This window comes from Carettochelys insculpta, chromosome 30 (assembly GCF_033958435.1).
Source record: "Carettochelys insculpta isolate YL-2023 chromosome 30, ASM3395843v1, whole genome shotgun sequence".
NCBI lineage: Eukaryota > Metazoa > Chordata > Testudines > Carettochelyidae > Carettochelys > Carettochelys insculpta.
The window spans coordinates 10348237-10419477 of NC_134166.1; the positions used below are offsets into that span (position 1 = coordinate 10348237).

The following is a 71241-nucleotide window of genomic DNA, read 5'->3' on the forward strand; positions in this document are numbered from 1 at the left end:
ACCTTCGCCGTGGCTCAGGCCACCTTCACCCTTTTTGGGCATGGACCCCTATGAGTACTATCACAAACCAGCTTCACCATTATCAATGTCGTCACGGAGATCCCGCTCTCCCAGACATCATGGGTACGCTCTCTGATTGTGGTCCAGGTCTCCATCACCGGGCCCTTGTCCACGTTGTTATGGCCATCCTCATCATACTGAACTCCGACATCGGAGGTCTAGATCCAGGGGCAGATCCCCTCCCACTCTTCGCCAATACTCCTGTGTACACTCTCGCTCTGGGAGAGGAACGCAGCTGTCCCAGGAGGAATTAGGTCCAGAGTCCCGAGACTTTCCTCTACAGCCCACGAAGGAGCAAGCATACCAGCAAACTCAGGAGCCAGAGGACTTGGGGGAGGTTTATCCCAGCAGTTCCTCCTCATCCTCCCCAGATGAGGCAATTGTCCCCGGGGATGTCTCCCCTCCAGATGACCTTAAACAATTCCAAGAGCTGTTCAAAAGAGTAGCATACATGCAGGACATTCAAATAGCAGAGGTACAGGAGAAGCATCATAAATTCCTGAAAAATTTGAGACCCCCGACTTCATCTAAAATCGCTATCTCACTGGACGAAGCCATTATGGAGTCAGCCACTAACATAAGGCAGACTCCGGCCTCTATTCCGCCTACGAACAAAAGGGCAGATAAGAAGTACTTCGTCCCAGCCAAGGGCATGGAATTCCTGTTTAGCCACCCACAACCCAATTCTTTGGTGGTCGAATCGTCCCAGCAGAGGTCAAAGACATCTCAGTACAAATCAGGGGGGTTGGATAAAGATGCTAAGAAATTAGAGCTGTTCGGCAGGAAGGTCTGCTCCTCCTCTACCCTATTATTGAGAATGGCAAACTACGCAGCACATTTATCAAACCATAACTTTGACAGTTACTCTAGACTCACCTCTCTCATGGATTCCCTTCCGGATGACAAGAAGCCAGTGTTAAAGGTGATCGTCCAGAAGGGCTATGCGGCCTCGCGAACGGGAGTTCAGATTGCCCTGGACGTGGCAGACACAGCGGCACGCTCAACAGCCGCAGCAGTGGTAATGCGTAGGGAATCCTGGCTCCAGACGTCTGGTATCCCCAGAGATCTATAGGCGAAGATTGTGGATCTTCCCTTTGACAAGCAAAAGCTGTTTGCAGAATCAACCGACTCGGTCCTCCACTCTAGCAAAGATTCGAGGGCCACACTTAAGACCTTGAGTATCTACACTCCTCCATACAAGAAAAAGAAATTCTATCCTCAGCAAAGGCACTATGCTTACCAACCACAGCGCGCAGAATATCAGCGAGGCTATGACCAAGGGCGCCATCAACAGCAGCAGCAGTACAGGGCCCCCAGGCGACATTCTCAACAAAGTCATACAACCTCGGGGCAAGCCCAGAGGCAGCAAGTTTGATGGGTATGTCAAGGACTGCACTATCAATACCATCGCTCCATGCCACTCTCACCTCATGTTCCATCATTGCCTCAAACCATTCCATTCCCAATGGCAAAAGATCACAACAGACAAATGAGTGCTGGAAATTATAGCCACGGGTTACACGATCCCCTTCCAGTCACTTCCACTGACGAAACCTCCCACCTGGCCTCCTCTGAGGGACCCTTCTCATGAGGCGAGGCTGAAGCAGGAGGTAGATCACCTCATGTTCATAGGGGCAGTGGAAGGAGTGCCGGAACAATTCCAAGGGAAAGGTTTTTACTCATGCTACTTCCTAACAGAGAAGAAAACAGGAGGCTGGAGGCCGATATTGGACCTACGGGGCCTCAACCGATACTTGCACAAGCAGCGCTTCCGCATGATTACAGTTGCCTCCATACTTACGGCACTGGACGATGGAGACTGGTTTGCAGCCCTCGACTTACAAGACGCTTACTTTCATATAACAATCCACCCGGCACACAGACGCTTCCTCCGTTTCACGGTCGGCGGGGAACATTTCCAATACAGGGTTCTTCTGTTCGGCCTATCCTCGGCACCCAGAGTCTTTACCAAAACCCTGGCAGTGGTATCAGCTTACCTGCACAGGCAGGGCGTGTTTATCTTTCCGTATCTGGACGACTGCCTACTGAAAGGGGCCTCAAAGGCAGAGGTCCTACGCATGATACGCGTCACCGCGAACACGTTTACTTTGCTGGGCCTAGTTATCAACCTTGCAAAGTCAAAGACCGAACCCATGCAAGATATAGAGTTCATAGGGGCGCGCATAAACTCTATCGCATCAAGAGTGTACCTGCCCGACGCCCGCTTGAGCACCATCAAATCCTTGGTGCAAGTCATGATGTGCAGCCCCGCGGTGCCGGTCCTAACGTGCCTGCAACTGTTGGGGCACGTGGTGGCCGCCACGTTTGTGGTCCAGAATGCCAGGTTACACATGCGAAGCCTGCAGCATTGGCTGGTGAGTGTTTACAAACCGGCATCCCATACCGTCCGTTGGGTAGTATCGCCCACAATGGAGGTATGGAAGTCGCTAGCGTGGTGGGCAGATCCCAAGAACCTGCTAGTGGGAGTGCCCTTCCACCAACCACAAATTTCCATTTTTCTTACAACTGACGCCTCCCACATAGGATGGGGAGCGCACATTGGCAGCAAGGTGACGCAAGGGCTATGGTCCCCCGCGGAACAGACACTGCACATAAATATACTGGAGCTCAGAGCAGTGTTCAATGCGTGCAGACATTTTTGGAAATACCTGCATGGCAAAGTAGTCGGGATCAATACCGACAATACCTCCACCATGTTCTACATCAATTGACAAGGAGGGGCACGGTCCCGTACGCTATGCGCGGAAGCAGTCCGATTGTGGAATTGGTGTATTGCCAACAACATAACGTTGAAAGCCTCGTACTTGCCAGGGGCCCACAATGTGAAGGCAGATCAACTGAGCAGGTGCTTTGCACTCATGCACAAATGGCAGATCCGCTCCAACCTGCTACGACGCATATTTTGCACCTGGGGGTTTCCCCAAGTCAATTTGTTTGCCACCCAGCGCAACAAGAAGTGCCCTCAGTACTGCTCCAGAGCAGGAATAGGGCGGGGTTCCCTGGGGGACGCCTTCATGATCTCATGGAAGGGCCCTCCACTCTACGCGTTTCCCCCCACAACACTTATCCACAAGGTTCTGCAGAAAGCCAGAAAGGATAGAGCTCGCACGATACTCATAGTTCCAACTTGGGACCAACAACAATGGTTTCCCTTACTTCCGCGCATGTCGGATCGTCCACCAGTCCCCCTACCGGTAGCAGTGGACTTACTCACACAGGCTCAGGGGTCCATAGTGCACCCGCACCCTCAGGGACTACACCTACAAGCATGGTTAATCCATGGCTCAGTGCCTTAGAGAACATGTGTACGGAGGGAGTAAGACAAGTCTTAGAGCGTAGCTGAAGGACCTCCACCAGGAGGACTTACGAACAGAAATGGACACGCTTTACCACCTGGTGCTCTGCCAAACAGTTGGCTCCTCTTGATGTTCCTATAACTGTAATTCTAGAATACCTGCTGAACCTCAAACGAGATGGGCTCTCTATCCTCGCTAAAGGTCCACCTCGCAGCTATATCAGCTTTTCGGCACAAAGAGGAAGGGCCCACCGTATTTGCCCATCCTATCGTCACAAGGTTCTTGAAGGGGCTGGTAAACCTGTACCCTCCTCGAAAACCGCTACCACTGTCGTGGAGTTTGGACTTGGTACCCCACACGCTATCGGGACCACCCTTCAAACCATTAGCCACGGTACCCCTCCGACTACTTACCATGAAAACAACCTTCCTTCTTGCGATTATGTCAGCCCGCAGGGTGAGCGAGCTTGCAGCAGTGATGGCAACGCTGCCCTGCACAGTATTCTCAAAGGAGGCGGTGATCTTACGGTTACACCCAGCCTTCGTTCCGAAAGTTTCCTCGGAGTTCCACATTAATGAACCAATAGTATTACCCTTGTTTTACCCGAAGCCTCACAGCTCCAGTAAGGAGGCGCGCCTGCATCTCCTAGATGTGAGGAGGGCATTGGCCTTTTACATAGACAGAACTAAGTCCTTCTGGAAAACGGACAGGCTTCTGGTGTCTCTCGCTCCCAGGTCGAAAGGGGAAGGCCTCTCTTCCCAGAGAATTTCAAAGCACATTGTGTCCTGTATAAAACTGTGCTACAAGCTTCGAAAGACCCATTTGCTAGCCCCGCCTAGGGCTCACTCCACCAGCGCGGTGGCGGCATCAACGGCCTTCTTCAAGGGAATCGCGTTGAAAGACATTTGTAGAGCGGCGACTTGGTCATCCTACGGCACCTTCACCAAGCATTATGCCCTGCATTGGGTGTTCGATGAGGATACCCGTCTGTCGACAGCAGTCCTCTCGGGGGCAAGCTGCATATGAATCGAGTACCCACCTCCTTACTTGGGGTTACTGCTGGGTAGTCACCTACTGTGAAGCACCCATGGAGACCACTCGAAGAAGAAAGAGAAGTTACTCACTTGTAGTAATGATGGCTCTTTGAGATGTGTCCCCGTGGGTGCTCCACTACCCTCCCATCCTCCCTGCTTCGGATCTCTGTCCGGTGTTTTTCAGGAGTATCCAAGGCGGTTGGTCAAGGAACTGGCGGGGACCGGATTGTGCACATGACCGAGGGCGCGCAAGGGAGCAGCGCGCGTCGGCGTGTGCTCGATCCAGTGGAAACTGCTAGAAGAATTCTGATCTGCGGCGCCGGGTGAGCCCGACACCTACTGTGGAGCACCCATGGGGACACATCTCGAAGAACCATCGTTACTACAAGTGAGTAACTTCTCTATCTGGGGGAAATTCATGACCTGGGGATATACAGGAGGTTAGATTAGAATCAAATGGTCCCTTCTGGTCTTAAAGTGCCAGAGCTGAGGTCAGAAGTCACAGAGTCCCACATATGCAACATCATCATGGCTCACTGGCAGGATTGTCCCGGCTCCCCTATTGCTAGCTGTTTCTAAAAAGAGACTCAGCACAGCCCGATGTGACCTGTGTCTAGCTGACCATGCTCGATTTGCCTCCTGAGGAGTGACACATGCTGAAGAGCCCAGCGTTTCAAATTTCTTGCAAAAAGTCTGAATAAAAGTGAGTAAGGCCAAGGAAAATGTTCACAAGGCTACGTTGGAATGCAAATTATTTTCTTTGTATAAGTGATTTTTTTTGAAACCAGCAATGAAACCTGTTGAAGTTCTACTAAAAGTTCACAGGCTATGGTTTTGGCCAATTTTTTTGAGGTTTTTACCAAATAAAGGTTTCAAACTCCCGCGACACTGAATTCTCTAATGCAATCTTAACTAAAACATGGCAACCAGCTTCTGCATAACTGTTAGACTACACAGAAAAGATCAACTTTAGAAGAACATTACTGATGGTGCAAAGTCAGACCCTTGCCAACAATCCCAGATGCTTTGTATATTGCACAGACTTCAAACTCTCTCAGACAAAGAGTTAATGGGCACAAAACAGGCATCAAAACACTCCTGATCCACAAACCAGTTAGTTTACGTTTCAATAGAGTGGGCCATTCTGTTAATGACTTAAGAGTTTGTGTCTTATTGAAGAAGAATTTTCACACTGCTTTGGAAAGAGAGACTGCTGAACTCTCTTCCATGTTCAAATTCGACACATTAAGACGTGGTTTGAACCGGGATGCAAATTTTCTGGGACACTATAGGGGCTCTTTTGCATACTTGGCTTAATCTAATTCTTGACTCCCCTGCTCCCCGCCCCTCTGTTCTCCGATTTGCTCACCTTGATGATTTTTTTTCTGAATTGTCAACCTTGATTACTATTTTTGGTTCTCTGTGCATTAAATATTGAGTCTGTTTTGGCATGGCTATGGTCTGAAGAAGTGGGTCTGTCCCCCAAAAGCTCACCTAAATATTTTGTTAATCTTTAAAGAGCTACTTTACTGCTTTTTTGTTTTGATAGTATATAGACTAGCACGGCTTGCTCTCTATTACCTTGCAATTAGGAACTGACAGATTTAGCACTTTTTAATTTTGTCCCCTAGGTTTTTTAAAGGGAGAAAAACTAAAAAAAAAAACCTATGGTGTGCAACTGCAATAAGCCATCATCTTCAGCATTTGACACCGCACCATCTATTTTCACTTTCATTAACTGGCAGCACAGCATGGATGGGCCATCTGGTCAGCTGTTCCACCCCAGAAGTTGAGGTAGGATGGGGTTCTTGCTCCATGTGGTGCCCCTTGTGGGGCTGTGGATTGTGGGCTGGGTCCCAAATCGCCCATAAGCATTTTCTATACCCAGAAATCTCAGTTGCTCCCAGAACAGCTTTTGCATGCAAACAAGCTAATAGGTCACAAAGGTTTTGTCCACCAGTCTAAAGCTCAGGTGTGGTAGTACTGCTGTGGCAGTGCTTTAAAATGAAAGTGTGGCCACAGTAAACCGCCTCCACAAGGGGAGTAGCTAATGCGCGGCTCTCAGAACCAGCAATCCGTTCACAGTGTTGCTTTGCAGGGCTGCACCTTGCCACGCTCGGGTGCATGTGCTTTTCCACACACCTGACCCAGAAAGTTGCTGCGCAGTAGAGCGGCAGTGCAACCTTAGCATCTGTTTTGCAGAACAGCCAGTGCTCCCGTTCCCTCCCTACGGAGAGGCCAGTGCTCAGCACCTCTGGGCACCCATCCAGCTCACTCGTTCCTTCTCTTCTTCTGTCAGCAGCAGTGATGAGGTTAACCCTGTAACCCTCCCAATGACCAGAAAATTCCCCCTCAGAATAGCCAGGCTGGAAAATCTCTGAGCCAGAAGATAGATCCTCAGGATAAACATCTGAGGCCTGGCCCCGTACTTCTTTGTAGGCTCCTCTGTGTGGGAGCATAGGGCAGTGGCTGTCCAGGTATGCACCTTCCTTCCAGCAGGCCGGGCACAGCTTGATGCCCAGGAAAGAGGCTGGACAACGCAGGTCTTCCCTTGCCTTCCAGTACTATGCTGTGCCACCAGCCCCACTGTGAGTGCGGGAAACCTTGGAGGCGGGGTTCCTGGGTGTTGCTAGAGGAAGAGAACTCTGCCTGGCTGCTCTGCTTCCCACCTGGCAGCACACAGGAGGCAGCCCTGCTCAAGGCAGGAGGGGAAGATGGTATCCAGGCCAGATGGCTGCATGGGAGCAGCTTGGAGGCTCCACAGCGCACTCAGTGGCCTGTGCTATATGAGGCAAGGGAGGTAAGTGGGATTGTCAGCTGGGCATTGGAGAGGGATTCCCCCCAGCGAGTCGGTGGCAGCAGAGAGCGCCGAGCGTGTGGCACAGGGGTTGGCAGCCACAAGAGCAAGAAGAGACTTCCCCCCCCGCCCGCCCCCAAATTTGGTAAAAAAACCTCAACAATTCAGGAGCTGTAGTGCATGTGAATACAGGACGGTGCTGAATAAATACTGCCACACCACACTGTAACCCCTGTGTTCAGAACAGCGCACGCAGGCAGCGATTTGTAATAAGTATCAGACAGGGACCCGTGTTAGTCTGTAGCTTTGACAACAACAAGGAGTCTTGTGGCACCTTAAAGACGAACAGATATTTTGGAGTGTGAGCTTTCCTGGGCAAAGGCTTGTTGACTGGAGGATGTTTGCTGTTTATAAAAAATAATCAGGAGTTTGGTTTTTTTTTTGAACTTGGCCATTATAGCTGTGGGCGCCCGAAAGAGAAGAGCTGAAGATTCTTTTTATAAAAAACACGGCAATCCAAGGGTGAGCAAAGTGTTACGACAGGCCCCACTTTTCATCTTGGAGATGAGCACGGCCCCCCGCCCCCAACCTTGCTCATGTTTTCCAACCCCAGGGAAATTTCAGATCTGAAAACACCCTTTCACTGTGTGTAAGGAAGTAAGTTTCTAAAAAGTAAAACTGATCTGAATCAGTATAGAGATGTGAATGCACAGACATGAAAACAGTAAGATTTCAGGATATTGAATTAGGTGGATGAGCCCAAGACCAAGCACCCTAATGTGCTGGACCCCCTTCTGAGATTTCACATCCCCTTGGGCACCTGCCTCCTGCTTTGCTCATGCAGCTCTAATCAGTAGGGCTGTGCGGAATGCACAGCCGGCCGTTAAAGCAATTAATTTGAGTTTGGTTATTTCTTTGCAGCAGCGTGGGGAACTGGAGGAGGAGTCAGTGGCGGCAGTGTCTGGAGCTGCAAATGGCTCCTTAAAGAGCCACATGTGGAGGTTGCTGACCCAGCACCCCGCACTCACTTTGGCTGGCGTGGATGATGACATTGCTGTTGGCTTCACGGGCTGGATAAAAAGGCTTTGCGGGTTGGATTCTGGTGTGCAGGCCACAGGCTGGCCACCCAGTTTTAATATCTCATTGTCATGAAGGTGCTCTCATAAGTTGGAAGGAGCCCAGCTCCCAGCTTTGGAAGGCTTGGGTTAGGGACAGTGTTCCTGCTCTGGTACTGTTAGATGAACCGCTCAGGTCTGCTTTTCACCTCAGGCTGGGGGATTCTGCCCCTCCCTTATGGAGGGGGAAAGTTCACTAATCTAGGGACTGAATGGCCAAAAATCTGTGAAAAGACCCAGGATCTCCCTGGCAAATATGACGATCTCTCCCCTGCCTCCTGCTCAGCAGCTCAGCTCTCTTGGCATGTGGCCCTGGCCTCTCTCCTGATCTCACAACAGCATCGACAGCTCACAGGCTGAGGGAGATGACAGGAGGGCAGCCCCATTCTGACCTCAAGAGGCGACTTCAGCACCTGCCTGATGCCAGAGCAGCAAGCTGCTGTCAGGTGGAGCTTGGCTATTTGCTGCTGGTTTGAGAGTGGTTGTGATTCTCAGTGCCTGAGCTCAAGAAAATGGGTTCACTCATCCTATTTCTGAACTGGGCTTCCAGCTTCACAGCTGTGAGATTCACAGTGTTGTTTCTCATCTTCTATGCTGTTCTAAGGCTCGCCAGATCAGAGGTGAGTGAGAACCCTGGGGAGAGGGAAAGGCTGGGTTGCAGGCAGCTTAATGCAGGAGCCAAACAGAGGTGTTTTAAAACCAACAGGCCTGAATCATCAACATCTAAGAGTCCTAAAAAAAGTTGACTAAGGAGGTTCTTACAGTCGTAGACTCCTACGGCTGGAAGAGACCTCAGGAGTTCATCACATACAGCCCCCTGCCTAAAGCAGGACCAACCCTAACTAAATGATCCCAGACAGGACTTTGTCAAGATGGAACTTAATCTCTAGGGCTGGGGAATCTACCACCTCTCTCAGTAACCCATCCCAGTGCTTTGCTACTCTACTAGAGAAATAGTTTTTCCCAATATACATTTTGACCTCCCCCACTGTAATTTCAGACCATTAGGGGTATGATTCCAGGCTACATTGACTTGGTTCCTGGAACACTGGAGAACTGGAACATTGACCCCTTGAATTCCATAACTGGAACCAAGATGGTTGCTTGCAGGGCCATCTTAGAGTTTTCCCAGTGGAGGGGAAAAGTCTTTTCTTCTTCTCACAGGCCCTTATGTGTCAGGCTCAGCTGAGCCAGGTAGGCTGCTGTGAGAGTCCCAAATTCCTGAGATGTGTCCTGGGCATCTGGGAATCTGTTCCTTTTTTTAGTGCATCACCCTGGCTGAGGAGTCCAACCCAGGACTGAAATTCATTGACCAGTCCTGGTCAAGAGTGACTCGAGGTCTGTTCTGTTTCCTCTAGTGTAACCCCAAAGGCCCCGCAAGGCCATCCCCTTTGGCAGACGTCAGCACTAGGGGTTCTCTCACGACTCTGCCGCTGTCTCTGTGTGTTGCAGGCTTCTCCTAGGAAAAAGAGGTGCCGAAAGAGAAAGGAGGACCCGAGCGGTAAGCAGCCCCTCCCCTTGCAGCTGCTGTGGGCGATTCGGAGCGACTGAAGCTGTGCACAGGCCCAGGCTGGGGCTCGGCTTGCAGGCTCTCCCTGTAATGGGTGGTGCTGGAGTGGTAGGCAGCAGATGACGCCAGGCAGCTCAACGTCTCCTTTGTCTTAATTCCAACAGGTTTTGGATGCAGTGAGAACAAGTTGGAGGAGGATTGTCCAGCTCTAGAGATGTGGTAAGTGATGACCCTCCGGAAATCCTGCAGCGGCTCAGTCCGCTCCTCTAGCCTAGCGCCATGCATCTTACACCCACCCGGGGCAGCAGCCCTGGTCACCCCTCCCCTGCCCTGCGCACCAGGTGAAGAGTGACTCTCCTCTAGAGCCAGACCAGCCACTCCCACCCAGCAGAAGTTGCCCTCTCTAATTCAACCCCATGCACTGTGCAGTGGTTCATTCCCTTCCTCTAGCATCATGCAGCTGGTGGGTTGAGAAGGAGGGTTAGTGTGTGTGGACTGCACCATCTTCCCCTCCCTCCAGGGGAGAAAATGCTTTATGGGAGCAGCCCCGTGTACACCAGGGATGTGAGGCGTAGAGCTCATGGAGGTAGAAATTCCTTTCTGGTGCAATGGCTGGGCTGAGACCGGCACTATTCAGAGAGAAGGAGACAGGGGACCTCTTGTGTAATGACTCCCTCGGGGTCCCAGCTGGATCTGACACCTGCCCCTTCAGCCGTGCAGCGTAAAGCATCCAGGGGCACTGAAGAGGTGGCTCCATGACTGGGTAGCTGTAGCAGGCTGTTATCCGATGGAAGGGACTTGACACATGCTGACAGCAGGATGCACTCTCCCCTTGTCAGTTCGATTCAGGGATCACCTAACAACCCAGCTAAGCCCAACCCAGAATGACCAAGGCCTGGGTATTGCCAAGCAGGGGGCTGTACTGGAGGAGAATGGGGCAGGGAGCCTTTCAGGGCTGCACTCGGTGGTAGATAAGGGCCTGACATCAGGGCCTGCACTCAACTGTCTGCTCTGTCTGCTCCCCAGCTGCCGGGAGCCTCTGGAGAATCTCCCCCTGGCTCAGAGCCTCCAGATGGTGGAAGAGAGGATACAGTACATTTTCAGACACCTGGATGAAGTGCTCGTACCGTAAGGCCACAGAAGGAGGCACTGGGTTGGGGGCTAAGTGCGAGGGGACAGTCAGAGCAGGGGCGAGCAGGGAAAGGCAAACACAAAGGACCCTAAAATACCAGGGAAACAGCCACAAAGAGGGTTTAGATTCCAAGGTGAGGTACCAGTGACAGTGAGGGTTGGGACTGTCTAATTTCAAATGCACTGAGAAAACACAAGAGTTCTAAGTGGGCTCAAACCCTTCTGTCCAGCCGGCAGCTGTCTGGGACTGTCCCCTGCTCCCTTTGAAGGGAAATGCCATGGAATGACATCCCGGAACTGGGTAGCATTCAGGGGGCAGGGGATAGTAGACAGGTCCTTCTCTGGCACCTGTTGCGCTAGGTGCTGTACATTTCCATGTGAAGAAGAGGTTATCAGAAAAGCGAGTGCCGGCTGTCCCAGGGCTCTGTGTTATGCAGATTGTTGACGTGTGTCCGAGTGTGCGAGGTACGCATTGGTGCTGCCCCCTTGCACTATAGTCAGGAAATGCGCCAAAGCCCCCTTCGCACAATTCATCTGTCCCTGTCTGCTGTCTCCCACAGGACGAGCATGATGACTTTTGGGAGCAGTGACTTCTCCTCATCCTCCACGGACTCCTTCAGCTCCTACCTGTGGAGTTCCAGCTCTTTGTCCCTGGGAAAATCCTCCTGGAGTTGGTCAGAGCCCCTCTCCCCCATGAGGCAGACGGTGCCTGTGGTGGGCCGTGAAGGAGTCGCTCATCGCCCGCAGGCCCTTTCTCCGTCCAGGCCTTCTGGTCAGAGCAGCCAAGACTGGCCGGAGCAGCCCTTGGCTCTGGACCAGATGTTGGTTCATGGCTTCGATGTCGGCATCCAGTGGAAGCACCTGCAGAGCCAGCTGGGAGCTCCTACCCTGTGCACCAAGTCGCTGGCCAAGGTCAACACCATTGTGCCGGTACCGGAGGGCGACCCCAGGCTGGCGTTTGGCCTGAGCAGGTTCCCTCTCCTGAGCAGTGTTGTCCGGGAGGAGCTGGACTGCCATGTGGGCACCGAGAGACTCCAGGGGGAGCAGGACTTGCCCCTCAACCCCCAGAAACCTGAACTATTGTTCCCATCAGCCGCTCTGCAAACCCCCACCCCGGGGGAGCCATTGCAGGGTGCGCGGGACACAGAACAGCCACTGGAGTTACACACAGATGGGTCCGAACAGGGACTCCCAGTACAGGTCCCAGAGCCTGTGAGAGCCGACTCCAGACCCCCGCTCCCACAGGAGATCCAGGAGACATGTGTCTGCCCCTCAGAATCCCTGCCCCAAAAGGCCCCCAGGGCTACACCTTCCCCTGAGGTCAGCCCAGCCAGCCTTGTGCCCACCGTGGCGGCCTTGCTGCAGGATCACGTGGCTGAGAAATGCTCTGAGATCCAAAGGAAGGCATTTCCTACCGTGGTCCGAGAGTCGCACAGAAGCAGTCTCCTCCTGACAGAGACCAGCCTGGCCAGGCCCCTCCAGCCTCCTGGAGAGCTGGGGAAGGGTGGGATGGCAGCATTCCCAAGTGGGAAAGTGTCTTCCCATCCTGACAAACTCGACATTAAACGTATTCATCTTCCCAGGCCACGGGGGCAGCCCACCCTGTATCCAGAGCCCCCAGCCAAGCTGCCTTCTGCTGCTGCAGCCGGGGAAGCCAGTGTGAAGTTCAGTGTCGGGGAGACAGATTTCCTGCTTGGGGAGGTGAGGGAGAACCTGGACTGGCACGTGCAGTGGAAGAAGCTGCATCAGGAGTGGGCACTGCCGGGCACCCTGTGGAAATCCCAACCTCCTGCTCCCAAGCCGTCCGCCTGGAAGATGAAGCCCAGGGTTGAGGTGGTTCCAGTCCCTGGGGACCTTCTCTTCCTGGGAAATGAGGTGAAAAAGCAGCTCGAGTTGCACATAATGAAAATGCAAGTGCAGCAGAGGTGGGGGCTGCCCAGCAGGGTTGAGGATTCCCGGAGGAGGTTCATGGCTCCTGCCCCGGAAGAGGGAGGCCATCTTCCCCATCCTGCTGGCGGGGGCACGGTGAGGCCCTACTTTTCACCATACCAGCCATGGTCCAGGAATGCTGGGCCCTTTCCTCAGCTGCTGAGGGTCCCAAAGGAGAGGAAGACAGAGGGCGCACGTGCCATATCTACAGACGCCACACAGCAGCTGGCCAGGGCTTACTCCCGGAAGGATTCCAGGGCAGTGGCATTGAGTGGGAAAGAAACCCCGGAGCTCTGCAGAGCATTGCAGAGTGCTTGGCAAAGCACAGGCTCCCCTTATTCTATGGATTCCCCAACACCAGTGCCAGATACCACCCCAGAGGTTGGCAGGAGCGATGGAGTGGCAGGGACCCAGAGTACTGCAGAGCCTGGCGTCCTTCTGGCAGAAGCGAAGCTGGCATCGCCACCTCCATTGCCAGGGGCTGGGGTGACCGAGAATTCACTTATCGCGAAGTTCCATGTTTCCATGAGTGAGGTGAGAAACCCCATTCCCCGTGTGGATGGCGCCACAGGGCCCAAGGAGACGCTGGAGCTGCACGTGGGGAGGCAGGTTAACTTGGGAGAAGACCAGAGGCCAGGGGTGTTGGCAGGAGAACACAGTGCAGATTTTTCCAGGAACCAGCCACCCCAGGTGGCCCCAGATGCACCAGACCCTGAGCAGCTGGCAAGGTCCATCTTAGTCTCGCTCATTGCTGGGCAGGTTGCACACACCCTGCAGATAAAGTACCTGATGGACCTGGCAGAGCACGTCCCCGTGGGGTCCTCAGTGTGCCAGCGGTGCCGCCAGGTTTATCCAGGACAGACTGAGTGTGAGAAACCTCAGGGGGAGACACCAGGGTCTGGGAAGCTGCACAGTCTGCGAGACATCATGGATCCACCTGCGTCCAACAGAACTGAGAATTCAAAGATGTCCCAGGACCAGCTACCACCAAGCATCTGTAAAAAGTGCCGTAAACTTCGTCAGAAGAGGCCCGGTGGCTCTGCAGGGGCTGACTCATCCAGAAGATCCCAGGGAGTTCCACAGGGATGGGTGCTGGAAGACGCCTCGTCATTAGACGACAGCAACAAGCCTGTTGTATTGCTCCTTCCAACCGTCAGAAGCCAGAGACAAGACGGACTGGGGAGAAGGGCTCGTACGAAGCCACCAAAGAAAGTGTCCATTGCAACCAGCACAACAGGCCTTCCACAAGGCAGGCAGGAAACAATGGGAAGTGCTGATGCTGCTCCTCCAAAGGCTCCCCGAGCTACGACATCACCCGCTCCTAAAGGAGCAGTTCTCAAGAAGATCTTGCTGTGCCTCAAACAAACCTTCTCTAAGCTGCAAAGCAAAGTGAAGTCCCAAATGTCCCAGGGCTCTCGCTTAAAAAGGCCTGACACAAAATTCACAGATCCACCCTTTTGGAAGGTGAGGACCTCCAAGGGGGCCCGGTGCCGATATTATTGACTCCCACCCTGCCAGCAGGCAAAGTCTGCCAGCTCCTAGCATCTGGTGGGCCTGATTATGTGGACCAAGCTGAGTGAGAACGATATCCTGGAACACAGACTGACAGCCACTACTATCCTTGTCCAACAACCCAGATTGCCAGATGAGTGGGGGGATGGGGCTTGTCTGAGCCTGAGGGTGCAGGTACCTCACTGGACTTTTTACGTTTTCTCATTCAGAATCCATCCTTTTTTGGCAGACGCAGCAGATGTCCTGCATGGCGACATGTGAATAAAATTTTGTTCTTACCGGTGTTCGGGCCGCTTGTGAATGAAAGCCAGTCATGCTCGGAGAATAATAGCCAACCCACGACATGTTCAGAAACTGACCTGGGGCTGGACATCCACAAGTGTTGGCACTGGGGGAAATGCCCTAACGATGTGTATGTGAGGGTGGAACCAGATGACTCCCAGGGGCACAGGGAGTGTGCATGGCTCAGAAGTGAAATGTACCTGTAGCTAAAGGACAGGGCTTCTCTTATGGGGGTGAGGGGGAGTGTGGAGTTGCCCCACTGGTGGACACAAGACCAGAGGGAGGATTGGTGAGGCAGGATTTCCCTTTATAAAACCCAGGTTGACTCTCCCGCAGCAAATCATGTTCCTCAGTGTGGCTGAGAATTCTGTTCTTTACTCTTCTGTCAACCAATGTGCCTGGTACTGAGACTAGGTAGGATCACCTCTGTAGCCTTTAGGAAATGAGCAATACACTGGCTACCCTTCAGCTCTGTGGCTCATGGGCCAACTGGAGCAACAGGTTCCATACCACAGTTAGTAGTTCTGCAGTTGGACAGCTGAGTCCTTCAGAACTCTTGGGTGATTAGGGTTTACCACCTCTCTGCACCATTTACTTTGTTTACACTACGCAGTGCTGCTATTGCATGTGGCCAGGTAGGAGCCTGTGCTATGCTTTTCCAGCTGTGAGTTTGCAAGTGATGATCAAGATCAGAGCGAGGAGCTGGAGTTTCTGTTTTTGCTAGTCATTTCTCTCCCCTCTTGTATAGCGTGTTTGTTTTGATTTGCATGCTAAGCAGACAGGATTGGAGTTGAATACCAATACTCTGCAGCCCATTTCATGAAACTTAACTTTTCTCCACAACGGACAGTTACTACCATCTTTGATACCATATAAAAGACTCTTTTATAAGGATTATTTTTTCCTTTTAAAAGCTCTCGCAAGCTAAACGGAATAAGAGACGTTTTGAAAAAGCCTTACCAGATACTTTACATGTCAAATGCTTTAACTGTTTTTCCTGCTTTTTCTATGTCTTTAATAAAAGGGTTTAAGAATTTTTAATAGTGTTTGCAATGGCACAAAGCAGGCCGAGGTCTTTATACCAAACTCTAAATTTTGTTTAAAAGTGGACCGTGACGAGGAGGGGTGGTGTGTGTCATAGACTGCAGAAGACATTTTCTGGCCAAACTGCTTCACTTGGTGCACCCTGTGCTCCACCAGAGACACCCAGACTCCCTCCTGCAGCATGCAGGTATAAGGAGCGTGTGATTGGGGTGGCAGAGGTTGGGGTAAGCAAGGTGTGGGCTGCATCAGGCTGCCTTTCCTCCCAGAATTGGGGCTGGTGGCTCGGCTTGGAAAGATGAGGTAGGAGGAGGGTGCAAACACCCTGCCTACCAGCTCCCTGGAGCACCATGGCTGTGCTACCCTGCGCTGGGGGCCAGCGGGGTGTGTGTGTGTGTGTGTGGTGGGGTTGGGGGCGAGCTGGGCAGAGGCCAGCAGCCAACAGCGGCCACAATTGGGGGAAGGATGGAGCTAGGATGCTTGCCTCCTCAAGCCATGAGGTCACCCTTTGTTGATGGTGATTAGCTATGTTTACACCATTGACTCTTTGGGCTCCGATCCCCATCTGAATTAACACGATGGTGCGTTCTCTTATTTCAGGAGACACTGTTTATCTGTTCGTCTCAGGGCTCACAAAACCATCCACTGGCTTCCGTGCGCCTTGGCAAAAGCAGGTTCAGCGACATCTTTAGCATTGGCAGGATGGTGCATGCAATGGGCAGACTGAAGGCAAGATGGTGCTCCCTGCAGACCTGTTTGCAGGCCTGTCTGGAGAATACCACCTGCATGATTGTGGCCCACACTGCCCAGCATGGCATTAGCTCGTCTCAAAACACTGCAGATTTGGATGCCCGGTCCAGGACACCAGGAAGTGCCCCGTCATCACTGGTGGAGAGGGAATAAGGGATGACTAGTTGTGCCAGTGTGTTTACAAGGCAGGGTTATGGGGAGGCGATGATGGGAAGCTAGGAGGAAGGCCTGTAATGCAGCCATGGTTTGAACTGTGTTCGTTAATTTTTACAACAGTCAGTTTGTGACAGGTATTATCTTATTATTAGACTGTGCAAATGCCTAAAAATAGTAAACAGGACAACCTGGGAACTTAGTGGCGTGTCAGCCTGCCACTGATCCTGGACTTGATTAATAAAGAATTAAAGGAAGTCAGTATAATTAAGGTGAGTCAACATGAATTTATGCAAACTAGATCTTGCAACTTATTTGCTATCCTTTTTGATGAGTTTGGAAGTTTCGTTGAAAAAGATAACAGTGTTGAAGTAATAGACTTGATTTCTCTAAGGCATTTAATTTGGTACCATGCAACATTTTGATTAAGAGACTAGAACGATGCAAAATTAACATGGCACACATTATATGACCTGACAAAGCTAAAGATGTAATTGTAAATGGGGAATCATCGTCAAGTAGACATGGTTCTAGTGAGATCTCCCAGGGATTAGTTTTGGCCCTTATTACTTAACAATTTTATGAATGAGCAGGGAAAAAATTGTAAAACCATTGCTGATAAAATGTGTGGGTGACACAAAGATTAGGGGAGCCGTGTTGTAATAATTGGGCTCGCACAGTTATGCAAATCGTGAGAAGGGAGTGAAAGTGCATAAAATGTCACAGAAACCTGTCACAGTGAATGATGATGGGGGAAAAAAGGAGCAAAAGGGAGAAGAAGACAATCTCTGTACAAATGAAAAGGCCTCCCATTGTAACTCAAGGTCTGTGTTAAGATTGTGCCTGTTTGAACAACAGACAAGGGGAATGCAAACCTGTTGATCAAAACTGACCTGTTGTAAATTAGGTCTCTTTGGTGGACAAAATAATGAAGGGATGGGCTAACCCATCCATAGCTCTTGAATCATAGAATCCTAGGGCTAGAAGAACCTTCAGGAGGTCATTGAGACCAGCCACCTGCCTAAGGCAGGAAAGATGAAGGGCTGGGTCAGCCCTGCTGTGATTTGAACCCAGCTTTCTTCTAGCGCCTTTGAAAGAAAAGATCATGGGCATGTGGTGGAAATGACTGCAGGCTGTCTCACTGCAACTGAAGGAACCAGGGATGATGGAGGTGGTGCGGAACTACCTGGCCTGAAGTGGTTTCTATCATACACAGGGTTTGGATCCAAGGCTGTAGAAACGGTTCCAGCAACCCTGCTCCAACAGCTGCCTGGGAGATAGGTGGAGTGGAAGAAATGAGCCTCCTCTTTATGGCTGCCACACCAACCATTCTTGGCCACGCTGGGGATTAGCTGAAGGCCGACACTCCCTGCCATGGTCTGTATCCTGTCACTCTGCCTCTGTTTTCACCTACGGCCCCTTTCTCGCCTTCTAGGATTGCAGCACTGTCTTCCTAACTCAGCCTTCCAGGGAGGTTGCCCTCTGTGCCTCACAGCCCTACTGTCCAGCCACTTGCCCAGTGGCAAATGGAGGGGATCTGAGCATGCCCACTACTCTGCTCTCAGCCTAGAGGTCCTGTAAACTGCAGCTTCCTGCTGTACCTCTGTTCTCTCACAACTGCTCAGTTTCCCTTGGCCACTTCCCTGCAGCCCCAGCTCCATCTTTGCCCATCCCTCTGGGCCCACAGCTGCTCAGTGCCAGGACCCCAAGCCTCCTTTCCTGAGCGCTCACCTGCAAGGGACTAGCACTGGCCCTGCAGATGCTTTCATAGGAGCCTGCTGGGTCCTGATTGGCTCCTCCTGTCAGCTCGCCTCCTATTGGCTGCTTCCCGCACAGCTGCTCTAAAGTTCTATTAACCCCTTTTATTCCAGTGTGGGGTAACACCCCATCTCAATCTCCTTTTACCTTCGGTCTAGTGACACTTTGGCTTCGCTTAATCTTGTGGCAAATAAAAGCAATGTCCTATGCAGCGTGATTCTGGTGTTTATCAGGTCTCAGAATGGCAGATCAGACTGTGAGCTAAATTGCTGTTTCTTCTGCAATGGGATTGCAAGTAAGAGTTACCTCTGGCACTGAAGCTGCATTCTCCAGCTTTGCTGTTCTCTTCTTTCCCTTTTGTATGTGTGTGCGTGTGTGTGTGTATCTTGTTTTGTCTTCTGAGAAAAGAGATTAGATTATCACACTGACAGCAACAATGATGCCTGTGACCCAGCTCGGTTAATTTCTCCCCCAAGCAACAGTAAATCCAAATTTACTCAGCCTCTGAGAGACAGCCATGGGCAGGTGGGGGAGCTTGTTGGGAAAGAAATAAGGGGCTTTTTTTTTCAAAGGGCTGACACAGTGGTCAGCTGTTGGCCTGCTAAACCCAGGGCTGTGAGTTCAATCCTTGAGGGGAGGCTTCAAGATTCTGGGGCGGGTTAGATTAAAAAATTTTAGGGATGATGATAGGTCCGGCTGTAGTTGCAGGGGACTGGAGATGATGACCTCTCAAGGTCCCTTCCAGCTCCATGAGATATGTAAGACTTGCTACCTCTAAGGGATCAAGGATTGTTGTTAAAAATTACAACCTTGTTTCATACTTTGCATGGTAAAGGTGTTAGCTGTCTTCTGTCTTGTTCTGCACACTCAGTGAAAGGCTGATAAGATCTTCAATGGCAGATTTGCCAGGGGATAAGCAGAATGAGGTCTATGTACTTGGAAACCTGAGAAAATGTTGATACTGTACTGTGACCCTTGGACTCAGGAAGTGGTGTGCAGAGCTGAAATTAGAAGCCAGGCTTCACTTCCTCACTAGACTGCCTCTGACGCCTACAGAACCAGACAACACGCCTGGGAGGGGGCTGCAGATGGTGCATCTTCCCGGAGCCTGGCAGGTGAGTGACAGGCTTTACCTGGTTCTTTCCATCTCCCCCACGCAGAGGAGAGATGGGGAACTGAGCCATGGTGGCCAGAACCTTCCCAAAGTGCTGCTTTCTGGGTGGGTGAAAGATTGAAAGTGAAAGTGAGGGCCCAGGTGGGAGAAGTCAGTGTAGTCTGTGACTGAAGCAGGGCTTTTCTGTTCTACCCTTGCCAAAGACTCTGCGAGAGTTCCATGCACACAGCAAAGGAAAACAAAAAAGCCACCCTGTAGCACTTTTAAAGACTAATAAAATAACGTATTAGGTGATGAACTTCTGTGGGGTTGACCCACTTCTTCAGATCCTAGTAAACTGTTTTGTTAAAGCGCTGCAGGACGACTTTTTTTGTTTTGTGAAGATACAGACTAACACGGCGACCTCTCTGTGACTACAGCTAAGGAAGTCACTCCTTGAAACAGGCCCAAGTCGGCCCCCCGAGCAGAATGTTCTGAAGGGGAAGGAGGAGCAGCCTACATCAGCCCTGATGTGAACTGCAATGAAATCCCAGTGAGCTGCACCTCCGCTCACTGTGCCCTTGACCCGCAAAGAGTCTGCAGAGCTGTCTGAACAACCCCGGGAGTGCTTTTCCTGTTGGTTGCTCTGAGCTGTCCCCCAGAGCAGGTTGTCATCTGCTGCGTCAGTTCACATGCCCCAGGGACTGTGCTGTGCCTGGCTCCTGCAGTGCAGAGCAAATCTTGGGGGGGCGGGGAAGCAGGTTCCAGTGGGGAACCCCCTGCGCGAATCATCTTTCCATCTTCCATGGTGCAAACTGGGATGATCTATTCTAGGCCACGGGGTTTTTCTCCACCATTTGGAAAACAAAACATGATGCCCTCGCCCAACAAGCCCTGAGCTCTGGGAGTTCTCAGAGACAGAGGGATTCATCCCACAGCAGAGCACAGCGGGAGGGAGGCAGAAAAGGGACTGCCCATGATCCAAGTGGAGCGCAAGAAACAGCAGGAAAAGCAGAAATGGTGGGAAAAGAGCAGCAGGCTGGGCTTGCGTCCCCATCTTCACTGATGTAAATCAGGTGTGACATCACTGGTGGCAAGAGTTAAACTGGGGTAAATTGAGGATGAGAAGAGATGACACCAGCTCTGTGCAGGCTAGAAAGGGAATTTGGATAATGAAGAGCATTTAACTCAGTGCTGCTGCTAGCATGGGCACCAGGCAAGAGTGGAGGTGGTTTTCAAGGAAACAGGAACTGGTATGGCCTCCAGGAAAGGTGCTACTTTAACCTTCCTGGGGGCCGAACCAGCTCTGAATTTTCCTGTGGGGGACACACCTGGGAAGCATTTGCACACACTGTATGTGTGTACATGGTTGTGGCAGGGGAGAACGAGGCCCAGTTTATTGCTTGTGCAAGGAACTTAGTCCTCCCATCGTATAAGTGTGGTGGTCACCATGCTGGCTAGCACATCAGGCACTGAAACAAGGACACTCAGATTTAAAAGCATGCCTGCCACTTCAGGGCCAAAGTGCTGCAGCTGGGGTTTGTAACCCCTCATATCTTTGCAGATCAGCACAGTGGGGACTTGTAATAGACGCTCATCGGCTGTGTCTACACTAGCATTCCTCTTTTGAAAGAGGCATGCAAATAGGAAAAATCAAAAAATGCAAATAAGGTGCAGATTTACATATGGGGCATTTCATTTGCATTTTCTTTCAAAAGAGCTTCTTTTGAAAGAGGAAAAGTAGTGTAAATGTGGCTCTTTCGAAAGTAATCTCCATCTTCAAAAGAACCCTTCTTAATTTTTTTTTAGGAAGAAGGGTTCTTTTGAAGATAGAGAGAACTTTCAAAAGAGCTGCGGCTACACTGCTTTTCTTCTTTCAAAAGAACAATATGCAAATGAAGTGGCTGAGATGTAAATCTGCACTTCATTTGCATTTTCAATTTTCCTCATTTGCATGCCTCTTTCAAAAGAGGAATGCTAGTGTAGACATAGCCATCAGGAGCCAAGGGAGGGGCACGGCAGTGCTTGCCTAGATTTGACCACTAGTTTAGAGCAAATGAAAGGGAATGACAGAACAGAAACAGCTTCTGTTTAGAATGGGTCCATTTAATAAAAAAACCTTCTCCAGATGTGAATGAGCTGTAGGCTGAAATAATCTCCCTGCCTCTGTATGATGTATGGTTTCCTCTCTGCAAACTTCTAGAGACACAATGGCACAGAGAGAATAAAATGGCTTCCAAACAAAGGCCTGTGATGACTGAAGGTGAGTGTGTCTGAAGGGCTTATCTCACTAACGAAGAATTAAAGGCAAGTAATATAATTCATATCAATTGACATGGGTTTATGCAAAATAGTTCCAGTCAACCTAACCTGGTATCCTTTTTGGAGAGGTGGCAAGTTTGGCTGATAAAGATGACAATGTTGATGCATTAGATTTCTGTAAGGTATTTGACTTGGTACCTCATCATATTTTGATTAAAAAACTAGAAAGATATAAAGTTAAGATGCCCACAGTAAATGGATTGAAAGCTGGTGAACTGATCTGTAGAGCCCTACATGGATACAGAAATGTGCATCCACATCTGAGCTGCACCCGCCAGGCTCAGCACCTCATCGGAACTGCAATTCACAATCCAGATTTTATTTCCAGCTGCACTACGAGTGTGGAGTGGGGAGGGAGCACAGATAAACAAGGAGGGGGCAGTGTCATGCAGGGAGTAGGCAGGAAGCAGGGACAGGGGGTCAGGTGCAGCAGGGACCTGGGCACACCTCTAGCCAATGGATGTCTCCATGGCCCCCTACGCAGTCCCTGTAGCCCTCCCTAGGCTCTGGTCCACAGTCTGACATCAGGGCCTCTCTTGGTACCCGAGTTAGGCAGCTGACATGTGACGGTTCCTGCCCTTGAATGGAGCCTCACTCCCAGAGCTCCTCCCTGGAATCTCATTGCCTTCCCTTTAGTCCTCTAACCCTGGCTCTCCAGCTGTGTCAGTTTGGATCAGACCCCTTCCAGGAAGAATAACACTTCCATGGACAGTCCTTTCCTTGGGCTTGTCTTCTGTGAGTCCTGGCAGAAGCCACTCCCTCACATCATTGGTTCCTGACAAGAACTACCTTTCTTAGCCCTTGCAGCCAGCCAGGAACACTTCTTGCTCCCTGACTCCTGCAAGCCAACTGCATTCACTTTGGCCCTGTAGCTCCTTTTATATGCAACTGCGGGCTCACACCAGCTCCGCTGATTGGCTGCTTTGCCTGCAGCTGTTCTAGCCTGCTTGGAGGTCCTCTCTATTGCTCCTTTCCTGGGAAGGCGTGGCAGAACCCTGAGGCTCCCAGCAGGAGGTCTTTAGGTCTAGTTTACTAGATCACATTGCCTTATAAACTCCAGGGTTATGTCTCCACAATAGCCTAAACTTCAAATAGGCTATTTTGAAGCATCCCTTACTCCTCCTGCAACAAGGTGTACAGGGAAGCTGAAATAGCATACCTGTTATTTTGGAAAACTATTCTGAAATAATGGGTGCATTTCAAAGACACCAAGGTATCCTGAAATAGCTCTGCCATGTAGATGTAGCCCAAGAGATCAATTTATTTATTTAACAAAGAGAGAAAGCAAAGGGATGAATTGCTTATAGTCTATAAGGACCAACAGTGGAACAGATATTTAGTAACTGGTTCTACGATCGAGCAGAGACAGCTCTGAGACAATCTGATGGCGGGAAGTTGCAGCTAGGTAAATTGATGCTGGAAATAAGGTGTGTATTTTTAAGAGTGAGAGTGATTAACCACTGGAACACCTGGTTCCAGAGTTAATTACTCCGGTTGTGGTGGATTCTCCATCACTGACCATTTGTAAATAAAGGTGGGGTGTTTTTCTAACAGATCTGCTCTAGGAATTATTTGTGGGAGCTCTGGGGCTGGCACTGTACTAGAGGGTGGAGTGGGTCATCACAACGGCCTTGGAATTGATGAATCATAAACCAAGATGCACTGGTCCTGTAATGGAGTGCAGCCCCCTAGCCCTCACTCCTCCCTCTGTCCCACCCCAGTTCCTAAGGGTGTAGCAAGCAGCAGTCAATCTCTTCTTAGGTGACGCTTCTTGGTGGTAGTGTTATTGATGCTCTGATCTTCTCTGACTACTGATCAGCTTGTGGGTTAACGTCGGGTGCTGGGTTTGATCTGTAAAGTCCTAGGTGGGGTTGGGACCCTGCTGCATGAGTGATCCCCTTTCTCCTGGTGCCAGATTGGCACTGCTGGGATAGGCAGAGGTGCCTGAGCTGATCCCCCTGGTTTTAAATAAAGGGGTGAGGCTGGCAGCAGAGCACTCCCTGTGGAGCACCCGACCATGCTGTACAACACCTGTATTGATGGGACGTGGGGGAGGGCCACCTTTGTGACAACCAGGGGGCAGAGGGGAGTTTGGTGCTCTGCGTGCCATCTCATGCTGTTTTCAGAATGTCCGGTGGGAGCAACAGTGAGCGTTCTTCATCATCTGCGTAACTGCAGCACGTAAGAGTCAGGGATCCTCAGCCTGTTGTGCAGAGTGCTGTACGAACTACAGCCTGGGGCATGAGCCCCTTTTAAATTCCTTTTAGTAAATCTAAGAGTCTAATCGGCAGAAGGGTGTGGGTGGAGTAGTTGTGATCTGCCCACACCTACTGCATCCCCTGCCGCCGCGACCACCGAGAAGTGTGGCTGATGGGTTCTTCTCGTTGCGGAGGATGTGGCGCACTGCCTGCAGCCAAGCTCTGCCCTCGCACCCAGCGTACCTGAGGAGTGGGAGTAGAGATCACAGAATGGGCACAAGTCCATGCCAGCCAGTAAGTGCTATGACATGTAAGGGCTGGTCTTTTCCTCAGGTGATGTTGAAGCCTTCAGAGAACACATGGATAATTATACCCCTGGGGAGCTGAAGAGGCTGAGTGAGCACTTCCATCCTGACCTGGTGTATGTCATTGAGAACGACGTTCTCACTGTGTTGCAGGAACTCACCAGCAGAGGGGTCATCACTGCTCAGAAGGCCCAGGTATGGCTCCTTTATATAACAATGGACCCCAGGCTAAAGCTGCCCAAGCTGACTTTCTCATTTCCCTAGCGAAGCCTTGTCCTCAGGTATCAGGGCAGATGGAGTTGGTATGTGGAGGCTTGTCTTTTTCCAGGGCAAGGGGTAGTCTGGGGTTTCTGCTACCCATATGGGGCAGGACATCCCAAGGTAATAACAGGCTCCGGGAACTTTCAGCAGTGGAAACACTAGACAACATAGGTGCAACCACCAAAGCTAGAGAAACTGGCAACTGTTTGTATTTCGCCCTCCCACTGCCCCTCTCTGCTGCCCTTGAAAAGCATGCTTACAAAGGTCCCAGTTTGTTTTTCCCATTTCCATGCTCTGGAATGTCACCTAGCTTGTGGCAAGGGTGGTCTGACCTTCTGGGCTCAGCGCTGTTACTCAGCTGATGGCCAGTGTGGTGTTCAGTTAGGGATCCCGACAAAAGCCCAGGTCCACTAAGAGAGCCTTGGTGCCTGCACCCAGGAGAGGGTTTGTGACTGCGAATTCCAAGTGTAGCTAGGTCACTTTTTCTGGCTTGGATTTAGATGCCTCAGTCTCAGACAGGGGGTCACTCCACTTTCAGTTGGCTTAATAGGGCCTACTCAGTTTGCTAGCTTTTGTGGCTCCCATTCTAAGGTACCTATCTCTCTCGGCATAGTATAGGAAGCCTGAGTGCCTAACTAAAGACTATGGATTCTTCTGGATAGCAATCACTTCATTTGGGGCTGCAGTGCTTGACATTACAGTGCTTACGCCCTTTGTGGGCTTTGCTCCAAGTCCTTCAGCCTCTTGATACTGGTGGGAAGTGAAAGCAGACAAATGTCCCTCATTCCCAGAGTGGTCCCTGGAGACCTCCAAGTTTCTAGGCCCAGGAGTGTTGTAAGCAAGGCGCGAGAAGTAATTCTTCTCTTCTACTCCGCACTGATTAGACCTCCGCTGGAGTATTGTGTCTAGCGGTGGGTGCTACATTTCAGGAAAAATTTGGAGAAAGCCCAGAGAAGAGCAACAAAAATGATTAAATATCTAGAAAACATGAGCTATTAGGGAGGTTGAAAGAACTAGGATTGTTTAGTTTGGAAAAGAGAAGCCTGAGCCCAGACATAACAGCTTTCAAATATCTAAAAGGTTGTTACAAGGAGGAGGGAGGCAAATTATTCTCCTTAACCTCTGATGATAGGACAAGAAGAAATGGCCTTAAATTGTCAGGAGGGTTTAGCTCTGGAATAGAGATTCCCTAAAGAGGTTGGAAAATCTCCCTCATTAGTGCTTTTTATGAGCAGGTTGGAGAAACACCTGTCGGGGATGGGGATGGCCTGGATAGTTCTTGGTCCTGGTACGAGTGCAGGGGACTGGACTTGATGACCCTTCGAGGTTCCTTTCAGTTCTCTAATTCTATGATTTAGGGATCATTCCCCCTCCCCCCCGCAGTTTGCTGCTTGGTCACACTGAGCAAGCTCAGTAACACTGCTGAACCCGGCTCTCCTCACTCTGCATGATTTGTCTGTGCGTGCAAGAGTGTTTCCAGAAAAAGAAACAACAAGAAGTCCTGTGGCATCTTATAGGCTAACAGATATTTTGGAGCATTAGCTTTTGTAGGCAAAGACCCGCTTCATCAGATGCGTGAGTCACTCATCTGATGAAGCGGGTCTTTGCCCACAAAAGGTGATGCTCCAAAATATCTGTTAGTCTATAAGGTGCCACAGGACTTCTTGTTCTCGAAGATACAGACTAACATGGCTCCCTGTCTGATACCGAAGAAGAAACTCCAGCAATTCCATTCCATAAATTGTGATTCCTGAGGTGGCCACTAAAGGGGGTTTGTAAAAGTAGAACCTCTCTGCCACACCTCTCCTAGCAATGGAAATACTTCAGTGTTCCCAGTCTCTACTCAGGCCAGGTGTACGCTACAAAAGAAATTCAACTTACAATACACAACTCCAGTGATGAGAATTGCATTTGTTGGCTTCAATGTACCTTAAATTGAATTTCTGGCGCAGCCCCAGGGCAGGAGGTCAACATGAGAAACTCTCCCGTCAACTGCCTTTACTCCTTGCACCAAAGTTGGGAGTGCTCTGACAGTTCAGTTTAGTGCATCCCTACACGAGGCGTTAAATCGAACCCCAGAAGATCGACCTCCGATGTGTCGATCTTCACATAAGTCTCCATGTGCCATGAAAGTGGGAGTGGGGATTGGGAGCGGGAGCTGAGGGTAGTCTGTCAATGCCACATGCATCCTTCACTTCGCTATCAGGTCACTTGGCCATGACAGAGCCTTTAGTTGTCCATGGACCAACTGCCCAGGTGGTCACTTTTAGGAAGTGGTCCTCGGCTATAGGATGTTATAGGCCACTCTGTAGGCCTCAGCTGGAGTACTGTGTCCATTTCTAGGTATCATACATTGGAAAAATGTGGATAAACTAGAGAAAATCCAGAGAAAAGCAACAAAAATAATTACAAGTCATAAAAAGTTTTCAAAAGCTGGGCTTGTTTAATCCTGAGAAGAGAAGACTGAGGGGGAACAGGATGAGACTCTTCAAGTATGGAAAAAGTTGTTGTAAAGAAGAAGGTGACAAAACTGTTCTCCTTAGCTGCTGAGGACAGAGCAAAAAGCAAGGGAGATTTAGGCTAGATATTAGGAAAACTTCCTAATTGTCAGTGTAATTAAACACAAGGAGAAAATACCGAGGGAGATTGTAAAACTTCCATCTCTGGAAGTTTTAAAGAATAGTTTAGATAACACCTAGCTCTGCTCCATCCCTGGAGACTGGAGACTAAAATACGTTAGTCTATAAGGTGCCACAGCACTTCTTGTAGTCCTTGAAGATACAGACTAACATGGCTACCTCTATAGGTATCTATAGGTCCTTTCCAGTCCCACATTTCCATGATTCTATGTCACTCTTCTGATTACTTTATAGAAGAGCTGAACCCCTATGGCCTGCCATTGCAAATGTTTTCTGACTCTTCCTCCTTTTATGTCCCTCTGTGTTCTAGGGTTACAGAGACTGGGAGAAGAACCATGACTCAACCAGTGCTGCGGAGAAGCTAGTAGGTGACGTTTTGGATGCGAGTTGCGATGTGGGGCTCAGGTTCTGGACATGTCTGTTTGCTCTGTGGAGCCGATGGGCTCACCCCAACCTCCATGGGATGCTGGAGGAAATCATACACAATGGTAATGTACCCATCACACGGGGGGTGGGTGGGGTGGGGATCCATCGGAATCTGTGTTCTTCGCTACCATGTCTTCCTTGTCCAGCTCCGATCTCAGGGCTGTATTCTGTGGGGATAGTTGATTAATCTTAGGCTATATCTTCACTACATGCTAAACATGCGGAAATTTAAACCGTGGATGCCTAATTCACCAGATGGTGACCACATTACGGTGCTGTCATGCCCCGCACCTGCACTAATGCCATAGCAGGCTGTGACACAGCTGTCTGGGCATGTATGCCAAGATGTACATGTGGTGGTTCTTAGGGTATCCAGTACTGTGAAAGACACAGCCCCACCTCCAGCATGAGGGAGTCTTGCTTGGTGTCTTCTCCCTGACATCACCAGGCTGTTGCAACCCAAGGAGTCTCCTCTGGGCTGTACCAGTCCTTACATTGCCTTGTAGGCTAACAATAAGTGCATCCGAGTCTCTAAGCCCCTTTGAAGCATCATCCTGTGGAGTCCAGCCCCTCGTCCACTGAGCAATCCATCAGTCCTACCAGGTCTGCTGTCCTCCAAGGAAAGAGTACCCACCAGCTTGTGGGATCTAACCAAGGATCAGCTCCATGTTTAATATCACAGCACTGAGATATATTTATAGTGTAAACAAATAAGTTCGTTATAAAAATTCAAAATATATGGCATAGTGAGTCAGGCTAATGGGAACAACCGGTTACATATGAAGCAAAATTACAAAATGTTTTCTGGAGACTAAACTTAACTAGCTAACCTGTCTAAATGAATTTGTCACCCCAACTATCCTGTGCAGTATTTCGCCGGGTCAAGCTGTGATTCCCTTTTCATGAATACAGTTACACTGTCCAGGAACTTCCTAAGTGCAGGATAAAGGGAGGTCTTCCTTGCCTTCTCCTGACGTCTCCCAAAGTTTGTTGTTTGTTCTCAGAATCAGAACAACCCCTGCAACTTGTTTTCTGGTGAGCTGCCTCCCACTTGACTTCATATGTAAATGGGGCTTCCATTGCGTTGACTTACAACACTTAATTTACATGTGGATAGGTGAATAAATGTCTTTGATGTGACAGAAAGCCTGTTTGTCAACTCTGCCTTGGTACAGACTTAAGAAATATATTTTCAGAATTCCTCATAACTACTGGAATCATAGAATCGTAGGACTGGAAGAGACCTTGAGAGATCTTCTAGTCTAGTCCCCTGCTCTCAAGGGAGGACTAAACATGATCTAGACCCCTCCCATTCTCTCTCCCCATTATCTCCCTCTTCCAGAAGAGTCCAGAGCTCCCCCCACTGCAACTCCCATCTCCAGCAATGGATGGCTTGGAGGCAAGGCCCCAGCCATGGTATGCCAGGTGGCGCAACCTCAGCACCATCAGTATCTGGGCAGTGTGTTCACTGTTCCCCCCCCGCCCCGGTGCTCTAGACACCTGGGCAGCACAGTTGCCTCCCCTTTCTCCCCAGCTCTGGTGCTCTGGGCAGCTGGATGGCATGGTTGCTGTTTCTCCCCTTCCTAGCCTTGGGGCTCTGAGTGGCGTGGCCTGAGCACTGGATGGGCAGCGCAGCCCCAGAACCAGCCGCTGTGACTCCATTAGGGAAGCAGGCTGGCCAACGCCAGCCAGCCTGGGACAGCCAATGTAGGATCACACGGGATGCAACAGGAGGGTACCTGGCCTGGGGTTGGAGTGTGGGCAGGGCCATGGTAGGCTGTTTTGGGAGGCACAGCCTCCTCTGGCTTAAGTCACTTGCTGCCCATGGTACAACTGATTGTCTTCCTAAATTAGTACTTTGCACTTCTCTGTATTGAATTTCATCTTATTTATCTCAGATCATTTTTCTAGTTTGTCCAGATAATTTTGGATTATAATCCCCTACAGCAACCCCAAAGCCACATGCAACTCCTGCTATCTTGGTATCATCCACAAACTTTATAAGTGTAGTCTGCCATTATTATTAGCTAAGAAGAAGAATTGAGAGTTATTGAGAGGTTAAAGCCAGTAAACTATGCACACAGGTGAGCCACAGTTTGTAATTGTGAATGTTAGCAGTACCAGTTACCCAAAAATCATGGGTGAAGATACTGAACAGAACCAGACCCAGAACGGATCCCTTCAGGACTCCACTTGATATGTTCTGCAAGCTCGCCTGTGAACCACCAATAACTACTCTCTGGGAACAGTTTTCCAACTAATGGTGCACCTATTTTATAGTAGCTCCATCTATGTTGTATTTCCCTAGTTTTGTTTTTGAGACTTTAATGCCACACATTAGCAAAAGCCTTACTAAAGTCAAAATACACCACATCTACCACTGACCCCCATCCACAAAGCTTGTTACAACCCAAGCCCAAGCACTCCATTCCTGGGCCTTTTTTACTTTCTGGGCTAGTAGATTGGAAACGTGCTGGAGAGAGGCTACTAAAACTATCAGATAGGTGTAGCTCTGACTCTCAGGTCAATTCTGGGGCGGCTTAATTGGTGATCCAGTGATGAGAATGTTGGCCCAGTTGTTGCTGCCCAGAACTGCACCACAGGAGCAAGGGACTGTGAGGAGGAAAATGGAGATGGAGAGGGGAATACAGGGGAATGTGAGGTACAGGATAGAGCAGCCAGGAGTAGGGCAGGGAGGGCAACACAATGGTTCTTTGGGTGGGATGTCACAGGACTGGAATCCCATCGCTGAGACCTCATTAGCCTGCAGATCTTGATCTCTGAAACACGGAGTCCCACGGGAGGAGTTCAGAGTTGGGCTGAATCTGTTGGAGCTGCTAACCTATACACACTGTGAGCAATCTTTCTAGCCATCTAACAGCAGTCTCTGTATGTCTCTCTGTTTAGGTCACAATCTGCTTCAGGAAATTCTCCTGAATGAAGTGGGACATGCCCTGGACCCAGAACTGAAAGGTACTATGGGGGAACTGAACTGTACTAACTCTGCCAACCACGTGTCTCTGGTCAAGCCAAGAAAGGCTTAATCACAGGCCTGCCCTGACAGTAGTGCAGAGGCTGCTGGCCCCAGTGGAGGCTCTGAGAAGTATTGTGCTTCAATGGGGCACAATGGAGTTCCTCAGCCTACAGGGAGAACATTTCATCTTTTCACCCCCTCCAAGGAGTGCAGTATATACCCATGTGTGCCCAACCAGCCCAGGTTTGCAGTACTGGGGAGGACAGGAACGTAGCACTGCCTCCTGCCTGCTCCCCCAGGGTTTTGTATCCCTAGGAGGGGGCAAGCCCTGTTAGGGTATCTGGAATGACCCAGGGCTGTGAGTGCCAACCTCAGGGCGGAGTGTCAGAAAACAAGGCTGGACACCTCAAACCGGCGGTATGTTCTGTAATTAGATTTCCCCAAGCCAGTGACAAATGTGAAGTCCTGGGTCACTATTCGTCTTACCATAGACTCACGGACAGTCCCTCTTTAGACTCTGTCTCTCTTGTTCCCACGCAAAAGGGACTTTATGATGAAAGGCCATTTATACCCAACTATCACACTGCACCAGGAAGTTACCCCAAGTCCCAAGAGACCAGTCACTTACACCAGACCAACTGGTATTCTAGAACTTAGGCTAAAGACAAGACAATGTAGATAGTCAATTCTATAGTAAATTAGTAAAGTTTTATTAACTAAGAAAAAGAAATGAGAATTATTGAGAGGTTAAAGCCAGTAAACTACGCACACTGGTGAATCAGTTTGTAATTCTGAATGTTAGTGGTACCAGATGCCCAAAAATCTTTTCAGGTTACCCAGATGGTCTCTCAAGATCTCCACTTGCATTTGTCCCTCTGTTCATGTACAAGATTCTGATAAATTCCTGTTCTCTCCTGATTACATGAGCTAGACAAGATAGTGTAACAGTGTTCAGTCAGAGCTGGGCAAGTTCCAATAGACCTATTCAGGATCAGACCCAGCAGAGGAGAGAGGAGATTAAAAGCAAATGAGAACCAAACACCCATCCTCTCAATCCCCTTGTCATATTGTGTGGTCAGAATGCAATTTAGAGAAGTTTTTCTATCCAACTTCCACTTACTAAGGCTACGTCTACACATGAAGCCTACATCGAAATAGCTTATTTCGATGTAGCAACATCGAAATAGGCTATTTCGATGAGTAACGTCTACACGTCCTCCAGGGCTGGCAACGTCGATGTTCAACTTCGACGTTGCGCAGCACCACATCGAAATAGGCGCTGCGAGGGAACGTCTACACGCCAAAGTAGCACACATCGAAATAAGGGTGCCAGGCACAGCTGCAGACAGGGTCACAGGGCGGACTCAACAGCAAGCCGCTCCCTTAAAGTGCCCCTCCCAGACACAGTTGCACTAAACAACACAAGATCCACAGAGCCGACAACTGGTTGCAGACCCTGTGCCTGCAGCATGGATCCCCAGCTGCCGCAGCAGCAGCCAGAAGCCCTGGGCTAAGGGCTGCTGCCCACGGTGACCATAGAGCCCCGCAGGGGCTCGAGAGAGAGCGTCTCTCAACCCCTCAGCTGATGGCCGCCATGGCGGACCCCACTATTTCGAAGTTGCGGGACGCGCAATGACTACACGGTCCCTACTTCGACATTGAACGTCGAAGTAGGGCGCTATCCCCATCTCCTGATGAGGATAGCGACTTCGACGTCTCGCCGCCTAACGCTGAAGTTAACTTCGAAATAGTGCCCGACGCGTGTAGCCGTGACGGGCGCTATTTCGAAGTTAGTGCCGCTACTTCGAAGTAGCGTGCACGTGTAGACACGGCTTAAGAGTGACAAGACAAGGGAGAGGGGAAATATTGGGGTGCATTAGGACAACCATTTCCAGCAGATCTAGAGAAGTTATTATTCCCCTCTATTCGACAAAGGTGAAGACCTCATCTGGAGTACTAAGTCCAGTTCTGGGCCCACCAGTATAAAAAGAATTTGGATGCATTGGCGAGGGTTCAGCGGAGGGCAACAAAAATGATTAGGGGGCTGGAGCACATGACCTATGGGGAAAGGCTCAGGGAATGGGCTTATTTAGTTTGCAGAAGAGAAGAGTGAGGGGTGATTTCGATAGCAGCCTTCAACTTTCTGAAGGGGGCTCTAAAGAGGATGGAGAGAGACTGTTCTCAGTGGTGATGGATGGCTGACCAAGGAGCAATGGTCTGAAGTTACGGGGGGCGGGGAGCTGATGTAGTTTGGATGTTAGGAAAAACTATTTCACCAGGAGGGTGGTGAAGCACTGGAATGTGTTACCTAGAGAGGTGGTGGAATCTCCATCCCTGGAGATTTTTAATGCCCAGCTCGACAAAGTCCTGGCTGGGATGATTTAGTTGGGGTGGATCCTGCTTTAGGCAGGGGGCTGGACTAGATGATCTCCTGAAGTACTTTTCAGACCTAGGTTCGGTGATTCTATGAAATAACCACGTTTCTCCTTTTCAGCTTATCAAGTAGAGCACAGAGCTGCACTCTGCGATCTGACAGGGATATTGAAGGAAAACAAGATCCCAGGGCAACCTGAGGAGCAGATATTCCCCATCTCTAACCGCTACGTGGAGCTGAGGGTGGTCTCGGACCATCATTTCATGAAGCAGACCCACCAGGAGCATGAGGCCCTGGCTGCTGCTGGGGAGCTGAATGAATATCGCCTCCAGAGGAGAGTGAAGACTGAGCTGGAGCGGATCACCCCTGACCGGCTCTTCCGCTGGTGCTCTCACTCCCGCTGTATCCCCCTGTCGGTGATGGTGGGCGGAGTAGCTGGTGTAGGCAAGACAACCCTGGTGCAGAAATTCGTCTTTGACTGGGCAGCGGGGAAACACTACCAGAAATTTGCCTTCATTTTCTTTTTCAAGTTCCGAGACCTGAACGCTATTGAGGAGAAGATGAGCCTAGAATCCCTGATCTGTCGAACATATCCACGCCTCGAGGACAAGCTCCCAAGCATCCTGGAACACCCCGAGAGGCTGCTTTTTATCTTTGATGGGTTGGATGAGAGCAAGACTGATTTGCCATTGAGGAGTGGAGTATCTCATGAGCTGTGTCTGAATCCAGGAGATGTGAAGCCAGTGACTGTGATTGTTGCTAGCCTGGTGAAACAGACTCTACTGAAGGGCTGTTCTGTATTACTGACCAGCCGCCCCAGCAAGCTGAGCAGTTTGGAGGCTGGAGTCTTCCACAGAGTGTCCAATATTGTAGGCTTTCTTGCCAAGGAAAGGGAAAGATACTTTTCCATGTTCTTTGGAGATGAGCGAGTCTCAAGAAAGGCCTTTGAGTATGTGAGGGACAGTCAGGTTCTGTACACGCTCTCTTACAACCCATCTTATTGCTGGATCACATGCACAGCCCTGAGATTCTGCTTCGCCACCAAGGCAGGGAAACCACAGCCTCCTCCCAGAACAGTGACCCAGCTTTTTGTGAGCTACTTCACCCACATTATAGCCAACCACACCCAGGAGCGGCCTGACCCACAGTGCATGCGAGGTACTCTGACAAGAGTTGGAAGGCTGGCCGAATATGGCATCAAAAACCACATTCTAGTCTTTGATCTGAAGTATTTACAGGATTTCAATGTGGAATTTTCTCCATTCCTCACTGGCTTCTTGGTAGAGAACCCTCAATTGGACGGCTCCTCCCAGTTGACCTACTCCTTCCTTCACCTCACCATCCAGGAGTTCTTTGCTGCCCTTGTGCATTACCTAGATTACAAGGAGGACAAGTTCAAAGGCACTATGGCTAAAGCCAGCGCCTGTGCAGAAGGTGACTATGAGATCTTCTCTCGTTTTCTGGCTGGACTCTCCCATCCTGCAACCAGGATGCCCCTGGAGAAATATGTGGGGAAGTTCTCTGCAGAGGCAGCTCGCCAGATTATTGGGTGGCTCGGTGAAATGAATTATGGAAAGCTGCAAAGCAGAGATGATCGTAAGAAAAAGAGGAGGCTGATGAATGTATTGAATTTGCTGTTTGAGTCCCGGAACAGCCCAGTTGTGTGTGATGTGATGGGCAAAGATGCCCACCTGGACTTCTCAGACTTGTACCTCATGCCTGTGGATTGCACAGTCCTGGCTTATGTGCTGAGTTGCTGTGAAGAAATACAAGACCTAACCTTAAATTCCTGCTTCATCCAGAACGAGGGCCTGGAGAGACTCAGACCTGAGCTTCACAAAATCCGGGAACTGAGGTTGGAGAAGAGTTTTCGTGTAAGGGTTGTAATATCAGGGACTTGTCACGTGTGTGACCCCAGCAGTGTTGTCCGGTAGATAACGGTGTTAGATACACCGTTCAGTAACAGACAGCCAAACCTATACGGTCATAATTAGGGCTCTACCAAATTCATGGATGGGAAACATGTGCCAAGGATAGTGTAATCTGCTTTGGCTCACGGAATCTGGTCTTTTTTGTGCTTTTATGCTATCCAGATATCACAGGGGAGACCAGTGTTTCTTAAACTGGAGGTCCTGACCCAAAAAAGAGACATGGGGTGTCACAAAATTATTGGAGGGGGTATTACAGCCCTTTCTTCTGTGCTGCCTTCAGAGCTGGGTGGCTGAAGAGTGGCCGTTGCTTCACCTCTGAAGGCGGCACTTCCCTCACCCCCTACTTAAACCTTGCAACCCACCCCCTGTAGCTTCCTTTTGGGTCAAGACCCCCCACAATTATAACACAGTGAAATTTCAGATTTAAATATCTGAAATAATGAGTCATGAGTTTTGGATGGTGAATTTGGCAGGTCCCTAATCATAATGAATGTGCATAAGGTGCTAATTAAGGCTAATTAATTTAAGGACAACCTTAAATTCTGGCATTTCTGAACTTTTGGGTGCTTGACTTTGCATCCGTAATGATGCTCTTGTAACTTAGACATGGGGATTTTTGTGTGTTATTTCCTAGGTTTTAGAAAAGGCAAAGTGGAAAAAGCCTCCAGAAATTACATCATGTGGCTTTTTACTGACAGCTGTGTAGGCTCTTCGTAGGGTCTGGGTCCACGACACAGACCTCTGCCACGTGAACAGCAGTAGTAGGTTGTCACCTTTGTGTGGATCTCTAAGGGAGACTGGACACTGCCACCGGCTGTTGCAGATATCTGCTGACAGCTGAGGAGTGGTTAAACTTGGGAACGTTGGGTTCCATTCCAGGCTTTGGAGGGGCGTGTGTTCTAGTGGGCACCGACTCTTCTGCTGTTTTCCACCAACCTGGCAGAGTCAGGTTTTTTTTTCTCCCTGTGGTACTTTGTTCCAGTTGCATTCTTTTTCCCTACCCAGCCCCACTCTCCACTGCTCAGGCTTCACCTCCCTGTCCCAGCACTGTGCCCTGCTAGTCCCTCCTGGCTTGCTGTCCACATCCCAGCCTCCCTCACAATCCCAGCATCTTCCTGTCCCTAATTCCAGTCTCCTTGCTCACCCAGTCCCAGTTCCCCCTGCCTGGCTTTCCCCTCTGCCCACACTAGTTTCCAGTCGCAGTTCCCCTTTGTGGGCTCCTCATTCAAACTCCTTTACTGCCCTGCCCCAGATGTTCCCAGCTCTTTGGCCAGTTTCTTTGGCCAGATATCATTCCCAAATCTACCCCGTCCCCCACCAGCTCCCAGTCTTCTTGTTCAGTCTGTACCAGCCTCCCCCAGTTTCCAGGCCCAGTCTCTCCATACAGCTTGTCCCAATCTACTCCTTTTCTTCACCATGGTCTGGCTTTTGTCTTTTCTGCATTCAAACCTCCTCCATGCAGCCTGGGCATCATAAGGCAGGACCCGGGGGAGACTGAGACCATAGGAGTGGCAGGTTCCTTGCTCTGTGTTCTGGTTTTGACTCCACCCTAACCCAGAGCAGCTGAAAGGAAGCTCAGTTTTGCTCTGTGGGGATGATGCACAAGGCGTTTGAGCAGCCCTAGGAGCTGCGGGGCTGGAGCATGCTCAGTACGGACAGAATCTTGGGAGATTTTTAGCTGTGAAGCTCTCCCAGTCCCTGCTGAGCATGTGTGAATTGTGCGTTTTAATTTGTAACTGAGCTGGGGGTGGATTCCGGAAGCCTCGACAGCCAGTCTCATTCGTGGCCATTCAGGTTGTCTTGGTAAATAGTATTCCTGCAAGGGACTGAAGAAGAAGCTCAGCCCAACATTTTAGCTTTGAAGTGGATGCAGTGCATCTTTGTGCCCTAGCCTGTAATTCTCTCTATTCTTTTCCCCACAGCCTCTCAGACAACGATTTGAAGGATGATGCAATGCAGAATATTTGCTCTGTACTGGAGCATCCAAACTGTAGGCTAGAAGACCTGAGGTAACGTCATGCTTGTTTTCTGTCTGTGCCTGCAGAGTAATTCAGCGTCTCTTGTTTCTGAATAAGTGATATGCCTGCAGATGTCCTCTTGTTCTGGGAGTCTTGTCCTAGCTTCAAAGCCCAATGGCACTGGAGCTGGTTAATGGCTTCCCAAGTAAAGTTCGCATGCTGCATGAAGAGGGAATGAGTGTGTACTGGGTGGCATGGCACTCTTCCCTTTCCATCACTACTCAGCTGATATTTCAACAATGGTTATGCTACCAGGAGACAAATGTCGGCCCCTCTTTTTTACTGGTGACCACTGAAGTTCCCATGGCAGCTTTCACAAGGAGTCCTAAACCTCATGACTGTGTCATATTCTAACTGGATTTATGGAAGTCTGTTTTCATAAAGTCCCTCTGCTGTTTCAGTTAGTTAGAGAAGTCTTTCCTCACTGCCTTTTGCTGCAGAAGTGACTGCATTTATGTACCAGGTTAAATGATTCTCCTAAATAGTAACATAGCTTGTTAATTCTGAATGTTCAATATTAAAATAGCTAACATACAAACCCCTCTTGACCTATAAAACATCAAAGATCATATCACTGGTCACTGGAGAAGAATAATTTTTCATGGATTTGCAATAATGTATTGGATTTTTCCCATATCCTCAAAACTGGTTGAACAGCTTTCTGTAGGAAATGAATGCAGTACATGTAGGGAAGAAGGATTCTTTTGAACATGGGGTTTACTTTTGAAAGAGCAGCATCCACAATGGCTTTCTTCTTTCAAAAGAAGCGCTTTTGAAATTAGAATATGCAAATGAGATGCCAATATGCAAATTTATACCTCGTTTGCACTTTCAATTTACCTCATTTGCATACCTCTTTCGAAAGAGGAATGCAAGTGTAGACACACCCATAATGAATCAAGTTTTTAGTAAAGCATTTGATATAGTGGATCGAAAAAACCCCTAACTTACATTGGCTTGGATACAGCATGGTAGATTATAAAGTTGTGATGAGGGGCTTCATGGGTTACTATGTGGACATTTGATTAAATGTTTCGTTAAAACATTGGAAAAAGGAAGTAAAGATCCATGCCCGTTGCATTCACAGATCACACTAAATTGGGAGGAGATGCAATTAGCACCAAGAGCAGAAATGATACAAAGGGCTCATCTGCACACACTGTCACTGGAAAAATGGAATCAGCTTTAAAGGAGCTGGCTGAGCAGATCACTGGACTGTTCATGTTGATTTTCAATAAGTCCTGGCACACTAGGAAAGTTTCACGGGAGATGAAGAAACATAATGGCGTGCCAACTTTTAAAAAGAGTAAATGGGATGACTCAGATAATTCCAGGTCAGCCTGACTTCGATGTTGTGCAAAATAATGGAATGGCTGATGGGACAGAGGAGAGCCATGGGAATGCCTAAAGGGTTGGAAAACAAGCTTTAAAGTGACAGATTCCTGGCAATCCGTCTGCCAGTTTAACAAATAGGAGGTTAAGGAGGATGCATCACTGTTGTAAATACTTACAAAGAAAACTAAAGTAGGTGAGGGAATGCCTAACAGGTCAGCCTCTGTTGAGGAAAATGACAAGCTTTCAAGCTATTTCTGGTCTTCTTCCACTCTCCTTCTACTCTTTTGTCTTCACTCCTTTCCCTGACTTCTCATTCCCTTGTTCCTCCACTTCTCTTCCCCTCCCACCCTCTCCCTCGTCACTCTTCCTTTCTGCTCTCTAGGCTAGGGAAGAACTTGTTCACAGAAGCCTGCTGTAAAGGCCTGGCCTCCGCTCTTATGGCGAACCAGACCCTCCTCAGTCTTGATTTGACCAAAAACAAAGTGCGGGACGTTGGCCTTTCCACCCTGCTAGAGGCGTTTGAGACCCCACGATGCAAGATCCAGCAATTAATGTAAGTACCAACCTGATGGTGACGCTTGCCTTATGGCACTAACTAGAGCATCAGCTTTTCACACAAAATATTTTGCATCCCCTCCCTCCCTCCAGTGTGTTCCCTCTAGTCTTTTCCGGGCGTGTGAGGATTTTTTCCATCCCTGTGTGGAATAAATTTTTGGGGTGCACCAGGGCGTATGCAAACGTGCACCACCATTATAAACAAAACTTAGTGGTAGGTGCTTTGCTAGTCAGCTGGGCAGCATGTGACTCTTTTCCTGAACCAGCCACAAAAGTGCACAATTCACAGAGAACAGCCCCCACCAAAATTTGTCTGTGGAAATTCCATGTACACTTTTTTGTGAAAATTTTTCAAATTTTGTTTAATCCCAAATGTCCCATGAAAATAGTTGACAGATTATTTTGACCAGTCCTGACACAATAAAACGCTGATCGACATTCCTGGGTGCTACTGTAATAGGATAGCTCAGTGGTTTGAGTATTGGCCTGCTAAACCCTGGGTTGTGAGCTCAATCCTTGAGAAGACCATTTTGGGATTGGGGCAAATAGATCTCGGGGAGGGTGCTTGGGCCTGCCAAGAGGGCAGGAGACTGGACTTAGATGAGGTCCCATTCAGCTCTAGGAGATGTGAATCAGTAACACTATAGGGAAAATGGTGGGAGATGCTGCAATGGACAGGGGGATTAGATATAAACTGTCACTGCTTTTCTCCAATGGATGTGACCCAGCCTCCAGGAAAATGGTTTATCAGATGAGTCCTGTGGGAGGCTCTGCTCTGCTCTCTCCAGTAACTCCACACTTCGACATCTGAACCTTAGTGCAAACGTTTACACCGATCAGTGCGCTGAAGACATGCATCTCCTGATCCTCACCAGTCCCAGCCTCACTGACATCAGGTAAAATAGCACTTTCCAGCTCCGCCCACAGTTCAGACTCACTGTGGCTTTTGCTCTTTTTTATAAAATGTCTCCCATGTGTATGGAAATCTGTTGATCTGGTTATGCGTCAGGGGATACCTCCAAAGGGAACTGGGTTATAAAGCCTGTCACCGCATGATCTCAGGCCAGTGGTTGACCTGGGTGAGATGAATTGGCAGGTTTGATTTGGTCCCTGGTGCATTGTAAAAATTAATACCCAAACTGGCATCAATTTGTCTGCCTTCCTGGTACATTCAGCAGAAAAGCCAATGCCTCAATCGGCCGTAGACCCAGAACTCCCTGCTCATTGCTGGAGGTGGAGGAGATCTCTGCAGGCAAAGGGTCAGGCATGGTGAGAGGGCCTGTGTGCGCGAGGTCTCCCAGTGGGTGTCTGCTCTGGGGCTAATCAAAGTCTTCAGGGCTATCAATCCAGTCCCTTCCACTGTCACAATTCCTGTTCCTGCCACACCCCTCCCCAGTGGATTTATTAACATAAAAAAGAGTAATGAGTATCAGTTGAATTCTTTCCCGATCAGAAAGCAGTCCGGGAAGGAGATGTTCAGGATTACCGCAACCACTCTGACTTGCTCTTGGCCGTTTGGTTAAGCATACAGGAACCCCATGGATATAGGGCAGCCACGAGCAGGGGTAATAGGTGCCTGGTGATTGAGAGAGGTTTTAGGCTCTCTTGGTGGCTCAGTGCAGGAGACCAATGGTTTCATGGCCAGACATAGTGGGCAGTTTGGTTTGGCGTTTGACCATGTAATAGGGACACATGGACATCACACTGAACAGATCTCTTCTGCACCCACCAAGACTGATCAGTGGGACAAGAGCCAACTACCTGTCTCGTCTCTTCCTTTCAGGGCTCCGCCCCCCCCCCCCAACGAAAGTATCTAGATGTTTATGCCGTACCCATTGGGGGTCGGGTTTTTAGCATCTTCCCCATCTTGCTTCCTCCAATCCACCTGCCCTGAAGCAGCCAAAATCACCTTCTTGGCTTTCCATGTGGACCTTCCCACTCATGTATTCAGATCCTTCCACTGACTCCTTCGACGTACTGTATCCAATCACTTTCCGATTTATGCTCCTCACATTCAAGGCTCTGCGCTGGCCTTGTAGCTTTTCCGATCCCACCTCGTCCCTCTCACTTCACCAGCAGTTGCAACCCCACTGCTTTTTAATCTCTTTCTTCCACTGTTGTCTTTGTGCCTCCACCTCAGTATCCGGCCAGCATTACTTCCTTCTACCACAAATCTGAAACATTCAGTATGTCTTATTGCTGACCGTGTTTTTTTTGTAAATTGTAGCGTTCATTGGGGTAGTGACTTGGTCTTTTAAATCTCTTATACAGCTCCGAGCACACTGTGTGTGCTTAACAAATAAAGCTAATAGTGCATGGATCCTGTAGTCAACCACAAGTGTCTGTCATGGAGTTGTTTTTCCAGAACAACTGCCAGGTGTGACAGAAATTAACTGCAACCTCTCAGAAAGGCAGAGATCATTGGGTGTGTTTACACAGCAAAATTATTTCAGAATAAGGGCTACTATTCCAAAATAACTTTGTGAGCCTCTACACAGCAATACCACTATTCCAAAACTATTTCAAAATAACTGACAACTTATTTCAAATTCTGTAAACCTTATTCTATGCAGAATACCACCTGTTTCAAAATAGATATTTCAGAATAGGAGCTGTATAGACAGGGAATAGGGCTATTTAATAAGCTATGGCGCTTCCAGGGGCTTGAATCCAAAATGGGCTTTTTCATATGGATGCTCTATTTTGAAATAGCTGAAGGCTATTTTGATACCCATTTTGTGTGTAGACACACTATTTTGAAAGAAGCTGTTCTGAAACATCTCTTCTGGAATAGCTTATTCTGAAATAAAACCGCAAGTGTAGACGTAGCCATAGAATCCTGCAGACAGACAGCTCGGCTACATCTGCACTACAGTGATCTTTCGAAAGATGGCCTTCTGGGAGATCTCCTTTCAAAAGAGCACGTCCACACACAAAAATGTGGATTGTAAGATTGATCCGCTCTTTCGACAGAGCGTGTCCGCACAGCCCCTGGTCTTTCAAGAACGGGCCACGGATCAAAAAATCTGGTGCCTTGAGGACTGCTCTTTCAGTAAAAGGGCCCGGGGAGCATCTACAAACACTTTATTAAAAAGAAGCTTTTGAGAGGAGGCGCCCTTCCTGATCCAGGAGCAGAAGAGGGCTTCTGGAAGAAGAGCCTCATTCTTTTGATTTTGGATTGAAAGAGCTCATTTTGTGTGTGGACGCCCCGCTTGGTCTTTCAAAACAGGGTCTGATTTTCCAAAAGACCTTGCTCGTGTAGATGCAGCTGATCCTGACAGGCCAATATTCCACCTCTCTGGTAATATGCCTATAAGGGTGTGAGAGGAAGGCCAGGCAGGGAAGGGGTTAAACAGAGCCTGTTTGCCCAAACAGCCCCACCCCAGTTCACCTGCAGCCAGTGTGAGGCCTGGAGGAACGTAAAAGGAGGGAAGCCAGCCCAGTTCAGAGCTGACCAGCCAAGAGGCAGGAGCTGGCTCTGAGGCAAGCAGGGCCTGAGCCAGAGTGGCCATCGGGTCGGCTCCCGGAGGACGGAGCCTCAGAACCCTCCCTCAGGCACAAAGGGGGAACCCCCCCAAGGGAAACCCTCTCCTGTCGGAGGGGAAACTAGATTCTTGGGGCCACGCCCCAAACTTATCCTTCAGCCTCGAGGATGGGAGCTGAAGACCCACACTCCACTAGGCCACCCTGCCATTAAATCATAGAATCATAGAACACTAGGACTGGAAGGGACCTCGAGAGGCCATCGAGTCCAGCCCCCTGCCCCAATGGCAGGACCAAGTACTGTCTAAACCATCCCTGACAGACATCTATCTAACCTGTTCTTAAATATCTCCAGCGATAGAGATTCCACAACCTCCCTTGGCAATTTATTCCACTGTTTGACCACCCTGACAGTTAGGAACTTTCCTAATGTCCAACCTAAACCTCCCTTGCTGCAGTTTAAGTCCATTGCCTCTTCTTCTATCCTCAGAGGCCAAAAAAAACAAGTTTTCCCCATCCTCCTTATGACACCGTTTTAGACACCTGAAAACCGCTATCCTGTTGCCCCTCAATCTTCTCTTTTCCAAACAAGCCCAATTCTTTCAGCCTTTCTTCATAGGTCACATTCTCTAGACCTTTAATCATTCTTGGCTCTCTTTTCTGGACCCTCTCTAATTTCTCCACATCTTTCTTGAACTGCGGTGCCCAGAACTGGACACAATACTCCGGCTGAGGCCTAACCAGCGCAGAGTAGAGCAGGAGAATGACTTCTCGTGTCTTGTTCACAACACACCTGTTAATGCATCCCAGAATCATGTTTGCTTTTTTTGCAACAGTATCACACTGTTGACTCATGTTTAGCTTGTGGTCCACTATAACCCCTAGATCCCTTTCTGCTGTACTCATTCCTAGACAGTCTCTCCCCATTCTGTATGTGTGACACTGATTGTTCCTTCCTAACTGGAGCGCTTTGCATTTGTCCTTATTAAACTTCATCCTGTTTACCTCAGCCCATTTCTCCAATTTATCCACATCATTTTGAATTATGATGCTATCCCCCTATTGGTGGGAACCACGCACAATGCCCTGTTCCCATAGAAATACGACAGGACTGCTGGACTAGGTTTGCTTTGTAACAATGTAGGAGTTATGCCCATTTGAGTTATGAGTTCCCAGACTGTAACCCTGGGTGTTTTCTGCTCTTCTCCTAGACTGAGTTTGAATGACTTCTCTCCAAAGGTGGAAGGACTTCTGAGGAACCTGCAGAAAGAAGGTGTGAAGGTTCATATTTAAAGAACTCTTGAACCCGACAGTGCTGTGGTGCTTTTCCAGTCTGTGAAAATAGCCCTTGACTGTGGGAAATACAACTGCCTGAACACACTGCCTAGTTTTACGTCTGGTGGGATTATGCATGGTGGGAGTAACAAAGCCGAGGCTCAACTGTACTCATAAAACACATGGAAATAACTTCCTGGAAATCCTGCCAAAACTGCAGGATTTCCAGCACTGGCACAATGGGCTGCTCTTACCATTCCTTTCTTACTGCCATGAATCCACCTGCAATTTGCGGTTTGAGACTCACTTACTCAGAAGTCAGATCTACCCAGTCTTTATCATGGGAAAACATTAAGCAAGTGATGATCAGTTATTTGCAAATGGAAAGCTCATTGGGATGACGTCATCACAGCTGTCCTGGATGAAACACTTCAACTGCCCTCTGTTACACAGCCTATTAGACTTTTTGTTTGTTTGTCATGACTTTTTGTTAGCTTTTCTCATACATGTGTTAAAGTTCCTCTTCTATGAGTATAACTTCGATGTGAGTTCAAGATGCTCTTTTCTAGTCTTCTAGTTACTTTCTCTTTTCTTTTTCTCACAAACATGATTACTCTGCAATTTCCTATACATGCTCAGTTCTACTTACACTTAACATATACAGCAGGTATCTATCCTGTCTAAAGATGCCTTCATATTCTACATAGTTTATTCCTTTTTGAATCTATTTCAAACTGAGTGTATTGATGGAAATTTCCTATTCGTATTGTTATGTGATATGGCAACTACTGCAAAAAGAATCACCATAAACCGAGTATCAGAGAAGGAGCCGTCTTAGTCTGTATCTTCAAGAACAACAAGAAGTCTTGTGGCACCTCATAGACTAACCTATTTGGGAGCATAAGCTTTTGTGGGTAAGACCCGCTTTGTCAGATGCATCTGATGAAGTGGGTCTTTACCCACGAAAGCTTATGGTCCAAAATATCTGTTAGTCTATAAGGGGCCACAGGACTTCTTGTTGCTCATAAACTGAGTGTGATGCTTTGTGTCAAGAAAGGTGAGCATGCGTAACACTGTTGTTATCACTGTTACACAATTTCAGTAAGTCTTGCACAAAATAAAGTATCAATAGAGAAAACAAAAAAAGCAATCATATAGCACTTTAAAGACTAAGAAAATAATGTGTTAGGCGATGAGCTTTTGTGGGACAGATCTGAATTTTGCAGCTCTGAAGAAGTGGGTCTGTCTCACGAAAGCTCATCGCCTAACACATTATTTTGTTAGTCTTTAAAGTGCTAGAGGACTGCTGTTTTTATTTTGTGAAAATACAGACTAACACAGCTACCTCTCTGTGACTCTCAATAGAAAAGTTATGAATTGCGAAGTAGGATTATCTTGTTGGTATGCATGTATCATCTTTGCATCTGAAGATATGAATGTTGACTAGGTAGTTGTTTCTTAAGTGTTGTACTCTTGGTTGACACCCCCAGAAAGATTTGCATCAGGGCTAAACTGCCCATATGTGAGGCTGACAGACCCTGAGTGCTAGCAGGAGGGATTGAACCTGCGACCTTAAAGGCTAAAACCACGTGTCTTTATCACATGAGTTAAAAGTCAGTGGGATGCCCAGCTTAGGCTGTAGAGACTTCAGTCTCCCTTGTTGGTGGTCATGGGGATTACACTAAGTGGTTACACACAGAAAAAAGTCATCCCATCCAGATGGGTTTTCTGGTGGATGCCTCAGATAATCAGGAGCCAATGGCCACCCCTTGTGATTCAGCAAAACATGTAAGGGCAAAGGATACGCTCATATGATCCTGGACTACATCTTGGATCAGTAACTTTCCACACACATCAGAGCGGTAGCTGAGTTAGTCTGTATCTTCAAAAACAACAAGAAGTCCTATGGCATCTTATAGACTGACAGATATTTTGGAGCATCAGCTTTCATGGCCAAAGACCCACTCTGTGAGATGCATTCAAAATATCTGTTAGTCTATAAAGTGCCACAGGACTTCTTGTTGTTTTCCAGACACAGGGTCTGTGGGCTTTGTTTGGGACAGTATCTCTCTATGCACATGGTAGAGGGTATAAGGAGAATTATGGACTGAGGATCTTCTGGAAGTTACCGGAGCGACTTTTGCAGACTTTTGTCTGTTCCATCACTGCTACAAATGCGCTATCAGGATCTGTTAACCATTTGAACTCTGTTATTTTCTTTTCTTAGAAAACAATCTGAAGATTTACTGAGGATTGCCTGAAAGTGTGATATTTGGGTAAGATCTGAGGTACATATTGACCTGGAAGGGGGAAGTGTCTGATCCTTTAGGATTAGTAAGAACTTTGCATTTGGTGAATTAGCCTTTTAAAAAACTCTCCCTTTATTGGGGTAATGACTGAAGTTAATTGTTTCCTAATTATTGAAGTTTGCACATGTTTGTCACTCGTTCTGTAGAGGAGGGTGACATTAGGGAAGTTATTTAGAAAGTTGTGTTTGGGAACAGCTACAGATGTGTGGGTTTGGGGGTCAGTCTTGGCCAGCAGAATTGGCAAGTGCAGTGTAAATCATCAAAGAAGCAACATTTGTTAATAGTTGCCTTTCAAGGATTTCTGAGACAGGATACACTGGTTTCCTGCTCTGTTTGTACAAACATCTAAATTGGACATTAAGGCCGTGTCTACACTAGTCCCCTCCTTTTGGAAGGTGGTATGGTAATGAGCGAGTTGGGAAGATGCTAACGAGGCACAGCCATGAATATGCAGCACCTTATTAGCATAATGGCAGATGCATGTGGTCTGAAAGCACCGCTTTTGGAACACATGCTGCCCATGTAGACGGGGGCCTTTTGAAAGAACCCCCCGGACTTCAAAAGCCCCTTTTTCCCAAAACCAAATAGGAAGAAGGGGCTTTCAAACTCTGGGGTGTCCTTTCAAAAGGCCTTTGTCTACACAGGAAGCACACGATTAACAAGTGGTGCTTTCAGATTGTGTGTGGCCATCATTATGCTAATGAGGTGCTGCATATTCATGAGAGCACCTCATTAGCATCTTCCCAACTTGCTCATTACCATGCCCCTTCCAAAAGAAAGGCGCTAGTGTAGACGTAGCCTAAGCGGTTGATACTCCATTCCGGTTTGTGTTTATATAATTTAGATTATAATTGGTGGCTTATAACTTTTATTAATTATAATGGAAACAAGTATGAATAGCTTTGCAGTGTGGGGTACCCCAAACCCTAGTGCTCATGGAATCCCCTGCACCAGCCCTAGCTACTAGGACTTGATGCAGGGGGGGTTCTGGGCTCCCTGCTGTCTGACATCATGTTCCTTTCTACCTTTGTTATTGCTGAGTGTCCTATGTCTAGCTTTTTGTACTGGGGATTCCAGTCACACCACAAAGTGTGAACTCCCTTATAAATTAAAAAGGGGGGGAGGTGATTTCAGGTCCCCATGGAGCTGATGGCTTGCAGCCCCCATTTAAACACCTGATGACACTCTGTGAGGTCCCCCATTGGAGAAGCCCCTAATTAGCTTCTCAGACACAGACCATGTATGAATCCAAATCTTCCAGGTTAGAATGGGAAACAGAGAAACCTTCATTCTGGTGTCCCAATGGGAGCTGGGCTGCTTTTGAAATATGGCCATAAATCTTCCCATCACCTTTCTAGCTAGAATACTCTGAGGCTCGGTCTGTGAGATTGTCTTAACTCCTAAAGGGTGTGTCTACACTTGCATTCCTCTTTCAAAAGGGTATGCAAATTAACAAAATCGAAAATGCAAATGATATAAATTTGCATATTCAACACTCCATTTGCATATTCTGATTTCAAAAGAGGTTCTTTCGAAAGAAGAAAGCCAGTGCAGATGCTGCTCTTTCAAAAGTAAACCCATCTTCGAAAGAATCCTTCTTCCCTTTATTTAATGGGAAGAAGGATTCTTTTGAAGATGGGGCTTAATTTCGAAAGAGCAGTGTCTACACTGGCTTTCTTCTTTCGAAAGAAGCTCTTTTGAAATCAGAATATGCAAATGAGGTGTTGAATATGCAACTTGATACCTCATGTGAATTTTTGATTTGGCTAATTTGCATACCTCTCTCGAAAGAGGAATGCAAGTATAGACACACCCAGAATCATGGCCTGGGGGTCAGGGCATTAGCCTAGGTCTTGAGAAACCCAGCTGCAATTCCCGGCTGTACTGCCCACTTCTGGTGTGACAGTGGGCCAGCTGCTCAGCCTTGTCATGCCCCAGTTCTTCATCTGTACAAGGGGATCATTAGCAGTTCCCTGTCTCCTGGGGTGGGTGAGATACCATGGTGTTGAGGGCCATGGAAGTACCATAGATAAAGTGGGACCTGATTTCAGAGAGAGATGAAATACAAAGTAACAATAATAAATTAGTAGCAGTGCTGCCCCGGAGAGATACGAGACAGATAAGGTAATTTCTCTGCAATTTAACACGCTACATTTTTTGCCTGGCTCACGTGGTTAATGGGCTAGGTACAGAACATTCAGTGCCTTGCAGGCAATTTGTGTCTTTTTAAGCCTTACCTATTGTATTAGCTATCCATAAATTTGAATGTCATTTGCAATGCTTGCAGCACCGAATACCGTCATGAAAGTTGTAAGCTCAGGACAAGAAGCCCAGAGCCGTCCTTAGGCGTATGCTGGGTATGCAGCTGCGCAGGGCACCACTAAATGTGGGGCACCACTTTGCCCTGAATTAAGTTGAGTGCTATGCTGTGCCTGTGTGTGACCAGTGCAGCCAGAGGCCAGGACTGCCTAAAGCAGCTCCAAATCCCTGGCCTCTGCTCTGCCTCTTGGCTGTATGCAGTCACCCAATCCTCCACCCCCAGGACCTCTGCACCACTTCTCAGCCCTGCAGCCAGTCCCCCAGCCCCTCTGTTTGCCTCCTGGACCCCCAGCCCAATCACCCGGCTCCTCTACCCACCACTCTGCCTCCTGGCCCCAGCAGCTGCATCCCTCAGCTGCCCACTCCTTGCTCTGACCGCCCCCACAGCTCGAGTGGCCCCAGCCCCCTGGCCCTCAGCTCCATCTCCCGACCCACAGATCTGGTGGGCTGTAGTGCTCCCACTTCCACTGTTTCCCGCTTCCCCTTGCCTTTCTGTCCTGCTCCTTCCACCCCAGCCCTGAGCATAGCCCCCCACCCTGCAGAGTTGCTGTTCACTTCGCCAGTGCAGAGGGAGGATGCTTGCGCTCGGGCTGCATCGGGCACCCAAAGGCATAAGGACGGCCCTGAACAAGCCATCCTTGTTCGAATATTGTCAACATTGTTCTTTCTCCAAAACACGTGCTGTTGGACAAGAGCACCATTGCCGGGCCTTGTGGTTCTAGCACAAAGCGCTACCGGATTGCCCGAAACGATCGGGTTTTAAGGGCTGCTCCCATTTCAGTATTAGCCGGTGATAGGTGATGGCCCTGCAGCCTCCTCCTCAGGCCTCCAAATGGCAGGTGCTTTTTCCACAGGCGAAGAAGTGCAATTTGCAGCTGCCAGAGATCCCCAGGCTGCCAGTAGCATGTGGGGGGACCACATAAGAACATAAGAATGGCCATACTGGGTCAGACCAAAGGTCCATCAAGCCCAGCATCCCATCTGCCGACGGTGGCCAATGCCAGGTGCCCCAGAGAAGGAGAACAGAAGACAATGATCAAGTGATTTATCTCCTGCCATCCATCTCCTGCCCTTGTTATGAAGGCTAGGGCACCATACTTTATCCCTGGCTAATAGCCATTTATGGACCTAACCTGCAAAAATTTATCAAGCTCTTTTTTAAACCCTAATAGAGTCCTGGCCTTCACAGCCTCCTCGGGCAAGGAGTTCCACAGGTTGACTGTGCGCTGTGTGAAGAAAAATTTCCTTTTATTAGTTTTGAACCTACTACCCATCAATTTCATTTGGTGTCCCCTAGTTCTTGTATTATGGGAAAAGGTAAATAATTTTTCTATATTCACTTTCTCCACACCATTCATGATTTTATATACCTCTATCATATCGCCCCTCAATCGCCTTTTTTCCAAACTGAAAAGTCCCAGTCTCTCTAGCCTCTCCCCATATGGGACCCTTTCCAAGCCCCTAATCATCTTAGTCGCCCTTTTCTGAACCTTTTCTAATGCCAATATATCTTTTTTGAGGTGAGGAGACCACATCTGCACGCAGTACTCGAGATGTGGGCGTACCATAGTTTTATATAGGGGAAGTATGATATCTTTTGTCTTATTATCGATCCCTTTTTTAATAATTCCTAACATCCTATTTGCCTTACTAACTGCCGCTGCACACTGCGCGGATGTCTTCAGAGAACTATCCACTATAACTCCAAGATCCCTTTCCTGATCTGTCGTAGCTAAATTTGACCCCATCATGTAGTACGTGTAATTTGGGTTATTTTTTCCAACATGCATTACCTTACACTTACCCACATTAAATTTCATTTGCCATTTTGCTGCCCAATCACTCAGTTTGCTGAGATCTTTTTGTAGTTCTTCACAATCCCTTTTGCTTTTGACTGTCCTGAACAACTTGGTGTCATCTGCAAACTTTGCCACCTCACTGCTTACCTCATTTTCTAGATCATTGATGAACAAGTTGAACAGGATCGGTCCCAGGACTGAGCCCTGGGGAACACCACTAGTTACCCCCCTCCATTGTGAAAATTTACCATTTATTCCAACCCTTTGTTTTCTGTCTTTTAACCAATTCCCGATCCATGAAAGGACCTTTCCTCCTATCCCATGACCACCTAATTTACATAAAAGCCTTTGGTGTGGGACCGTGTCAAAGGCTTTCTGGAAATCTAGGTATATTATGTCCACTGGGTGCCCCTTGTCCGCATGTTTATTAACCCCTTCAAAGAATTCTAATAGATTAGACAGACACGACTTCCCTCTGCAGAAACCATGCTGACTTTTACCCAACAATTCATGCTCTTCTATGTGCCTTGCAATTTTACTCTTTACTAGTGTTTCTACTAATTTGCCTGGTACTGATGTTAAACTTATTGGTCTATAATTGCCAGGATCTCCTCTAGAGCCTTTTTTAAATATTGGTGTTATATTGGCCGTCTTCCAGTCATTTGGTACCAAAGTGGATTTAAAGGATAGGTTACAAACCACTGTTAATAACTCCGCAATTTCACATTTGAGTTCTTTCAGAACCCTTGGGTGAATGCCGTCTGGTCCTGGAGACTTGTTACTATTCAGCTTATCAATTAATTCCAAAACCTCCTCTAATGTCACTTCAATCTGAGTGAGTTCCTCAGATTTGTTGCCTAAAAAGGCTGGCTCAGATTTAGGAACCTCTGTAACATCTTCAGCCGTGAAGACTGAAGCAAAGAAATCATTTAATCGCTCCGCAATGGCACTGTCTTCCTTGATCGCTCCTTTTATATCTTTATCATCCAAGGGCCCCACTGCTTTTTTAGCAGGCTTCCTGCTTCTAATGTATTTAAAAAACATTTTACTATTGTTTTTTGAATTTTTGGCTAGCTGTTCCTCAAACTCTTTTTTGGCTTTTCTTACTACATTATGACAGTTAATTTGGGAGTGTTTATGTTCCTTTCTATTTTCCTCACTAGGATTTGACTTCCACTTTTTAAAAGCTGTCCTTTTCTCTCTCACTGCCTTTTTAACATGGCTGTTTAGCCATGGTGGTTCTTTGTTAGGTCTCTTACTGTGTTTTTTTATTTGGGGTATACATTTAAGTTGGGCCTCTAGTATGGTGTCTTTAAACAGTTTCCATGCAGCTTCCAGGGATTTTAGTTTAATTACTCTACCTTTTAGTTTCTGTTTAACTAGCTTCCTCATTTTAGTGTAATTCCCCTTTTTGAAATTAAATGCCAGAGTGTTTGACCGCTGCGGTGTTCTTCCCAACACAGGAATATTAAAAGTTATTATATTGTGGTCACTATTTCCAAGCGGTCCAGTAACAGTTACCTCTTGGACCAGATCCTGCGTTCCAGTCAAGACTAGATCGAGAATCGACTCTCCCCTTGTGGGTTCCTGTACTAGCTGCTCCAAGAAGCAGTCATTTAAGGCATCAAGAAATTTAATCTCTGAATCCCGTCCTGAGGTGACATGCACCCAATCAATATGGGGATAATTGAAATCTCCTATTATTACTGTGTTTTTTATTTTGATAGCCTCTCTAATCTCCCTCATCATTTCAGCATCACTATCACTGTCCTGGTTAGGTGGTCGGTAATATATTCCTAATGCCATATTCATATTAGAGGAATGAATTGTTATCCATAATGATTCTATGGAACGTTTTGATTCCTTTAGGATTTTTACTTCATTTGATTCTATATTATCCTTCACATATAGTACCACTCCGCCACCCGCACGACCTGTTCTGTCTTTCCGATATAATTTATATCCCGGTATGATAGTGTCCCACTGATTTTCCTCATTCCACCATGTTTCTGAGATGCCTATTATGTCAACTTCCTCCTTTGATATGAGGTACTCCAGTTCACCCATCTTATTAGACAGACTCCTAGCATTAGTGTAAAAGCATGTTAGAAAACTACCACTATTTATATGTCCGCCTTTCACAGACGCGTTGGATTTTTTTATGCACGATTGTTTCACATCTGATCTTGCCCATATATTATTTCCCACGTTCCCTATCTGACTAACTTCTAGGGAATCCCTGTCTATGGAGCCTCGTGTAAGAGAAGTCTCCGTCCGATCCAGGTGCTCCCCCGCACCAATCGGCTTTCCCCCACCTCTTAGTTTAAAAACTGCTCTATGACCTTTTTAATGTTTAATGCCAGCAGTCTGGATCCACCTTGATTTAGGTGGAGCCCATCATTCCTGTATAGGCTCCCCCTACCCCAAAAGTGTCCCCAGTTCCTAATAAATCTAAACCCCTCTTCCCTACACCATCGTCTCATCCACGCATTGAGACTCTGAAGTTCTGCCTGTCTATCTGGCCCTGCGCGTGGAACTGGAAGCATTTCAGAGAATGCCACCAAAGATGTTCTGGATTTCAGTCTCTTTCCTAGTAACCTAAATTTGGCCTCCAGAACATCTCTTCTACCCTTCCCTATGTCATTGGTACCAACATGTACCACGACGACCGGCTCCTCCCCAGCACTGCCCATAAGTCTGTCTAGATGCCTCGAGAGATCCGCCACCTTCGCACCAGGCAGGCAAGTCACCATACGGTTCTCCCGGTCATCACAAACCCAACTATCTATATTTCTAATGATCGAATCCCCCACTACTAAAACCTGCTTCTTCCTAACAGCTGGCGCTCCCTCCCCCAGAGAAGTATCCTCGGCACGAGAGGATACAACATCACCCTCTGGAAGGAGGGTCCCAACTATGGGATGGTTTCCCTCTGCTCCCCTTGACTGCTCTCCTTCCCTGAGCCTTTCATCCTCCGTAACAGCCTCAGGACTGTCAGATTGGAGGTGGGACAGCCCTACTATGTCCCGGAAAGTCTCATCCACAAACACCTCTGCCTTCCTTAGCTCCTCCAGTTCAGCCACCCTGGCCTCCAAAGCACGCACTCGGTCTCTGAGGGCCAGGAGCTCCTTGCATCGAGCGCACACATACGCCACCCGCCCACAGGGTAGGTAGTCATACATACTGCACTCGACACAATAAACAGGATAGCCCCCACTCTGCTGCTGGGCTTCTGCCTCCATTTCCTACTCTAGTTATATATGAGGGTTAATTAAATGTTTCAGATAGAGGTTGTTATAAAGGATTTAGTTCAAGGGCAACAGAAGGGCAACAGAAGTCACTGGCTCCCTCCAAGCTCCCCCTCTCAACTCCCCTCTCCAAACTCCCTCCTGTTAGCACGCACCCTGTTCGCGAGCACCCGGTCGCAAAGCTCCCTGGTCGCTTACTAGCAGGGTTTAAGTGCTCGGCCTCCCTGATAGCTCCTCCCTCTGCCTACAGCTCAGCCAATCAGCACACGGTGTTTCAATTCAAACCTAATCAGCTTCCAACTGCCTGCCTGCCTGCCTGCCTGAGCACACGGCCTTTCAAACAAACAAACACTCAGCTCAGCACTCCAAACAAACAAACTCCAAACTCCAAACAAACAAACACACAAGCCCAAAACCTCCAAATATAAGCAGCCACTTACCCCAAGGTGCTTTAGTTTGCTCCTTCCTTCTCCTCCTCCAGGAGAGCCTCTCCAAACTCCCTCCTGTTAGCACGCACCCCGGTCGCCACAGTGCAGCACTGCAGGTGCTTCAGCAGTCAGGCCTTGTAGCTGCTAACCCTGGGGGTCCCAGGAGCCACGCCGACACATGGCTAAGGGAAAGGTGCTTTGCAAGGGCTGACAGAACAGGGGAGGGTTGCAAATGCTCTCGGTACAAAGGTGTACCATCACCCTCGGAAGGGAGCAAGAGCTTGGCTTGCTTTGGTCCCTCCGGCAGATCACTCGAGAGTCAGGGCTTTTCAGCCCTATGCCTAGGAGTGCTCTAACAATCCAGTCTCTATTTAATCAAATGGGATCTTGTGGGTTTCCAGGACAGGCTCAGTTAGAGACTCTCATTGGGGCTTATCTGCAGCAGATCTTTGCATAGCCGCTGCTGCTCCCTCTCAAGGGCACACAACCCTAGGCCGATATCCAGCAGTCACAGCCTGTCCACCCAGGGCCCTGCCTGTGTGTGACTCCTGGCAAAGATGGAACGAATTGGAATGAATATGAAGTGAAGAGGAGTTCAGCACAGAGGCTAACACCACTGCAGAGCCCAGCAAGGACTCAACAATCTGGACTAGTGCCAACATTAAGAGGTGGAAGTGTTAAAGGGAACGAGAAGTCCTGTGGCACCTTATAGACTAACAGATTTACTCATCTGACAAAGCGGGTCTTTGCCCATGAAAGCTTATGCTCCAATCAATCTGTTAGTCTATAACATGCCACAGGACTTCTTGTTTTTGCAGATACTGACTAGCATGGTGACCCCTCTGATAGCTGTTAAAGGGAACGTGGCTGCTGACTTTTTAAAAAGGTGCATGTGTCGGGGAACTAGGGGGGACACCTGGTAAGTTCAATAAGCAAGAGCAAGCGGCACAGTAGCTAACGTTGCCTTTCAGAAGAACAGTTTCAGAGCAGCAGCAGAAGTGTCGATAGCTACCTTGGCTGAGACTCGGGAAAGAATAAAGAAATGAAAGCAGCTGTAAAGCAGGAGTGGGGTGAAGTATGGCAATACGAAAGGCCTCGCCCAAAAGAAAAAGTCATCTCACTGGTGAAAATATATTTAAAGCTGAAATATAAAAATAAGGTTGTACAGGCTGAACTTCCCTGGTCTGGCATGCTCAGGACATGAGCAGTCCCAAATGAGGGAATTTGGCGGACCAGGGGAAGTCAGGCCTCCAACCACCACCATCTCCCTGCTCCCAGGCTGCCTGGGGGCTTCTCTCCTTGTGGGGATCTCTGCCATGGGGCTGCTGGCAGGGATCCTGGCCCCTGCAGGGATGCCCGCCACAGGGCTCCCCACTCATTGCCCAGTACCCTGCAGCTGGGCTGCTAACTGGGCTCCCTGCCACCAGCGAGAGCAGCCCTCCAGCCAGACTGTCTTCAGGCAGCTGGGGATTGCTGGTCCATGCACTCTCTGGTCCAGCAACATCTGTCGTCCTGCTGGGCCACGCTTTGGATTTTAACTAATTAATGCCATATGAAGGCCCTGTGATGTAAGCCCAAACAAAATGGTCTAAGACAGTGATACTCAGATCTCAGTGGTTCAGGAGCCAAATTAGCAATCAACATTACCCAGAAAAGCCACAGAAAGTGTGAATTAATACTTGCATTTTCTGTAGTTTTGTTCATATTTAACCAGTGTAATGGGGAAATATTTAAAGTTATATAACTCTTACATCAACTAAATAACAGCGCAAGCTGATAATGTAACTGGCTAATAACAGCGGCAGTGCCTCTAACTGATTAATAATTAAATCCCACATGTTTTAATATAATGTGCTGCAAAGAGCCTCAGGAGACATGTTAAAGAGCCATTTGTGAGCTGTGGTCTGAGTATCACAATTTAAGAGATTAAAACAATACCCTTCACAGCCTGTTTTGGGTGTGCATTAGGGTGAGCTTCTGGGGGAATTAGCTTAGGATGGCACCCTGGGAGGAGCTAGTTGGGGGAGGACTGTGGAGAATGGCTTAGGATGAGCACCCAAGTGAACTGGCTGTGGTTGTGCAATGGAATTATGGTATAGCTCTCCAGTGATAGCTGGAGAAAGCACTTGTAATGTAGCTGCAAATTAAATTATTACAATTAAAATTGTAGAGCTAGAGAGACTGGGACTTTTCAGTTTGGAAAAGAGGCGATTGAGGGGCGATATGATAGAGGTATATAAAATCATGAATGGTGTGGAGAAAGTGAATATAGAAAAATTATTTACCTTTTCCCATAATACAAGAACTAGGGGACACCAAATGAAATTGATGGGTAGTAGGTTCAAAACTAATAAAAGGAAATTTTTCTTCACACAGCGCACAGTCAACCTGTGGAACTCCTTGCCCGAGGAGGCTGTGAAGGCCAGGACTCTATTAGGGTTTAAAAAAGAGCTTGATAAATTTTTGCAGGTTAGGTCCATAAATGGCTATTAGCGAGGGATAAAGTATGGTGCCCTAGCCTTCAGAACAAGGGCAGGAGATGGATGGCAGGAGATAAATCACTTGATCATTGTCTTCTGTTCTCCTTCTCTGGGGCACCTGGCATTGGCCACCGTCGGCACATGGGATGCTGGGCTCGATGGACCTTTGGTCTGACCCAGTATGGCCATTCTTATGTTCTTATGTTCTTATGTTCTTAAAAGTCACACAAATAGATCAGTTTTGTTTTTAGAATATGTATTGGGAAGCTATCATTAAGTATATACAGATTCCCACCCTGGTCTCTAACGAGAGGGGTTTTGACAAAGTTTTTGCATTGTGCTGCTTTTCTCAGTTCTCCACTTTTTACCCAGGGTTCCCTAAACTTAAATCAAAAAACCAGCAACCCGCCCCCTAGCTCTGCCCTTATTATTTGGTTGCTCATAAAATTTTTTTCATGTTACTTTAGCAGTTACGATGACTATCAATATAGAGAAATTGTTATTTGAATAGATCAAGAAAAAATACAGCAAGCTAAAATATTGACAGGGCTACTTGATATATGTGCCTGTTTGGCAGTGCACAACTTGTCCAGCTGAGTAATTTCAGGTAGACAAGTGCAAACCTCATCTTCGCCAACCCTCTACTCAAAGCAGGACTGATGGCAACTAAATCAGCCCAGCCAGGGCTTTGTTAAGCCTGGCCTTAAAAACCGCTAGAGATTCCACCACCTCCCCAGGTCACCCATTGCAGTGCTTCACTACCCTGCTAGTGAAATAGTGTTTCCTAATATCTGACCTAGCCTTCCTCCACTGCAGCTTGAGACCATTGTTCCTTGTTCTGTCACTTGGGTTTACCCAATTATAAGCTTTATTTCCACTTACTTGAATCCTGTGAAACAACTGGTCTTTCCCATCAGCTGCCGCATCTGTGGTTCGTCTTTTAATAGTGGTGTTTGATACCAGTGCACTTTTCACTTTACCAGCAGCTGTGTCTGCACACAGCAGTTGCAACTAGCATCAGTAATTAGCACACTATGGGGCATTAACACTTGCATGTGAGTTTTTTGTTTTTAGTTATTTTAATTGCAGCCTTTGAGAGCTTTTTCTTGTACAGCTGACTGCTTGTATAGTCTATTTTTCTATTAGTAAGAAATTCCCCTCTCTTTCAAAATAGTTAGAGCCCTGCGTAGATACAGATTTCTATCCACCGGGTTCTCCTGGGAACTGCGGGGCAAAATAAGAATCTGGGACTGCCCATCATTGGAGCAAGAACCTCATGCTAGAAGCTCCTCCCAGCAATGGGGCTATACTGCCTCCAACCCCATCCCCACAGGGGCTCTCTGACCCCAGACACGGCTGTGCGGAAGGGCTGGGTGGGAGTCTAGGGGCACCAGAGCTGCACGGGATATGAAGAAGAGCCCCAAGGAAGCTCAAAACCATGTTTCTCAACCAGATCAGTTGGTCCCATACACAATATATTGCCCCAATCACCTTTTCTAATACCCTGAGACCAGCGCAGCTACAATAATGTGTTTTCTTAGTGAGTGTGATGGGGTGTACCAGCCCCACACTGGCCAGGGTGGTGGTAGCCAGGTTTACTGGGTGGAGAAGGCCCCTCCCCGGGGCCCTGATGGGCTTACTCCAGCTGCAGCCCTAGTATAAAGGACAGAGAAGCCAGTCAGTTGGGGCTGGCCACTGGCAGGGGAAGGTGCTCCTGCCTGACTCAGACAAGCAGCAGTTTAAAAAAAACCACATCATAGTGACCCACACAATTCTGTTAATCAGGTCATGCTTTCCAGTTCCAAATTTGGGTCTATTTGATTTCCATTAAAAAGAAGGTGTGTGTTGCCTTTCATTACACAAATGCCATTTTCAACTTTGATGGCTGGAGATCAACCAGCAGAATCCAAAGATGTATACTGCTGCTCACTCAAATCAGGTTCTTCAGCCTTGCTGGGTGAGAGGAAACATTCTGTGGAGGGCGGTCTAGTTTCAATGTCTTTATCATGATGGTGGAAGACCTTTCTGTAAGCTAACAGGCTTGCATTGTGCCTAAGGCCACTCAGATTTTCAATTAATTTAAGTGTATCCCCTAGCCTTGGCTAAAAAGGGCAGGTCTTTAGCTTTCCTGTATTTCATCTGGGGATTTGTCAGTTCTATGTTCCTATAAAAACACAATAGTCCTGGCTGTTATTGGGTGGACACCCACTGGCAATCCCACCAATGTTTCAGGGTTTAGTTCAAAACCTTTCTCAATGACTGCACAGCTTGTTTTCACCTACCGCCATCCCTCAACCATAGATAACTCTGCCATAGGCCGCACCATGAGCGTCTGCCCTCATCTCACAACATTGGAGATGGTGGTGGCTTAGGAACTGAATTTCTAATCACCGTCGGGGGGAAATTCACACTGTGCACAGCACCCGCACAAAGGCCTAGACAGTTCTTAGGTCTCTGCTAATACCTCTTTTGTAAGCTTAAGCAGCTGTAAGACATGAAACTGCCCTTCTTCCTGGACAAAATTTCATGTTGTAGGACCTGGAACAAGATCCATTGAAGCAGAGTCCATCTCACTCCTCGGCCCCAGCCCCTTGTTCTGCTCACAGTCCTGCAGGTAATCTCGGTGCTGCAATCTGGGCCCGAAGGGGCCATAGCCACAGTTCAGATTTCTTTCCCTTGGTTGAAGGGGCTTGCGTATGGGGCCTCTGGTCTGCCTGGGTTGAGTAAGCAGTCCTCCTGAGCCTCTGGTTGACCCTGGTGGTCACCTGGAGGTAGGGGGCCCAAACACTCCCTGTGGGAACTCTCCACCTCCCTTGCTGTCTCTGGCACTGCTGGCATTCTTCTCCTGAGCTCCCTCTCACCTTATCTGTTGTCAAGGAATCTCACTCCAATTTCCTCTTCTACTCTCCTCCCCTTCTCCCAGCAGGGAAGGTTTTTGGATCCTGGGGCAGCCTTAAGTGAACTCAGCTGGTTCTAACTGATTTATAGCAGCCCCTTCTCTGATGCTTCCACAGGTCAGCTGCTTGTCCGTCTCTGAGGTAACCCTCTGCTTATTAGCCAGGCTGTCTCTGCCTATTTGGACCTGCCTCTCTCCCCTTCTAAGCTAGCCCTCTGACCTGACACTGACACACCACCCGGAGCGATGGCTCCTGTTTATTTCAGTGGACATAGATGAAAAAAACTGAGGGGTTCTGATTCTCCAGAATGCTCCCCCCTTCTTCTGAATTGCAGGAAGAACTGCACAAACACCTCCCAACAAGGCCTACCAGGACCAAAGAGGATTCCCTTACTACAGCAGACTGCAACTGATGAGCTGTTATTACGTTTTACGTTCATTCCCAGGGTAACTCCAACAGAGTCCCTAGAGTTATACCAGAAGCGAATGCACCACACACATTTTTTCAGAGGAAAGAAACTAATATACTGTGTAGTAGGGTGACTAGTCAGCAAGGCTGCGTCTACACGTGCACGCTACTTCGAAGTAGCGGCACCAACTTCGAAATAGCGCCCGTCATGTCTACACGCGTCGGGCGCTATTTCGAAGTTGAAATCGACGTTAGGCGGTGAGACGTCGAAGTCGCTAACCCCATGAGGGGATGGGAATAGCGCCCTACTTCGACGTTCAACATCAAAGTAGGGACGTGTAGACGATCCGCGTCCCGCAACATCGAAATAGCGGAGTCCTCCATGGCGGCCATCAGCTGGGGGGTTGAGAGATACTCTCTCTCCAGCCCTTGCGGGGCTCTGTGGTCACCGTGTGCAGCAGCCCTTAGCCCAGGGCTTCTGGCTGCTGCTGCTGCAGCTGGGGGTCCGTGCTGCATATACAGGGTCTGCAACTAGTTGTTGGCTCTGTGTATCTTGCACTGTTTAATGAAAGTGTGTCTGGGAGGGGCCCTTTAAGGGAGCGACTTGCTGTTGAGTCCGCCCCGTGACCCTGTCTGCAGCTGTGCCTGGCTCCCTTATTTCGATGTGTGCTACTTTGGCGTGTAGACGTTCCCTCGCTGCGCCTATTTCGATGTTGGGCTGAGCAACGTCGAAGTTGAACATCGACGTTGCCGGCCCTGGAGGACGTGTAGACGTTACTCATCGCAATAGCCTATTTCGATGTTGCTACTTCGAAATTAGCTATTTCGATGTAGCATGCACGTGTAGACGTAGCCCAAGTGTGGAAAAACTAGACCTGGGGTGTGGGGCCATAGGCATCTATTTTGGAAAGAGCTGTTTAATATTGAGTCTGTCCCTGTAAAACACATGGCAATAGCCCTGAAAACAAGTTACAGCAATTGAAGGAATGCCATGTACACCCAAATATGTTTTCTAATTATTTAAGACTTTAATCAAGAAACTGTCTTGTATTCCCCAGGCAATCTAAGAAATTGTATGAAAGTGCTTGTAACTCTGGTTTCTTTAACTACATTAATTAAATAGTACTTGAGAGGTAACCATGTTAGTCTGGACTCCAACAAAACAAAGCAGCAGAAATGTAGCACTTTAAAGAGGAACAAAATGATTTATTTGGTGATGAGCTTGCGTGGGACAGACTCACCTCATCAGATCATGAAGTGGGACTGTCTCACAAAGGCTACGTCTACACGTGAAGCCAACATCGAAAAAGCTTATTTCGATGAATAACGTCTACACGTCCTCCAGGGCTGGCAACGTCGATGTTCAACTTCGACGTTGCACGGCACCACATCGAAATAGGCGCTGTGAGGGAACGTCTACACGCCAAAATAGCACACATCGAAATAAGGGTGCCAGGCACAGCTGCAGACAGGGTCACAGGGCGGACTCAACAGCAAGCTGCTCCCTTAAAGGGCCCCTCCCAGACACAGTTGCACTAAACAACACAAGATACACAGAGCCGACAACTGGTTGCAGACCCTGTGCCTGCAGCATGGATCCCCAGCTGCTGCAGCAGCAGCCAGAAGCCCTGGGCTAAGGGCTGCTGCCCACGGTGACCATAGAGCCCCGCAGGGGCTGGAGAGAGAGCATCTCTCAACCCCCCAGCTGATGGCCGCCATGGAGGACCCGGCAATTTCGACGTTGCGGGACGCGGATCGTCTACACGGTCCCTACTTCGACGTTGAACGTCGAAGTAGGGTGCTATTCCGATCCCCTCATGAGGTTAGCGACTTCGACGTCTCGCCGCCTAACGTCGAAGTTAACTTCGAAATAGCGCCCGACGCGTGTAGCCGCGACGGGTGCTATTTCGAAGTTAGTGCCGCTACTTCGAAGTAGCGTGCACGTGTAGGCACAGCTAGTAGCTCATCACCAAATAAATCATTTTGTTCCTCTTTAAAGTGCTACATTTCTGCTGTTGTTTCACTTCAATTGACCTATCCTCCATGCAGACCTGGGTACACCTTATTTTTCTTATCACTCTAGAACTATTGAGATGTTACATTAGTGATGGTTTTAATTTAGGACTAAATCTTACACTTGATTTAGTGATTATTAGCCATCTAAAGGGGTTCCTCTACTAAAACAGTAGTTATTAAGTTTTGGACTCTGTTGGATTCATGCCTTGAAAGTAAAGCTACAATGTTCACCTGTCGCTAGGCTTGTGAGACAGGGGTTTCAGTTTAAGATAAGATTTAGGTGTTCAGATCTCATAGGCTGCTTTGAATAATTTCAAACTCTACTTTTAATGGATTCTAGAAAGAAATTTCCCCAGTTTGTTCCATAGCAGACAATTTTGTGTTCTTCACTAGTGTGTAGGAGCTGGTACTTGGCAAGATTTCAGGAAGAATAATCAATGAGAAGGAGCTCTGATCTGATCCAGAGTGACAATTTCTATGGTTCTAGTGGCACTGGTAGCAATCATAGAATATTAAAGCTGGAAGAGACCTTAAGAGGTCATTGAGTCCTGTTCCCTGCGCTCACTGCAGGACCAAGCACCATCATCCTCCCTGATAGATGTCTATCTAACCAGCTCTTAAATATCTCTAGTAATGGAGATCCCACAAACTCCCTAGGCAAGGTTAGATGAAGATGCACAGCCAGCGTCAGTTAGCTTCGATCGCTGAGCTCAGTTGAAGACAGCCCATAGCTACCTGCTCTGAGTCTGGCTCTCCCTGTTTTGTCTGGATAAAAATGTACATTTTGTCCACTGATGAGCAGGTATTGCTGGCTCAGAAGCTTTCAAAGCTGAGCTGCCCACACTGCCATTCAGAGCGGTGGTTTGCATGCTGAGGAAAAATCCTCCCCAGGAAACTATTAGTAAATTGGTCCCTTCGTATAAACCTTTTGTAAAAGGAGGAAAAAAAATCCCATATGTGTGTCATAGAAATAGGCGATAGGCTCCTCATACCACTGAGCTGATAATGCACAGCAGAGTGCTGCAAAGCAGTGCAGGTACCACGCTGTCTGACTCAGCTGGCTTGCTTGCAAGTTGCCAGGGCAGTTGAAAAGCCACTGGAAACCTTGTAGGACGGCCTTGGAATAATGTGCTTGAGAAACCTGCATCACGTGACAGGGATTACGACAACAGTCAGACAGCTAAGGAGTGGTGTGAATGTGGTCCACGGTAGTGATAAATGAGGACTGGAACAAAAACGAAAACTAGAAGTCTGATAGTATGATGCTGAAAGACTTTAATGTGAGAAAAGAGGAGTACACAGCAAGAGACAGAATGAGTATAAAGTAGACCGGTTATAGTTCAAGAGTTTCAAGGTCTACGATGAATCTCTGATTCCAGGGTGATGCTTTACACAGGAGAAGTTCGTCCTTCCTCATTCTTCATCACAGTTGTAGACTGTGACAATAAAGCCCTATTTGCGGCTATTTATTTTAATGGGTTGCATCCCAGTCAGATTCATAGAGGACAAAGCACAATTTAAGCCAATAATTAAGCTGTTGTTCCAATAGACAATATTTATAGCACTGTTGAATTCAGACAGAAAGGATACATATTAATGAAAAGCCAGAACATGTAGGGCTTGATTCTCATTGACACAAAATGGCCATGGGGAAGTATTTTTTCACTCAAACTTAAGCCCTTACTTCATATAATGTGTCAGAGTTGCCTACAAGGGCTTTGGTGGAACTGAGATTCACACCTAACCGGATTATTCTAGAAGAGGCAGAGAGTATGGAAGGAAGTAGAGAAAACAGTCAGCAAGTGTTACTGGGAAATAGAGATTGTCCATAAGCTCAGCCCTGTATCTGTATTTTGTTTTCCATTTCCTGGTCTTTCCATATTCTGGGTCTATTCCTGCTGGGTGAAGCATCAGCAGCCATGGCCACAGCCACAGCCACAGCCACAGCCACCACCATAGCCACCGCCATAGCCATAGCCCCAGGGGCAAGGGTACCAACACGTCTTGCTACAGCACCAACGGCACTTGTACGGCTTTCGGTAACAACATCGCTGACAACAGCAGCCGCCTTTGAAGCCACCCCAGCCCCCGTAGCAGGGGGGCTTAAAGCACAATTCATTACAAAAGCCTTGGTCAAAAGTCATCTTTGTTTGTTGGAGGGAAACCTGAAACACAAACAGGGAAAAGAGTCAACATAATGCACAGGAGCTGGAGGAATAAAAGTGTCAAACTCAATGATTATAGTCTTGGAGGCCATGGAGACAGTAGTGAAATGCTGAGGTAGATCCTTGGTTCCTGGCTACCTGTCGCCTCCCATTTTCTCTTCTTCCTCTCAATCAACCCCTTTGGTTTCCTCTCAGTCCCTTTCTCTGAAAAACACTGATGCTAGATTCAACATATGGTACAGACAATTTCTACCTAATATGAATTAGATATTTATTCCCTTTTACAAAATGTTTATACAAAGTGTATCTGATGAAGCAGGTCTTTGCCCATGAAAGCTTATGCTCCAAAAAATCTGTTAGTCTATAAGGTGCCATAGGACTTCTCATTGTTTTTGCAGGTAGAGACTAACATGGCTCCCCCTCTGATACTATACAAAGTGTGATGGAGCGTATTTAATAATTGTAGTTTCTTTTGCAGACATTGCCTCATTAAATTGACCTCTTCTCTCCTAAGCAGATAGTGGTGTTTTCGTTTGTCAGATTTGTGAGGCCGAAATTCTGACAAATGTATGAATGACAAATTAATGTTGTTTTTCTTTCAGTACGACATACTGTGAAATGTGTAAAATTGGCTCATTGGCTCTCACTTTAGTGGAGCTGTAACAATTTACCCCAGATTAAGATCTACATCTAAAATTGCTAGTTGCATAATAAGAACCTAGGAACTGCCAGACTAGATCAGACTGGTGGTCCACTAAATCCATTATCATGCCTTAAAGACAAATGAGTTCCAGCCGTGCCTGATTGAAAGAGAGCACTGAAGTGGCCCTTTATAGAAGAAAGGGGGAAGTTTCTTTCCAAACCCACTCAATGACGGCTTCACTAGGTGATTATTCACACCAGCCAAAGGATTAAATTTCCTATCTCCTGCGAGGAATCATAGGATCTCACTTCTAAAGCAGGGGGTGTGCAAAGTGGGGGTTGTGCCCCTGACATTTTGTAAGTGGAGGGCATAATGCAATCAGCTCCCCCTCCCCATGACTTCCACTGTCTCCCCAGCCCTCTACTTCCTCCCAACAGCCTCCATTGCCTGGCCAGTGAGAATTTTCTGAGGCCCAGAGTCAAACAGCAGGGCCATGCTGGTGAGTTCCCAGCTTGGAAAGGCAGTTGCATTGTCCCCCACAGCCCATGCATGCTGGCTCCTGGAAGTCCCCTGAGATGCCAGTGAGGAGTTAGTGCTGCCTGTGGGGATACAAGGCTGCCTGCCGCCTGGTGCCACCACCACCCGTCAACACAGCGCAGCAGCTGTGAGCCCCTTTGAGTCCCCCACATACCCACCTTGCCCCCACATGAGTACCCCTCTCCCTTTGGGGTAGCCCCTGGAGTACCATCTTGCCGATCATCCCACCCCCTTCCTAAGCATCCTCCCACATCCTTTCCTCTGGTCCTCCCACAGGTTGGGGGGCCCCCAGCTAATTGCAGGGCCAAAAAGTGGGGCACAATATAGAAAGTTTGCTCGCCACTGTTCTAAAGCGTGAATCTGCTAATATCTTCTGTTTAACAACTACAGAAAGTTACGGAAAACTTCTTCCCAAGTGCTGAGAATCACGGAGTCAACACACAAGTGTCAGGCCTCAGCTGAAAACATTACTAAGGTGAAACCTCAATATTTATCAAGAGAGTGATTGAAATCAGACTTACCCAGTTCACCGAGAAGAGTAAGTGAAGAGGAGCGGTGAGTAGAGTCCTGAGTGGCAGGAGCTTTATACAGTTTCAGAAATTGCCTGGGGGACTGCAGACAGTTGTCATTAACGTTCCTGTTAGTTGCAAAACACATTTCGTAAAACTCTTTGTTGTGCCTCTTTCAATTAATATAATCGTTTTGCAGTATTTGTGTTCATTAGTGCATTCTCAGTCCCACATGCAATCTACACCCAGTAGGTCTCTTTCATATGACAGTTTTCCTGGGCTAGCTCCATGCTTGGTATCATTTTCCTGAGCTCATGGGTGTTCCAGTGGGAAGGAATCTGAAGGAAATTCAGAGCTGTATCTGAGTATCAGTAGCATGTTCACCAATCCAATCTGCTGTGTTTATATATGCTAGCTTTAATATGGGATATTCTAGCATTAATCGCAACAGTTGTAGAGAGCCTATATTTTGCTTGCTCTGCCCATCCTCCCATAATGCAACTAATCTAATGCACACAGAAATAAATGGGAGTTTCTCAACTGACCCTGTTCATGAGGCCCATTGATCTGGCATTCGCTCATAGCAGAGGGTGATGCAAGGCCTATGAACTACTTCAGTATTCAAAAATTCCTCTTCTCTGAGGCTTAAGTTGACAAAGGCTTTTGAACTGCTTGAAGGTGAAGTTCACTGTACAGATATGGAGAAGTACAGCTCTTAGTAGAGCTCCAGGTATGTCCCTCATGGTGTAAGATATGGGTGGACCTCATGGCAGAAGCACACAGTGCTGTTTACTGTAGGGTCCTCCTGGTTGAGGCTAGAGTGGGTGACACAGTGTTTTATGAAGTCTTGGAGTAACAATCTAGACCTATACTGTCTCAGCAGCCACTTTCACGTCCATGAGCAGCTCAGAGAAGTAAGAGCTTATGGGAAAGTGCAGTTGAGAGAGCTCAAACCAAGCACAGGTGAGATATGAGAAGCATCATAATTTGAGAAATATGAGACATTTGTGGAATGAGTTTAGGTTGATGCAGAAGCTGATCAGCTGTTGGTCATGTCTCCTAACCCTTCTCTTGCACCAAGCGTTCCAGCTATAATCCATAAAATCCACTCCAAGCAGTTCTTCCTCTAACTAGGGAAGGGCAAGAACATTAACTTTGATTTTCAGATATGCTTGCAGGCCACGGAGCAAGAACAGTACAATGGACTTTTACGCAAGAGTAAATCGCATAGCTGGTATTTAATAAAAAATCAAAAGGCAGCTAAAAATCATGACTAGATGAAGGCCCATAAATAAGAAAATTTTGCATATATATGCAAAATGAGACTATTACTCAGAACATGGGCATCTTCTATGAACAAGCTATTATTATTTTAATCATATGACACGTGTTTACATAGAATGTTTTAGAAGTGCTTTGGTATCTAAGTGCTTGACACCCCCCAAGTGTGGTGTTATTATTTGTAAATAAGGCAAATAAGGTCTTGTCACATGAGGCATCAATTGCACAGACAGAACTCGGCAGTCTGATTTCTGACACTAGATGCTACTCTCTGGGTTGAATGTTCTTAACTTCCCTAATAAGACGGCATTAGTCAAGAGCTTTGTTAATTTCATGTAGTGTTTTTGACTTCCTTAAATACAACTTACGGGAAGTGTTTCATTTGTGATGAAAGAGGATGCTGGGGCTCAAGCAATTAGAAGCCATCACTCAAGTGATGTTTTGATTTTCATACTTGAGACAGCAAGCCCAGAGGCGCTGAGGCTATGAGCTGCCAAGGCTTGAGATCCTGGCAAGTCCAGTCACAAGTTAAGAACTGTTTAGACGGGTAATGATTACATGGACTCAGTCATCTTGTTTTGTTTGGTGAGGTGCCCCAGGAATTCCCTTTTGATCTAAGCATGAACAAAAACGAGTAAATTGGTGATTTAGGATTACGAACTTTCAGTTGATAATTCAAATATTTAACACTGAATAATAGAACTTTTATGATTAGTCCTGCATAAAATCCTGCTGTTACTGTCAAGGAAATGCTTAACTCTAGCCTCATTTTTGTCCAAACATTTCTCCACCACTTACAACAGCGGGAATCCCTCAGCACGTCTACATACAATTCCTGAGTAGACCCTTATGGTTTTACGTATGAGTCATTATGCTGATTGAATTTTTGCCATACAGTTTGTTCTCTCAGTTTCTTGGAAACACTTTCTTATGGTAGTTGCCAGTATCCAATTGAGTAAGACTAAATCAGGGCAATGCAACAAGGTATGGTTTGGGCTTTGTCCTTATCTCTGAATTCCTGTAACAGGGATTTGATCACAACTGCCTGAAAGCAGAAATTTTATTGCACGTGTCTTAATTGTAATTTGAGAATAGGAATTGTACAGCACTCACAGAGAAGCTTAGGAATTCCAGCTGTTTTCTCAGACAATAATTCTCTTCACGTATAAAAAAGGCAAAGTTCATCCAAACCTTATCCAGCAGGTTGTTATTTCGGCCTATGTCGGAAGACAATTCCTCCAGAAACTCTCCCACCAAAACATTACAAAATAATCACAGCTGAGTCTCCCTATGAATTGCTCTCTGCTCAGTCAGAGAAGATGGGTGAGATAATGATGTTTAGCGGGCTATTGGTACATGCAATGTGCCTTCAGTCCAATGAACTCACACAGAAAATGGTCATTGCTGGGTGAATGCATTTCATAAAGCAAAAATCCACATGGGACTTCTCCATTGCCATTTTCAAAGGCAAGCTGCACAACGTGTTGAAAGGATGAGCCTGGGAGCTTAAATTCATATCTCTTTTAGGCACTCAAAATCATTGACTTAGTAGAGACCTTTGATTTATAGCTTATAGCAATCTATAATGCAATGATGGGTCCCCCTCCCGGGCTTTTCCCCTCTTTCCTGTCCTCCCTATCACCGAAGAGCTGTAAACTGACCACTTCACTTTGAATTGTTCCTTGAAGTAGATGTCAAATATTTATGCTAAACAGCCTGTTCCACCTTCTCTTTAGCTGAGAAACATTGAGTATATTTCCCAGTTTTGGAAGAGGGTGCTCTATAACCTCAATGTTCATTCTCTCTCTCTCTCTCTCCACCTGGAAGCTGGTCCCATACATGATGTAGTACCTCGCCCATCTTGTGTCTAATATCTGATGCCAACACAGCTACAATAACATCTCTTCTTAGTGACCTATTTGGAAGCCCAGAATGTGAAGTATCCTACAGGGCTCAGGATCAATGGTAAATTTGTAGCACGTGTTCTTAAGACAACTGGGTTTTATTTGGGACTTTGCAATTTGTCCTCAGACCCACTTTCATCTTAATACACACTACAATTCATGGCATAAAAAACGTGGATTATGCCACATAGAGGTGTACTACTTCCTCCAGATACCACGTCTCAAACTGGGTGACCAACATTCTTTAAACCTTTGATATACAAAGCAGTAGATAATTAAGGAATTAATAGTTTGATACTGGAAGACACCCTTCAATTAATAGACACTTGAAAAATGCATGTCAAGGTAATTCCCTTAATCAGGTCATAATTTATAACTCAGAATTTGGGACTCTTTGGGTGCGTCTACACTAGGAACTAACTTTGAAGTTAACTTTGAAGTCAGGCACTACTTCGAAGTAGCCAGCAGAGAGTCTACGCAGCTTTTTCCCTTACTTCGAAGGAGGGAGCCCAACTTCAAAGTCCTTACTCCATTCCTGCGAATGGAGTAGCACCCTACTTCAAAGTTCTTGCTGTACTTTGAAGTAAGCATCTTTGAAATTATTTCTGTAGAATAGACACAGCCTTTGATTTTTATTAAAAAGAAGCCTTGAGTTTCATTTTATTGCATCTATTCCTTTCTCAAGTTCAAGGGTAGTTGATCCACCAGCATTTACCCTAAGAGTTCTGTAGCATTCAAAGTGAACATCCAACCTTCCGCATCTTTCCCTTCATGGCAAACAATGGTCAATCTAGACTTGTATCTTGTCATTCGACAGTACCCTCCTGTGTCACCATTCCCTAGCACCTGGCATCCATCTGGGTACTTAGAGGTTGTTTTCCATTCATGTGTAGCTGGCTCACAAGCTTTTGAAGTTAAATTGCCATTCAGGAGAAAAGTGAGCTGCATGCTGAGGTCAAATCCTACAAAGAAAACTAACATCAGGCAACTTGCCCTTGCTCTTCTTTGAATAAACGATTGGAAAAAGGGAATAAAACTCCCACATGTGCATGATAGAAATAAGCTATAGCAGATACAGGCTTTGCCATCTGTATTTTTCAGACACCAGGACTGAGAGAGAATCAAAGAGGTTGAATAAGGGGGAATGGAAGGAAGACTGAATAGAATGCAACCTGCAGCCAAGAACTAAGGGTCTGGGTCATCACTGCCCTCCTCCCTTCCTCTCTTTCCATGGCTACAATACAACTGATCTTTAACCCATTTACTTCACTGACCCATGTGCATTATATTGTCTCTTTTCTCTGCTCTTTTTTCAGGTTTACCTCCAACACAGAGAGAGGACTCTTGACAAAAGCTTTAGGAATGAATTGTGTTATAGACCCTGTTCTCAATGGTGACAGATGGCAGAACAATGAGCAATAGTCTACAATTGCAGTGGGGGAGGTCTAGGCTGGGTATTAGGAAAAACCATTTCATTAGGAATGTAGTGAAGTACTGGAATGGGCTGCTAGGGAGGTGGTGGAATCGCCATCCCTAGGAGTTTTTAAGTCCCAGCTAGACACAGTGCTGGCTGAGATGATTTCGTTGGGGTTGGTCATACCTTGAGGATGGGGTTGGAGTAGGTGACATCCTGAAGTGTTATCCTACCCTGATTTGCGATGAGTCTATGAAAGTCATAGAGCTCCTTAATCATCTAACCTCTACCAAAAGCCCTGTGAGCATAGCACTGAAACACTATGTCTACAGTACAAAGTTAAGTCAACTTAAGTGATTCATCTTAATGCCACTGCAGTATTTATATTGCTTTTGCATATCCACACCCTTCCTTCTAGTGTCGGTGGAGCATATGCGCTGTAGTAGCATTTATTTCGACAGGGGAATTTTGTACAGAGGGTAGCTATTCAGCCATACTTCAACTGCTCTAGTACCTGTGAGCCACCTTGAGAGTGGGGCAAACTGCAAAGAATAAAGCAGACAATCCCCCAGACTGATGATTAGTCTGATCCCTAGTTCCACCAAGCCCACAACAGAATAGGTCACCCAGAAGTCAAGACTGCTCACCCAGAAGTTAAGAACATGACTCTCTTAAAGCAACCGAGCCTAGGCTTCCTCCCACATAAACAAGTCAAATATGATGAGCAAAACTGAAAATCTTGTTTGCCCAATCCCAAAGAATAGGTCACACTATCCACCAAGTTAATGAATACTTCAGCTCTTACTCTGAAAGTCAATGCTTATGGACTAAATGCAAATGTATTTAAAAAAGAAGACTGGGGAGTATATTCGTTGTACAGACTGACACAAATATATTTATTAAACCAGTTTCATGGCACAGATGGTGAACTTCTGAGTTGCATAGAGTTCTTTCCGAATTAGTCCACAGGTTATAGCCCAGTGTGAAAATATTCAATATAATGGCATTCCAGGGTGCAACTGGAGACCACAGTCTTGTGACTCAGACTTCCTCTGACGAAGCTTAAGCAAACTTAGCTTAAAGAACCGGGTTCCAAGAGTATTTTATAGTTCTTTGGACATCTTTGTGAGTCTCCTGACAGCAGGTGTTCCTAGGGTAGAAGTTACCTATTTTCTACACGGGTAACCTGTTGCAGTCTACAGCATAAGGCAATTACCCATGTAGCAGTTCTCAGACAGTTTACCACAAACTTCAAAGAGCAACATAGACAGTAAAATTATTACACCCACTTTCATCTACATGTCAA

General features: G+C 47.6%; 2 protein-coding genes across 2 annotated transcripts; both read left to right on the forward strand.

Annotated features, from left to right (window-relative positions):
- Positions 1-9120: 9120 nt before the first annotated feature.
- LOC142003767 (uncharacterized) lies at positions 9121-15660 on the forward strand. The gene is made up of 4 exons (XM_074981035.1): positions 9121-9824; positions 9998-10052; positions 10860-10961; positions 11525-15660. Exons 2-4 carry the CDS (start codon positions 10048-10050, stop codon positions 14394-14396), a joined length of 2979 nt encoding a protein of 992 aa, XP_074837136.1. The 5' UTR covers positions 9121-9824; positions 9998-10047; the 3' UTR covers positions 14397-15660.
- Positions 15661-19448: 3788 nt separating this feature from the next.
- On the forward strand, positions 19449-44488 carry LOC142003785 (NACHT, LRR and PYD domains-containing protein 12-like). The gene is made up of 10 exons (XM_074981056.1): positions 19449-19504; positions 21686-21745; positions 24336-24502; positions 27518-27695; positions 30541-30606; positions 33102-34836; positions 36835-36921; positions 38648-38818; positions 39549-39716; positions 43515-44488. Exons 2-10 carry the CDS (start codon positions 21712-21714, stop codon positions 43594-43596), a joined length of 2688 nt encoding a protein of 895 aa, XP_074837157.1. The 5' UTR covers positions 19449-19504; positions 21686-21711; the 3' UTR covers positions 43597-44488.
- The last annotated feature ends 26753 nt before the right edge of the window (positions 44489-71241 follow it).

What these genes read in the sequence shown, in the direction of transcription:
- LOC142003767 (XM_074981035.1), top strand. An exon ending in CTGGATGAAGTGCTCGTACC is followed by an intron (nt 10,962 to 11,524) that starts GTAAGGCCACAG and finishes TGTCTCCCACAG; the next exon opens with GACGAGCATGATGACTTTTG.
- LOC142003785 (XM_074981056.1), top strand. Translation starts at nt 21,712, where the DNA reads ATGGCTTCCAAACAAAGGCCTGTGATGACTGAAG. An exon ending in CACAAAATCCGGGAACTGAG is followed by an intron (nt 34,837 to 36,834) that starts GTTGGAGAAGAG and finishes TTTTCCCCACAG; the next exon opens with CCTCTCAGACAACGATTTGA. An exon ending in TGTAGGCTAGAAGACCTGAG is followed by an intron (nt 36,922 to 38,647) that starts GTAACGTCATGC and finishes TCTGCTCTCTAG; the next exon opens with GCTAGGGAAGAACTTGTTCA.